Here is a 66,067-nt window from a genome sequence, read left to right as displayed (position 1 = left end):
ATTGATGATTTTTACACAGGGCGGCAGCCACGTTTCAACTTTCTCGTCTTTTTTTTTTTCTCCCGGCGCGGTTCAGCAGTCTACTGAACTAGTAAGCCAGTTATGCAACTCTCTTTTATTAAAATCCCAGAGAGAATCTCGACCGCGAATAAGATGAGAATGGGAACTGGACAGTGATATTTCCTTTGTGCAAGCGGGCCTCCGAGCGCGCGAAGCGCGTCGGAAACGCGGTCGAACCGGCCGTGTATAAGGCTGCCGTTCATGATAGCTCAGCGGATATGGCGTTAGGCCGCTCACCCGTATGTCACGGAATCGAATCCCGGACACGCGGCGGCACAACGATGGAAGCGAAATGCAACCCTGGATGGCCCGAAATTAACCACTCCAGTGAGACCTCCAATATATGCAACTACGGGACGTTAAAACCGACTTACCGTACCAAAACTTACCATACCATACCATACTTCGTAAATACTGAGTCATGAAGCTTCGATAAGCAAGCTCGTTTGTTCCTGAGAATTTATCAGCGTTTTGTACGAGTGGTTTGCACGGTCGTGTTTCAGATACTCGAATATAGTATGCATCAGTTTGGAGGTCTGATATCTGTATGCGCCATTTTGACTTCCATTTCTGTTAAACAGTATCACCACTTCGTTTACCGTTTAGTAATCTGGTAGAACTATTTTCTTGCGAGATAACCATGAAAAGAAACGTCCGCATGTTAATAAAGCATCTTCTATTACAGAGTGAAGCTGATGCGAACCTCGGACTGTAACGTTCACATGAGTGCGAAAACGTGCATGGCTAAATAATGACGCGAAGGACTCCGAGTAGAGGTGTAGCTAAAAACGCGCTTCCATACTTGTGAGAGTGTCCACCGAAAAGTGAAATTTCGCGGCACTCGCTTCAAGCTTTGCTTTTGCATTTCAGATGAACATCTGCGTTCAGGCACACACGAAAAACAGGGTAATTATTTTTATTTGTACTTGTTAATGCTGTAATTGCTTTTTATGCATCTTTCAAAGTCTTCTTAACTCTGGGTTACATTGGACAACTGATGTGTCATTTTGAGGCTCAACGCTAGAGGAAGATAAAGACTTGGCTTACTATGAACTAAAGAAGCTATATAAACAGAAGTGATGTTGATGTGATTGTAACTGGAAACGTTGGTTGGTTGCACATCTTGAAGTGTGCAGTTTGGAGTATTTCACCATAATGAATTCCTGATAGAAGAGAGAATAGGAGCATGCTGGAAACTGGTGCAACAAGCAATTATTAAAGAAAGTAGAACGTTCTTGCGGGCTAGTTGGTTCATTGCAGAAAAAAAAGGTTAGTACTGCGCGAATTAGACACTACAGGAGAACAGGAACAAACACGACAACAAAGGCGCAGACTTCGAACTGTTTATTCGAGACCAAAATTTGTATTAAAGAAATGCGGCACTATAACTGACCGGGTATACAACTTTATGCTGTATTATAATTCATCAAATAAACATGCTGACCGACGCCTAATAAAGCCGACAAACGTACGACCATTGAAAAGACAATAACACAAAGATAAACAATTCCGCCTTCTCCTTCAGAAAGTCTACTTCAGGCTATTCATGCTGGCAGGAGAGAGATCTTTAGCCTTTTCTCGAATATTTCAAGAAGAAAGTAATAACTGCCTGTGTTCGGTGTGCATAACAAGGAACACAAATATTTTTGCAGTTTGTGAACTGCAAATACAGTGGAAGTTGCCTATTGTGCCTAAGGCACTGGGTTTAAAAAAATGCGCTTTAGTTCATTCATACGGCTTCCTTATCACTTTACTTATGGTTTGCCCACTGAAGGGGGCAGATTCTATTGAAATGTGTGGGGCTAACATTTGTCATGCTTCTTTTTAAGTTGAATACATTACAGTGATGCTAGTGCTTTCTCTAGAGTGAGAATATGCCGCAGCTCGGCTTTGATCACTTGGGGAATTTAATTTTACCAAAATGTGACTATTGAGCACGTAGAGATGTCTTCAGGGTGCAATGTATTCGTAACTGATTATATTTGGATAGACTGGAATCCTGTACTCGGAAGTGGGACTGTCTTATTCCCTTGGTGAGAAAATTCAAAAAATTTGGGTAAGTAGACAAGTTTTAAAATTCGTTTTGAATTATCTAGTTCAAACGCTTGAGATCTCTCCTTTCAGAAATCTTGTTATCTGGTGCATCCGCTGTAGGGAGCTGAACCTGTTACTGGCGGAAGTTTCTATTTACCCAACCATATAACAGCCCGAAAAACGATGGGATCACGCCAGACATTTCATTTCCTGTTTTGTCCTATGATTTGCTGCAAAATCTGCTCTATGAATTGTGACCAACTTTCGCTATCGCGTCTACTTGCCAGATGATAGTTGCACCGTTTATTTAAACCCCCCATTCTCACTTCGAGTCGCCGACTCTCTGAATCTTTCTTTTGACACCAGTTCCTGGCTGTAAGGCAGCACGAGGATAGTTAAGTACGTTTAATATAACCCTATATATTCAGCATTATGTCTCCATTTCGCTTCCTAACAATCCTAAGAAACACATTTAAAAGTAATGGAATGATCGCAGAACGTCATTGAACTTCATGTGAGGCAGAGGAGCAATACAGCGCAGCACAAACTTACAGCATCGAAAAAGCCTCTCCCAATGATCTCGACTTATCCCGCCATTAAAAAAAAAAGCCAGATATTTCATAATGCCATCATTTCTGTAGAATTGGTTCGTTTTGCTTAGCTGCCCAGCATATTGCTTTTGTTGAATACTTTTGGGGTATTTTATTTTAGGTGGCATTTATTGCCGCGACGCTATGTTTGTCATCAACGAATAAAGTAGAATAGCTGTCTTTCAGTTAAAGCTTCAAATAATTCAATATTTTTTGCTAATGTTACCCCACTGGCTTGCTTTATTCCGATAACTTTGTCTAGTTCTTCTTTTTCCAATCTTGAGAAATTCTTATGGACACAGTTTTGTGGTCTAAAAGATTGGTATGGGAAACGAAACTATTCACTTTAGTTCACAATCTAAGGGCAATTAAAAATAAATGAATTCACATTGATGCAATAAAAAATGACCAATATCTTTAACATCAGGGAATTAGAACCTTAGCGTGGTGAATGCGTACTTTTTGCTTGTCTTTTGAGAGGATGTCGGGAGGTCAAAGTTGGAGTTGGTTGTCTGACATGTAGAAATAGCTTCAAAACACCTGCCTAAACAGAATTTCAGGGCTATACAAAACACGTTTTTGGTAAACCTTAGGCTTCCAAATTGAACATAAATTGACGAGGATGAGTTTATTTCCTGCATCATATCATAAACAAGTATTTCATCATTCCTTCACAGAATTGCTTCCATGAAAAGAATATGACATCAGTCCCTTACGAAGTCACCCTGGACGCCACTACAGTCGGCTACTTTGCAGCCCTAAACTTTGGTTGGACTTGAAAAAAGTACATAACTTAAAAATGTACTGCATTATATGATAAAGTTTTCGTTTATAACTTTTGACTCTGGCAAAATGTAACAAAAAGGCCCCTTGAGTTTCTTAGATTCACTGGGTTTTGGGGGATTAACACACTTTCTCAGGACGAAACTGGAAACAGTAGATATTGCGTTCTTCAAATACCATTAATCCTCGAGGGTCAAGCCGTGAAACCTTAGTAAATATTCTGGCAGACAAGCATACAGATTGTAGCTTGATTTGTGCTGAAGGAGCGAACGTACTTGGATTTTTAGACTCCGCTCGTATATACCTGCTTTCTTCTTTTTCATTCGCAAATGTAAGCACATTATGTACGGCGCCATCTTTGGTATAAATGCTACTGTGAAAAGAACACTAAAAATGTTTTTTATTCAAAGAATGCCTCATGTATCAGAATTTTCTTTCTTAACCAGCGAATATGGTCATAAGCAAAACTTAAATTCATGTTTTGTTCGTTATCTCCAGCAGTTAAAGAACAAATCATGACCAGAACTGTGACACAGTGGAGGGCGCTAAGAATCTCTAGACCTAGCGGTACTAGCTGCACTCTTTGTGGAGCTATCAGATATTACATTAGATATCACAACAGTCAGGAGGACTGATGAAGCATATGAAGGGGTAAGGAATAGGCACACATACTCTTCCAGAGATCTGCCAGACGGCGGAGAACGTGGTGTTGGTTTGTGTGATATGAACTTACCATAGCAATAAAGAAGTGAGCAAATGAACGCAAGAAGGAGTGGGGCTAGAGAATAAGCAACCTCGAGAAGACAAAGATACTTATAAAGAACACAGCCAAGCACGAAGCTCTCCAACCTCACAGAGAACATAGAAGAAGCATAACTATCAAACCTAGCCAATAATTTGAAGGTAAGCAGCAGAAGAAAATGTACGAACGCGAGGATTGAGCCAACACAAAATCATGGAGGAAATCTTAAAGCAGCAGCAAGTAAAGAGAGCCTGCACAAGCGAAAAACAAGCCGTGGAAGATACACAGTAAATACCTCGGGTTTGTTGACGTGCTGTAAGATTTAAGAGGTTGAATTTCAGTGTATGCTTGAGGGCTTAAGCAGACAAAGAACTGCGGGCAAAAAAAGAGTAAACAGAAACCGCAAGTGAAGTCCAATGTCTCGAAAGGGACCAACCGCCTTGATAAGTAGAGGAACATTGGAAGTGATAAGGGAGCTGTATGCTAGCCATATGCAATTCGAAGAGCTGGACCTTGAGAGAGAAATTATCAGGAGATTAAGAATTGCCTGTAGTGAACTCAGTGGGCATTTTTGATCTGAAGCAGCTTAATGATATTGCTCAAAGGAAAAGCCACGTCTTGAAACATGGAGGCTAACAAAGAGACTTGAGATTGAATTTAGGAAGAGTGGTAGGCCATAGAAATGAAAAATGTTAGCGGTAACACTGGATTGTGGCAACACTATTGTCAGAACAAGCGCGAGTTGTCAATGTTATAGCAGAGGTTTAGAGAAGAGTATGGACCTGGGCAGGGCATATGATAGAGAAAATGGATAACCAATGGTCTCTTAGAGCAACGAAATGAATTTGATGACGGATTTTAATGGCACAAGGGCACCTGTGGTAACCGAGCGCCCTAGTACAAGGTAATTTCGTCTACTCAGTGTTAGGTCAGAGACGAATTTCTCAAGCATTTCACCCCAGATAAGTCGAGCACCAGGTCAGAGAAAGCTTGTACCTGTTGGATCACAACAAAATTAATTTCAAAGAAAGAAAAATGTACCACGAGACCACTGATTGCTAGCTCGTGAGATAAGATAAGAGATTTATTAGGAATGTGTGCATGCAGCTGGTGAAAGACAGTAACACCTAGAGATCACCGGGGGAGGACGTTGTCCTGAAGTGAATGCAAACTAAGGGATGATGATAATGAAATTCTCTTCATCCCTACTCCAGCTGTTAAGAATCAACACAAGTTCTATGCTTTCAAAACAGCCGAATTTGTATAGTGTGACATAAAGAAAACAGGTAAGTTTACCAAAGCATTGATATTTTGGTGGTATCCGACCGCAGGTGCAGATGAATAATTCCTGCCGCAAAGAAAAGCTACATCGGGCACAAAACACTTTTAGGTCAGTCCTACACCAGCTTTTAACAAATATTTTAAAACGATTTCTTAGTGCCCAAACAATCATACCTAGTCTACATTGGTCATTTGACTATGTTAATGCGGCTCTCCTAAATATCCTAGCCAGAGCTAAACTACTTGGTTGTCGCAAATTAGTTTCTGTAGCGACAATGAAGAACAAAAACACGTGCAGATTACTCAAGTAGAAGTTTTATTCTTCATGGTGGGCCCCTAAAATTTTAAATTATAATTAAAAGTAACACAGTAGAGTGCTTCTGCCACAAAACTAAACCTCAACACCAAAAAGAGCACACGCTAAAGGTAATTACAAATCTCCCAAATTGGAGTGTTTGACAGGACAAACATGCAATGAAAAACTCTTGACAACTGGAAGAAAACAGGGCGACACCGAGCACACATATGAAAATTGTTGCATCCAAATGCGCAGTGTGGTGCTCGAGCACTCACCAGCCAGCATGTCATGAAACATAGCATGAGTTCTGGTAGCTTCAAATAGTATACAGCTGATCCGGCATTTGGCATGCGAACAGTAACTCTGAATGATCACGAGGCTGAATGCTTTCAAGAGGCCGTTGCAGTAACAAGACGGCAATGATACACCTATCAAGATATGCTTCCGTAATAATGCATTACTGTTACTCATCTGATAACGCTGCCACGAAACTCTTTGAAAACTCTTGAAGCGTCGCAGTCGAATGAAAAAAAACCACTTTTAGAAACAAGTCAAGAGGCTGCAGTGTAATGGCATGACGGAAGTGATACAATATAGCAATAGCAATGCAATGTACACATGAAGCAGCACAATAAAACATGATCTTTGATCCCTAATTATGATAATTTGAACATTCTTTTGTTTTCCTCACTTTCTTGCAAAATTAAGTTTAGATCGTGAAAGCACTCAAAAAGACAAGGATACAGAAAGCGACCGACACACATTGCGCTTACTTCCACCTGGAAATAATTGCATTGTGTGCCCGTCTCTTTCAGTATTCTCGTGTCTTTGAGTGTTTTCAGGATTAAAACATTGTTAACCAAGTAGAACAAAACCTCCCGATATTCCAAACTTAAAACTCTGACAAATTGGGAGCCCCTTTCAACATACAAGGTGCACCATAACTAATACAGCACTATTTTCACGATATGTTTTTTCTAAGAACAAACGCAGCTTGAAGATTTTCCACTAATATTTGTGTATGGTTCTTCGAATGTAACATGCAAGTTTTCATTGATACGACCATCTCCCCATCCTGATCGTTGCTTGCAATCGAGGTATAATGTACCATGGAGGGCAGGTACTGCTTAATTCTCACGTTCTTTTTAATTTAGTGTGAGCGTGCAACCCTTCTGCTGGCGTATATGCAACGGTTTTGTCTGGCTATGGGAACTGAGGTTTTCCTATAAAAATTAAAAGGTACCAGAAAAGTGAAAGTCTTTCTGAAATGTACAGAACATACGTACAGGTGCTTTAACAGTGCCTGACACGTAAACAAAATCAGTGTTGATGACCAAGAAGAAAATTGCTGAGGAGAGTAGCAGCAGCTTCACAGTCTGAAACGGCATGATAGGACCTGCAGGCGAGATCACAAGAGCGGTTGCGTGGAAACATGAGTCTGCGGAGACACTCGTTTTCAAAAAGCACGAGCAGCCATGTTCTCTTCACAGCAGCAACCGGCAGCAGAAAACGCCCCTTATTTCACTTTCTTTTGCACCTCTGTCAAACCACGCGTGTTTTGATATTTGAAAATATGTTGAAGCTGTATTGCATGGCTCCGCTTAAAGTTTAGGCACAAATGCCAAGGTCCATGATAATTTTGCTCACAATAAATGGCACCGGTGCTTGTCCACCAATTTTCAATGACCTGGGCCACATTAACAGGAAGACATAGGCAGCAAGCATTGCAGAGCGGCCAAATTGAAGTGCCACAAGAACAATTTGGCAGTAAATTTTCAGCACAGAAAGTCTCAGAGAAAGATCATCTATGTCTGCCTAACATACATTTAATGCTTGCATATGCCTGCTTTACACTGAAAAATGTATAAATCAACTTAGGACTATGCACACATGCAGCAAGAAAGCTTAGAAAAAGCAAGGAAACACGAAATAGGCTTACTGAAAACAGAAAGGCATCACTGTAAAGAGTGCGAATTATTTAATTGTCCCATCAGAACAGCAGCCTGACAATAAAAGGTTCAGGTTGTATGGGTGGAAATGATTTATCTATAGCATTTATGCACATACAGCACTCACTGAATCGTGAGCAGAATGGCCAGATTAAAACGTGAAGAAAACATGCTGTAAAATATACAAAAATGCCTCGTGTGCTGTCTCTTACTTGAAATTAGTTAATCGTATCATAGTTTTGGTGGTACACAAAATGTACAAGCAGAGCGTATACATGCACTATTTTTTTTTCATACCTTACCACGGCCTGTTATGCGCTGAGCATGAAACAGGTAGCAAGCAATTTCGTGCTGCAGCCTTTTTTCTGGCAGAATTTAAATCATGTGAAGTTCAGCTGAAAGAAACTGTTTCACACATCAGTGTACTTTATCAATCAGCACTGAAGTACAGAACCCTATGCTGAGAAGAGGTTTAAACTAATAGCGGGCATTTTACTAATCTGTTTAACTCAAGATGCAAGTAAGTGATGGCGGAGGCACGCAACTATATATCGTGAGGTACCACGAACCAATACGAGCAATCATGTATTTAAGAGGTCTTGTCGATATACATGTTCCTGAATGACTTAAGGTATTCATAGGTGCATTCACAGCAAGACACTTTTGCTAAATTCATTTGTCAGCTCCGGTCTTTTATGAGACAGTTGCCAAGGTAAAGAATTTGGCTTTAAGGCTTTAAGGCTTTTAAGGGAGGAAAGAAGTTAAAAGTTCAACCTGCACATTTTGAATTTCAGGCTCGTTATATGAAAAAAATATAATCTTAACCGGAATTAACTGAAGTTTAAACAAATAACATTTACATTGTAAGAATGGAAATACTCCCCTATTTCAGATAACACTTTTGAAAAGCCTTCGTTTCATGGCAACTGTTAAGTAGCCATGATGCAAAGAAACGAGTCATGATACACAGCTAAGCCCTTGCATCCAGAAAACGGCACATTTTCAACTATATCCTCATGAAGTAGCTTTAAATAGGTTTTAGTACGAATACCTTTATTTCTTGCGTAATTTATCACTTGCACATACTGGCGCCAACAGTCGCCGTTCAAAATGCGGCTATCTTCCTCGTGTAAGGCAATCCTTGGGCTTACTCAAAAGGCAACTTAACTACAAGAAGTGCATAGTATAGAGAGAAAGTAGGCATACGGTTTCTTAACACGCGCAGAGTGAACAAGGCACGGGAAAGCGTCAGGGTGCTGTCAAGGCTTTGACAAGAGGAGTTATCCTCGTCTGGGATCAATATATCCGAGGAAGGAACCTCTCAGGCGCAGGGTCGTCTCACGCCGTTTACTGAGCTGTACGGCACGTTCATTGCGCGATTCGAGCAGTCGCGTCCATGCTCGCTGCGCAGACGTCGCAAAGGCGCACAACAACAAAAGCATAAAAGATGTATTTATTTTGCTGCACCTTGTCCAGCGTACAACCTGAATGGTTTGATACATAGCAATTATTCTTTTCATTGCGTGAACGTTGATTACTACCAGGGCTGCAGCTTGGCTATGGCGAAGTCGGAGCGCTGGCCAAGCCCGCTTGCGCGTTGGAACCATTCGTGCAGGAGATTTGCAACAGTTTTTGTTCCTTCCATATTCTCTGCATGCGTCCTGCTCGTTGTATTTTCGTTAGTTTGTATATGTGCAGTCCGTACGCCGAATTGGAGTGTACAACCGTGCTTGCTGTGCCATGCGGCGTGGATGCATAGTAGAACGACCATGCAGAATGTGCGTTACAATGCCGGCGCCTCTGCACTAAAGTGAAGACTTGAAGACGATGAAAAAGCTGCTCTCTTTGGTGCGGCTGTAAGAAACTGGCGAGTAACTGTCGACGCACGTTTAGGTGACTGATTGATTTCGTTTTTCGCGCCAAAATATTCAGCAATGGCCAACAGTCCTGACGAACTGCTGCTCTATCATGATAGACACCTGCCTAATGTTTGTTACAAGCTTGTTGGATCTGCACGTGGTTATGGGGGACCAACTTTGACATGTTGGTTGCACTGTAAACTATGCATTTATTGGGTACGAAGATTACTGTTGTGTTGGCACATGTTTAATGATTATCATTGTACTGTGGTGCCATGCACATCTCTGCGTAAAAGCGGAGAGACCATGCGAGCTGATAGAACTACGTGCGAGCGCTTTCTCCCGGCGCAGCGCCTGTTTTCAAGATATGCCTACGGTGCCTTACCAAATATGTCAGCCTGTCTGCACAGACACTTCTTCCAAGCACGCCTTTGCACGCAGAAGAACACGGTGTCTGCACATTTGCGCGCGACTGTGCAAACAAAACGCATCACTGTACACTCACCTTGCAGGATGGCTAATGGGGTAATAAATGTTCTAAGCAGTGAGTAACTGCCGTGATAAATGCAAGGTACGTTACTGAATGACTTCACACTTAGCGTGTTTTTTTCTCGTTAGCCTTTACGTACGCCCTGTTACCTTCTGCTTTCCAGTGTAGGGGCGAGAGGCGTGTCAAGCTCCAATTAGCTCCTTAACGTTTTCTCCTCCACTCTCTACTGGTCAGCAGGGTAAAATAAACAGCTCCTTTTTGGGACAGAAGAAAAGCAAAGGCACATTGCTCATTGTGATGTTGCTTAAAAAGTAGGTGTGTAGATGTTCCGCTTCATATCTGGTCTTTCCACACCCAGTAACTAAGATGTAGTCCAAAAAGAGCATCTCCAAAAACTATAATGACATGAGAGGTGGGCATCTCCAGACGTCTGAGGCTTGGCGTCTCTTTTTCTTGCAGGCTAGTTAGTTTCGTTTATATTAACTTTATCGCATGTAAGAGGTATGTGTTAAATTTCAAGGTAGAGTATTTCGTAAGCCAAACAGCATGTTGTACAGCACAGGCATTTTTCATTATTTACATTGCAGCAATATGTTAGCACTCGCTAGAAAGTCTGTTACTGACCAGAAAAAACAACGATCATGCCATGTTCTAAGATAGTTCTTAGTACCATATAAAATATACAGCAAATAAAGAAATGCCAAAATTTTACCAGATTAATATTTTTGAGGCTTCATCCCTTGAAAGTTATCAAGCTTCTAGAGTGTCCTGTGGCTGTCAGCTGGTCCACATGTTTGTCAAAGCTGCTGCATACAATATAGGTCGTGTCAGATCAAGCTAAGTAAAATACCAATGGAAAATTTATGTGTTCAGAGTTATTCCCCCTCTCCCCCTCAAAAAAAACTGCAAATATTTTCTACTGAGGATGAGCGAAATTTTTGCCTTCTGGCGTAAACGGTGCACAGATTCCTTGTCACTGCAGCAATTATGGCCGCTGGATACTTTTTGAGAGTATTTCATTTATCTGCAGGTAGATCAGGCGTGAATGGGCCGTAATAGAGTACCTACAAAGTTAAATATTGCAATGAGCAATATTTCATATTGCATATACTTTTCTTATCCATGAAGAAGTTGGCGTTTTTGATTGGTGGCTGTGTAGCAAACATATGACTGCGGCGTGGTACTGGGCTCAGAGATTTATTTGCCCATGCTCTTTGTTTGGTCGGTGATTTGTTTCCTTACCACACGGAATTTGGAAGTTTAGCTTTCAACCTGTGCCCTTTCTTGTATTTTGTAGTGTATTTTCAGCTGGTGTTCAATTTGAGTTTGAAAATGTTTTCAAATAGTTGGCCTCATTACGTTGCATTTCTCACAGAAGGAAAAAGTTGCAGTAATATTTTTATTAAGCGTTACCCTATCATGTGGCTAGCTATGTGGTGAAAATATTTTTTATGAAGACTTAGACAACGTTCCTATTTTAACGTTATAGCAAAGTAAGGCCCTTGTTTTTTACCGTTTCTCACAAATTTTAGCAATCACTCAACTTTCAAGCCACACCATGTGTTACTTGGGTTCTGTCCAAACTGCTGCTGCGTAGCAGTGATTCACACCGTACGACCCACTAAAACGCTCCGCAAACTTGGCTAGTTGTGCGCAACAAAAGGAGATTGCTAACTCTTGGCAACAATGCTTGTTCATGTATTTATTGTAAAGTGCCCACCAACATGCCAAATACCTATTATATTAGTGGACGAGTGATTAATACAGAAGCAGAAAGCAAAGATGACTGAAAACAAGAGGATAATAATAAAGTTTGGGAAACCGCCAGCAAGTGCTCGAAGCCTGTTTGGTTTGTATTCGTGTTGTGCCGATGAAACACACAAGATCAGATGTCAAACGGTTGCAAAGACACATAATTCGAACAAAGGGGTGCAGATTACATTATATCTGCCCGAATGTAACGACAGTAATGTTGAGACGGTCAGAAGGGCGCGGACACCTGTTAGAAAACGTGCTTTCCGCTCTCGTTTTTTTGGCATTTCCTCTTTTCACAGTTTCGGCAACCTGGTAGCGCCTTCATTCTAGGGTGCAGTATTTGTTCAGACTACGTGGGGGACAGACTGTGCGTGGAAGGGCGCGCGCTGAGAGCGTTCGGAGAGGAAGCCCTGGTTCATTTACTGCACCATTTGATTCGTGGATGGGAAAAGAGCCCCTGAATTGTCGACGACTAGTCAGGTGGTCACACTGAAAGAAGCGCCCGCGAATTGGCAGGCCAGGTGTTTGAGTCATGCGTTTTGGGCTCAGCACAAAGCACAAAAACAAGGAGTGACTTGGGTGACGATTAAGGGAGAGCCGCAAAGCGAGACAGCTGGTGCTGCAAGTCATAAAACGACAACGTTGGTGCCAAATCCTTGTGGACAAGTTCGACAGTGCTGTGAGACTCGCACACCAGAGTATTGCCCACGGTTTCCAGCTTGCAGAAAGGTAAGGTGAAAATCTTGGACTCGTCTGGGTTGTTTGGTTAACCGAAGTGGCCCAACTATTCACCAAGCGTGAATCGAAAGGTCCGGCCTTTTTGCAGTACAGCTGAAGGGAGCGACGTCAATGATAATAATTACCACCGTTAATCTTCCGTGGCACAGCACGGACCGGGACCTTAGCGCAAGCAGTTTGCGTCAGTGCGTTAGTTTGTCGACAAGAAGCCGGTATTGCGTCAGAACGTCGGGATACGCACGAAGTACAGCCCGGAGGCCCTTTGAAACGGCTTAAGCGGAGTGTGGGTCTGCTCTGCTCTGGTTCCAAAGACTTGCGACTGCCCGGCGGTCTTGAACAGTCACCAGTCCTCTAAAGGGGCAATCAGGGAAACTGCGTTCAGTTTTTGTTCTTTCTAAAAATTTAGTCTATAGCTTTTCTGGCGAAGCTGGCGTTAGGGAGGCAGCAAAACAAGCATTTATTGATCAGAAAATTGGGTTAGAAAATTTTATGCCACTATATTCAAACTCGACCTGACGATATAGACAACGTGATCACTGTAAGAAAATGGCGGTGCTGATCGGGTTACGCAGAGGTGCGCTTTAGGGTATCTTAGACACTGCTGATTATCTCATATGTAGCATATGGTATACCGCGCGAAAGGTAGATTCCTGCCGCTAACAAATCGGAGTAGTTCTTGTGGAAAAAAAGCATAGTGGGTAGTGCGAGCTGCTATATTTCTGGGCGTTTGTGTGGGGATAAATATTCCATCACCCCGGCTCTAAACTGGTTGCTATGAAGGTGTTAGACGTACCGGAATTTTCGTCCCAAGAGACAGAAAGGTCCCTTGAGATCGTTCTTGCTTCTCGACTGGGGGGTTTTGCTTCGCGCAGGCACCAGTGCATCGTTTCCAGCATTCCCGACACCCGGGCATAACTGCAGCGCACGTGGACAGGAATGGGCGTTATTCGACGCATTTTTCATCAAGCCAACTGCAAGCTATGCTTAGTGCTGATCGCTCTTGCTTGGCAGGATGTGCTCGCTTGCGACTCCAAACTGCCGCGTAAGTATTCGCCAAGGTGATGTAGACCATGCGGAAGAAAAAAAAAAGCTCAATGATTTTGCTGTTACAGCGCTCGGACCGAGGTTGTTCAGAGCTAAGGCGCAGTTTGGAGACGTGATGAAATACTGTCATGGAGAGTTTGTTGCGGTGGCGAGGGGGTTCCCTTCCGAGAAATTTCGAAAGGTGAGTGGACTCATGCTAAGGTACTATACGAATGGAGCATGACTGCAAATCTTGCTCTTGACTTTTTGGACTGGATGGCTTACGCCCTTTGGGCGGCAGAAAATTGAACACTGCCAAAAAGATAATTCGAATCACGCAACGAAAAGCTCGCAAAGCGGGCAAAAAGCGATCGTAGTGGATGATTACATAAGCGGACGTAGCGTTACTTGATCTTGTGATGCGAATGCATTCAAGAACTCGCTGCATTTTTAAGGAAGTATCAAAGCAAGAACTGCGAAATTAAAGAAAATTCGCGCTGAGTAACTTAATAAAAAAAGTGGAGGAGACAGCTAGGCTGCGGCTTAAGGGCATGACGCGACAGCGTGACGGGTTAATTCGAATATATGCAGAAGACCATTCTCTACTTCATTTGCAGATCCCAGGGAGTCCTCATACTCCTCCTGTCGCAGTGGTGCGGCGGTTAAGCGATGCTCCACTGCACTGCGATGGCAGGTGCTACCAGTAGGGGGCGTTGTCCGACCCAGGTTACTCTTCTCGAGTGACCGATAATTAATTTAACTGGCGCCTGCCACGGTGGGCAGTATGCTCAGTATCCGGTGGGCTAGTTTTGATGACGCCGCAAGGTCACGTGACCTAGGTGACCCGCCGGCCTCTTAGGTTGCTCCGTGGACACCTGCCAGAGCCATGCTCGTGATTTTTCGGTTACAAAGCAGACAACACTGACGCCGGATTTTCTGTGTAACGGGACTTTTAAAGTTACTCGCGTGAAAATGCTCTCTTTCTCGGGGTCGGGAGCAGGTGTAAGCTTCATATGCTTTGCAGTTCCAGCGTAGCATTTTCTTGAGACTTTTCTTCGAAAAAGTCTCGCCTCGGCCAAACAGAACTCTCGCCTGCAGCGTCGCTAGGGTGGAAGGGTGTGACTTCCAGGATCACTATCTGCCTCCACCCTCACTATTTAGAAAACGCTCAGCGCTGCGCGTGTAGATGGCGCCATGGTTCCGCCGGAGGCTAGAGTCACTGTACAAGTGACTCTACCTGCTGGCGCAAAGCTCAAAACATTTTTTAGGCTAATTTGAGCCCACAAACAGAAAGAATTCGGTAGCTGTGCAAGTGCATGGGATGGTTGTTGGGACAAGAATTCCGCCCGTTATCAGCCACGCCCAATTTGTTGGAGAGAGCAAACTTTCGAGATAAGGCGCCTAAACAACCTACAAGAATCTCAAATATAGTAGCAACTCCCCTTGGTGCTCACTATCGTTGCAGATCTATCTGCTCACGATAAACAAAGAACGCACAAAAACGACACTCTACTGCTAAATTTATATTGGGTTCATTGCAGATAAATAGCAGGATTCTTTGTACTGCTGTGTAGACGTTGTTCATTGAATGATGACCATGATGGTGCATGGGATAGTGGCGTTATTTAGGCGACTTCTACGAAAGGGTGGTCTTCAGCAGCTCCCGAATTTCTTGATAACTGTGAGAATTGTTTCTTACAAGTCGAATGGACAAATAAAAACATTAGGCAGCCTTCAACTGATAAGTTTAACTTGCTCTGTTAGCTCGAACCAGTTACATGTAAATTGGTTTGCTTTTTAACAAGTCGAATTATTTCCTCTTACCTGTATAATCCAATGGCAGCTCTACGGTAAAAGATTGCAATTTCTTGAAACGGAACTGAATGTTGTTTAACGTCGTACTCCTGTTTGAATTTCGGCATGAAAAAAGATGGTAATAACATGCTGCATAGACAGGTGCACAAATAGTTTATAGCAAAAGAAAAGTGTACGCAGTCCTAAGCAACATGGTGCAGAATTAGAACAGTTAGGCGAAAGTCAATTAATGTGGCCCCAAACGTTTTTTTCTCCAGTTCCTGCATGCCTTTTGTCAGATGCTGAACGTCTGCAAGGAGACAATACCAGAGAAAACAACTAAGTTGGCAAGTATACGATTGTTACATACAGTTGATTGATTGTTAGATAATTAGAACAAAACAACTTTGTTGGATTGGGTGGGCAGCTGAAACTGAAATTAGATATACAGTTAACTTCATACATTGGGGCACCTCCCTTAGGCTTGAAATGTGTAGAAGCTGGAAGGAGTGCGCTTCCTCGAAGGCATCGCTGTGTTTTTTCGGGACGGGGCTTAGTGAGTCGTTAAGTTGTATTAAGAAAGAATCCATAAATCAGTGTTACAAAGTAATAGACAACTCTCTTTGGCACATCTCAAAGGCATTTTAAGTATTTAGCAATAAGGAGTCCCTGCAGTGATTTTGACGGTCATATTCCCGGGCCACAGATCTATAAAAGAGGTATTTGTGAATATTCGAGAGAAATTGAAAAGCTCTACACGTTCACTACATTTTAAACATAAATTTTAAGAATTGCTGCTCGCAGTAGCTTGCAACGCATTAGGCCAGCACCCCGCCATGCGATCTTACCAGTCCGTATACCCCGATGACGTAAACGGGTAATGTGGGTGAGCTTTTTAATTCGGCGTGCCAAGGTACCGTGGGTGGCAAGGGGTAGATGGGGCGCCGAAGGAGCTATCCCGAGCCATTTCTTTAGTTTTATTTCTGGCAAGTACGCGGGTACGAGTTGAAGGGGCGAGGAGAAGAATCATCTTAATCGCCGATATCTTGGGTGTTGAAGAAGCTATATATATGGGGATGCAACTCATGAAACAAACGTCTTTTCCCCGTCATAGGACCCCCTCCAGCCAATGGCGTCGGCTGATTCTCATGAATGATAGCGGGAAAATGCATGAAGCAGGAGATGAAAAGGGATACTTCTCTCTGTGTGCTGTTGCTCCGGTCCGTGCAGTTTCACAACGCTCTACATCAGTCATGCGTCTCTAGTCGTGAACAGCACTTTCTCGTTCACAGTCGAGCCCTGAACTCCACCCGTAAGCAACGCTATTTCAGTCCCTGCCACGGCAGCCATGTTTTAACTTCCTCGTATTTTTTTTTCTCACTGCGCGGTTCAGGGGCCGTATTCCCAGTTTGTGTCATAACAAAAAGCGTCCTAATCTACCGCAGCGGCATCACCTGATTGGTAAAAAAAACCGGAAGCGGATGTCGGCTCGGTTGCAACTGTGAGCGGTGGTAGGATGTCAACGTGTGGCGGTTACCGCAGCGAAATGTCCTGCGGTGCTTTTGCTCTTTGCCGAGAAAAAAAAAACGCGACCATTGCGACAGAAGAAACATTAAGCCACAAGTTTGGTTGCGCAGAGGATTCCACTGTAAAGGAGTAATATCAAAGCTGCTTTATTTATCCAATTGACTTCAGCAAATACAAACGATATAGTTCAGGCACTCTTTTCTGCACTGTAAAAGCCGGAGGTGTGATTAAAGAAGAAAAGTTTTACGCAACCACGCATGGCTTTTCAGTGACAGAAGGCGGCCTCTACAGCCGTCCATCGCCGATGGTAAATAAAAAGCAGCTAGCTTGTTCGCACAACATGGCGTTTTACACTTATCTTGAGGAAAAAGGAACGGGGAGGAAAATTAGTAGCATGCACTAACTCGCAGCACAGTGCGCGGTTCGCTGCCGGGCTCAACCAAGGTGCCGTGACGACTTGCCGTCTGCAACATCACTGAATGTAAATTGGTGCTGTGATCGGATGGTTGTGCAGACGGTAATTTACCTTTGTTCATTCTTTATATGCAGGCAGTGCCAATAAATTAAAGGGATGAGCTAAAAAATCTTACTGTGTTTTCCTTGATATATCTGTTGGGAGACTTCGCAGACGAAGCATTCATAGGTTCGCCATGGTACGAAGCGCACGCATGCCTACTAACGCCTTAAATCTAACTTGCAAGCTAACTCGCGAGCTCAGTGATGCAGAGCCACACTACTGCGGCTATCGAGAACCGTAAGGGACATAAAACACCACCTCGGGCATGTCAAACGCTCCGGTGTAGCAGCGCGTCACCTGCGACTGACCGTCTGAGCACGTGAGTGGTTCCACGCTGACAGACATTACACACGATCGTGATGCAGGACACTTCAAGAGCAAATAGAGAGCTCTACACTAGAAAAGGAAATGCACGTTTTCGTGCAGTAAACGCAAGCATTTTGCGGGTCATTCTGCTTTATGTTACATCATTCAACATACGCAGACGAGTTAACTCGGTGATAGTGGCGCCATCCCGTTTGAGTAAAGAGAACAATTTCTGCAACAAACGGGTGCTCGTTAGGCCTAGAAGCTACCGAATTGTCCAACAAAAAAAAAAACAAGTCGAATTTATCGTTTATTCAATTTGTTATAGGCAGGACAAGACGAAGCGAAAGTCCTGTACCCTGTTTAAAACCAAATCATGGGCCGAAAAACGCAGTAACATCGACGAGTTCACTTCGAAGCGAGAGGCTCTGCATCTGCTGCGTACGCTATGTGTTTGACGTCGCCGTCCGGTTTCTTCGAACCTTTTCGCTGCATCCGAACCACCACATCCGCTTCCGGCGTCTCGACCAATCAGGTGTGCCCGTTGCGCCAGATTAAGACGTTTCTTGTTATGACACAAACTCGGAATACGGACCCAGGTGTCTACTGAACTGATTAGCCAGTTATGTACTTCTCCTTTATTCAAATCCCAAAGATGATCTCGACCGCGAATAATGTTAGAATGGGAACTGGACAGTGCTATTATTTCCTTTGTGCAAGCGGGCCTCCGAGTCCGCGAAGTGCGTAGGAAACGCGGTGGATCCAGCCGTGTGTAAGGCCGCCGTTCATTAAAAACATCTCAATCTGATAGCTCAGCGTATATGGCTTTAGGCCGCTCACCTCTATGTCACGGGATCGAATCCCGGACACGCGGCGGCTACACAATGGGAGCGAAATGAAACCAAGGATTGCCGAAATTAACCGGAGTCCTCCAGTGATTCCTCCAATATATGCAGGTAAGGGACGTTAAATCTGGCATACTATAGCATAGCATACCAAAACGTACCATGCCATACCATACTTCGTAAATACTGAGTCATGAAGCTTCGATAAGCAAGCTCATTTGTTCCTGCGAATTTATCAGCGTTTTGTACGAGTGGTTTGTAAGGTCGAGTTTCAGATGCTCAAATAGAGCATGCATCAGTTTGGTGTTTTGATATCAGTATACGCCATTTTGACTTCCATATTTGTTAAACAGTATCACCACTTCGTTTATCGTTTAGTAATCAGGTAGAACTATTTTCTTGCGAGATAATCATGGAAAGAAACGTCCGCATGTTAATAAAGCATCTTCTATTACAGAGTGAAGCTGATGCGAACCTCGGACTGTAACGTTCACATGAGTGCGAAAACGTGCATGGCTAAATAATGATGCGAAGGACTCCGTGTAGAGGTGTAGCTAAAAACGCGCTTCCATACTTGTGAGCGTGTCCACCGGAAAGTGAAATTTCACAGCACTCGCTTCAAGCTTTGCTTTTGCATTTCAGATGAACGACTGCCTTCAGACACACGTGATAAACAGGGTAATTATTTTTATTTGTTCTTGTTGATGCGGTAATTGCTTTTTATGCGTCTTTCAAGGTCTTCTTAGCTCTGGGTTGCGTTCGCCAACTGGAGTGTCATTTTGAGGCTCAATATCAGAGCAAGGGACTGACTTCGCTTAGTACGAACTAAAGAATCTATTTACAGATGTAATGTTGATGTGTTTTTAACTGGACACGTTGGTTGGTTGCGCATCATGAAGTGTGCAGTTCGGAGTATTGCACCTTAATGATTTCCACATAGAAGAGATAATGTGAGCATGGTGAAGCTGTTGTAACAAGCAATTATTAAAGAAATGCGGCACTTTAAGTGGCCGGGTATGCAGCTTTATACTGTATTATAATTAATCAGATATACATGTTGACTGGCGCCTAATGAAGCCGACTAATGTAAGACCGAACTGAAATGACAATAACACGAAGGATAAACAATTCTACCTGAACCTCCAGAAAGTCGACTTCAGGCTATTCATTCTGGCAGAACAGAAATCGATAGCCTCTTCTTAAATATTTCAAGAACAAAATAACTGGCTGCGTTTGGTGTGCATAACAAGGAACACAAATATTTTGCGGTATGAGAAGTGCATATATAGTTGGAGTTGTCTATTGTGCCGAAGGCACTGTTTTTCAAAAAGACTGCGCCTTAGTTCATCCCTGCGACTTCCTTACGACTGCACTGATGGGTTGCCGGCAGATGGGAACAGATTCCATTGAAATGAGTAGGGCTAACTTCGGTCATGGTTTAATTTAAGGTGAATATATTGCAGTGATGCTCGCGCTTTCTCTAGAATGAGAATATGCAGCAGCTTGGCTTTGATCACTTGGGGAATTTAATTTTACCAAAATGTGACTATTGAGCACGTAGAGATGTCTTCAGGGTGCAATGTATTCGTACCTGATTATATTTGGACAGACTGGAATCCTGTACTCGGAAGTGGGACTGTCTTATTCCCTTGGTGAGAAACTTCATAAAGTTTTGGTAAGTAGACAAGTTGTAAAATTGCTTTGAACTGTCTAGTTCAAACAGTTGAGATGTCTCCTTTCAGAAATCTTGTGCTCTGGTGCATCCGCTGTAGGGAGTTGAACCTGTTACTGGCGGAAGTTTCTATTTACCCACCCACATAACAGCCGGAACAACGATGGGATCACGCCAGACATTTCATTTCCTGTTTTGTCCTAGGATTTGCTGCAATGTCTGCTCTATGAATTGTGACCAACTTTCGCTATCGCGTCTGCTTGCCAGATGACAGTTGCACCGTTTATTTAAACCACCCATTCTCACTTCGAATCGCCGACTCTCTGAATCTTTCTTTTGACACCAGTTCCATTAAAAAAAGCCAGATATTTCATAATGCCATCATTTCTGTAGAATTGGTTCGTTTTGCTTAGCTAAGCCCAGCATATTGCTTCTGTTGAATACTTTTGCTGTATTTTATTTTAGGTGGCATTTATTGCCGCGACGCTATATAGGTTGGTCATCAACGAATAAAGTAGAATAGCTGTCTTCCAGTTAAAGCTTCAAATAATTCAATATTTTTGCTAATGTTACCCCACTGGCCTGCTTTATTCCGAAACTTTGTTTAGTTCTTCTTTTTCCAATCTTGAGAAATTCTTATGGACAAGGTTTTGGGGTCTAAAAGATTGGTATGGGAAACGAAACTATTCACTTTAGTTCACAATCTAAGGGCAATTAAAAATAAATGAATTCACATTGATGCAATAAAAAATGACCAATATCTTTAACATCAGGGAATTAGAACCTTAGCGTGGTGAATGCGTACTTTTTGCTTGTCTTTTGAGAGGATGTCGGGAGGTCAAAGTTTGAGTTGGTTGTCTGACATGTAGAACTACCTTCAACACACCTGACCTAAACTGAATTTCAGGGCTATAGAAAACAGGTTTTAGCTAGATTATAGGCTTCTAAATTGATCATGAATTTCGGAGACTGCGTTTATTTATGGCCTCTTATCATAAACAAGTTGTTCATTGTTTCTTTACAGAATTGCATTCATGAAAAGAATCTGACATCAGTCCCTTACGATGTCTTACTGGACGCCACTACAGTCACCTACTTTGCAGCCCTAAACTTTGGTTGGAATTAAATATAGATACAAATCGTAAAAATGCACTACATTATATAATAAAGTTTTCGCTAATAACTTTTGACTCTGGCAGAATGTAACAAGAGAGCCAAGTATTTCTTAGCTTCACTGGGCCTAGGAGGATTAACACACTTTCTCAGGACGAAACTGGAAACAGTGGATATTGCGTTCTGGGAATGCCGTTAATCCTCGAGGATCAAGCCGTGAAACCTTAGTAAATATTCTGGCAGGCAAGCATACAGATTGTAGCTTGATTTGTGCTGAAGGAGCGAACGTACTTGGATGTTTAGACACCGCTCACATATGCCTGCTTTCTTATTTTTCCTTCGCAAATGTAAGCACATTATGTACGGCGCCCATTTTCGGTATAAATGCTATTCTGAAAAGAACACTAAAAATCTTTTTTCTTCAAAGAATGCCTCATGTATCAGAATTCTTCTTTCTTAACCAGTGAATATGGTCATAAACAAAGCTGAAATTCATGTTTTATTCGTTATCTCCAGCAGTTAAAGAACAAATCATGACCAGAACTGTGACACAGTGAAGGGCGCTAAAAATCTCTAGACCTAGCTGTACCAGCTGCACTCTTTGTGGAGATATCAGGTATTACATTAGATATCACAGCAGTCACGAGGACTGATGAAGCATATGAAGGGGTAGGGAATACGCACATATACTCTTACAGAGATCTGCCACATGGCAGAGTACGTGGTGTTGGTTTGTGTGATATGAACTTACTATAATAATAAAGAAGGGAGCAAATGAAAAGCAGGAACGAGTGTGGCTAGAGAATAAGCAACCCCGAGAAAAGAAAGATACCTATAAAGAGAAAAAACAAGCACAAAGCTCTCCAACCTCGCAGAGAACGTAGAGGCAGCAGAACCATCATACCTATAGCCAATAATTCGAAGGTAAGCATCAGAAGAAAATGTACCAAGGCCAGGATTGAGCAAACACAAAATTATGGAGGAAACCTAAAAGCAGCAGGAAGCAAGGAGAGTTTGCAGAAGCGAAATACAAGCCTTGGATGACAGACAGAAAATACTTCGGGTTTGTTGATGTGGTATGGGACTTCAGAGGATGAATTGTAGTGTATGTTTGAGGGCCAAAGGTGACGAAGAACTGCGGGCAAAAAAAAAGAGTAATCAGGAACCAAAAGTGAGGTTCAATTGTCTCGAAAGGTACCGACAGCCTTGATAAGTAGAGCAACATTGGAAAAGATAAGGGAGCTTATGCTAGCGAAGTAGAATTCGGAGAGCTGGACCTTGAGAAAGAAATTATCAGGAGATTACGAATTGCCTCTAGTGAACTCAGTGGGCATATTTGTTTTGAAGCAGCTTAAAAATATTGCTCAAAGGAAAAGCCACGTCTTGAAACTTGGAGGCTAACAAATAGACTTGAGATTGAATTCAGAAAGAGTTGTAGGCCATAGAGATGAAAATGTTAGCGGTAGCACTAGATTGTGGCAACACTGTTGTCAGACCAAGTGCGAGTTGTCAATATTCTAGCTGAAATTAAGAGAAGAAAATGGAGCTGTGAAGGGCATGTGATACAGAGAATGAATAGCCAATGGTCTCTTAGAGCAAAAAAATTAATTTGATGATGGATTTTAATTGCACAAGGTCATCTGTGGACCAAAAGCGCCATAGCACAATGTCTTTTCGTCTACTCAATGTTAGGTGAGAGACCAATCTATCAAGCATTTCACCCCCGATAAGCCGAGCATCAGGTAATAGAAAGCTTGTGCCCATTTTATTACAACAAATTAAATTTTAAAGAAAAATGTAGCAGGAGACCGCTGATCGCCAGCTCGTGAGATAAGATTAAGAGATTTCTTAGGAATGTGTGGCATGCAACTGGCGAAAGAGAGTGACACCTGGAGATCACCGGAAGAGGCCATTGTCCTGAAGTGAATGTAAACTAAGGGATGACGAAAATAAAATTCTCGACATCCCTACTCCAGCTGTTAAGACTCAGCATAAGTTTTACGCTTTCAAAACAGGCAAATTTGCATAGTGTGACATAATGAAAACAGATAAGGAAGAATCGATATTATTGTGGTATCCGACCGCAGGTGCAGATCTATAATTCCTGCCGCATATAAAGGCTACATAGGGCACAAAACACTTTTAGGTCAGTCGTACATCAACAGCTGTTAACGAATATTTTAAAACTGTTTCTTAGTGCGCAAACTATGAAAACTAGTCTGCGTTGGTCATTTGACTATGTTAATGGGGCTCTCCTAGACATTCTAGCCATAGCTAAACTACTTGGTTGTCGCAAATAGATAAAGAGGAGGAGGGAAAGGCAGGGATGTTAACCAGAAAGGATTCCGGTTGGCTACCCTTCACTGGGGAAGAGGGATTAGGGGACCAAAAGAAGGAAGAGAGAAGGGAAAAAGGCATAACACACACACGCACAACGCTGTCACAATTTGTCACTCAATCCAGTCGCTCTCAACTAGGCAAAGAGTGCCTTGTATGCCTTGAGGGCAGTCAACTGCTGTGGCCACGGACCGAGGATCTTTTGCTCTGTTAATGGGCGAGGATCGAGGTGGTCCAGGGCACAACACAGTGTATGTCTTGCACTCGCAAATGCAGGGCACTCACAGAGAAGATGAGCGATGGTCTCCTCACAACCACAGCTCTCACAGGCAGGGCTGTCGGCCATCCCCATTCGGAAAGCATAGTAACTGGTAAATGCAACACCGATCCATTAACGGCATAACAGTGTTGCGTCGCGACGTTCTAAGTTACGTGGAAGACGAAGGCGCAGTTCAGGGTCCAGTGCCTTGAGGCGGAGGTTGCAAAACTCTCCCGTGTCCCACGCTGAAAGTGTGAGCTCCAGCGCCAAAGGGCGAAGTCCACACGCAGCGTCAGGTCTCGATATTGGGATCCTCACTGGAAGTCCGTAATTGTGAGCAGAACGCGCAGCGACATCGGCCTGGTGGTTACCGTTAATATCACAGTGTCGCAAATTAGTTTCTGTAGCGACAATGAAGAAGTTAAGCACGTGGAGATTACTCAAGTAGAAATTTTATTCTTCATGGTGGGCCCCTCAAATTTTAAATTATACTTAAAAGTAACACAGTACAGTGCTTCTTCCAGAAAACTAAACCTCAACACCAAAAAGAGCACACACTAAATTTAATTACAAATCTCCAAAACTGGAGTGTTTGAGAGGACAAAACTGCAAGGAAAAACTCTTGACAACTGGAAGAAAACAAGGTGATACCGAGCACACATATGACAATTGTTGCATCCAAATCCGCAGTGTGGTACTTGGATGAGTTAGTCCAAGTGCCGCGTGGATACCTGTGATATTAAATGACAGTGTTAACTGTGCTCGACACTGTGGTTCAAACATGCTGTATGTGGCATTCACATCCGTCTGCGGGGCCTATAGAAAGACGCGCTTACAAATGAGACACCTGTTAATGTTAAATGTAATCACGTATTTTGAGACATGCCTACTTGACAAACCTTGCTTGAAGCCTTAGTACTAAGAAGGCTTGTGCGTGCGTGACTGTATGTGCATGTGTGTGAGCATCTATGCATGCGTCATTTATTATGCACAGTATGGGACAAAAGTCTCTGGACTGTATCCCCTTCGCCAAAGGTAACCGAGCAGCAGGTTTTTGCTTCTTAACAGCATAACGGAGCCGTTACGGCACCCCTAAAAACCGAAAGGTATAAGAATGTGAGGACAAGGGCTCCCCTTATTTTGCACAGATTACGAGCTTAAGGCCTGCCGCAAGAGCTTCGCTCCGCGACTAAGAATCAAACCACTTGTGCCCGGTTACTTTTGGTAAAGACTGTACTTTCCGTAAACGAAGACGGTGGTTTTATCAGTCTTATTATCCGCCAGATGGTGATCATACTTGTGTACGGGGAAGTCAAAATCATATTCTTTCAGCTCCACAAGTGTGGTCATCAGCCGGCAGGTAATATCAGAACAAATGGTTTCGTTTAAAGAGCAATCGGTCCAGAGACATTTGTCCCCGACTGTATATTGTGCACATGAGTGTCGAGCAAATCGTGTCGTGAGGCGCGGTGTTGCCTGGAGGTGTGTTTTGAATGTTTTAGAACGTTGTGCAAGAATATTTATCTCTGAATTTGTACAGGCTGTTCGAAAAGTATAGAGTTCAGAGCCTGCTTCGGGGCCGCACTGTGTGGCTGGTTAATTCATGCATATCCAGTGTTTAAAATGTAATTAATGTGAGAGGAATTGTTACACTCACCTTTCCAAAAGTCCTGATTTTTATGGATACAGCAAAAGACTACCTGCACGGCTTACAAGAAACCCCCTTTGACTCTTTTCTTTTCACTAAGGCCGTACACATGGAACGATCGCCAGCAATAACTCACTTATGAACACGCCTGCTGCTATGCGCCTGATGGTAGTGCTTTCGGAGCATAAATCTGCATCCAGAGCAGCACTGTCACACCTTTGCACACTCTCTTCCATCCGTTTCAAATTACTCCGGCTGTTTTCCTTTCTCATTGCTCCTTTAGTTTCTTTTTCGTTACGGACGGGATGTCATATTGCTGTGCGCTAGTGCCTCTCTCATTAACGTTCTGATTGCACTGACTGCTGCATACATTTCTGTATAACTCTCCAGCTACTTTAACAATCTCATTCATAATGATAATGACAAGGCCTAACGCATACATCTGGTTTTAACCAATGCCTGCTTTCCTCTTCACCTCTTTTAGGCTACCTCCGTTATTTAGAGCAAGCTGGGTTCTCTTCATAGTAAACGTCCTTATGACGGCTACATTGCGTTTATTTATTAGCTTTGACAGCTCTCCCGGTTCTCTTCTGTCCGCAGGGTTAGACGCTATCATGTAATTGTTAATCAGCCTGTACGACGTCCCATAACCTGTCAATAACATCACTGGAATTTGTCCCCCTGAGCTACACCTGCCAAAACAATACCATTAGACTCCCGAGAACCTTTCCGTCGGTCGTCGAAGAGTTCACTGGTTTTGCCCGAACACTAGGAATGATGACTTACCTCCAGACGCCGTATTCTGGGAAAAAACTGCTCGCCCGGACCATGACGCCCGGCGTGACTTCATCAAGTGGATTGGCAGTCGTCCTTCCGTCTAACCGATAGATGATCCTGCCTAGCACAAGGCTTGATGACGTCCGCAGACATGGATCAGTCATGAGCGTCATGGTTAGGACGATGTCGTCTAGATCCAGTACGTGATGCATGGGCGTCTGCACCTCGTACAGCTGCAGGTAACACCAAGGCGAAAGAAAATTAAAGGGAAGATTGTCTGAGGTATCACTTTAAGCAGATGGATGGATGGATGGATGGATGGATGGATGGATGGATGGATGGATGGATGGATGGATCGATGGATCGACGGATGGATGGATCGATGGATGGACGGACGGACGGACGGACGGACGGACGGACGGACGGACGTACGTACGTACGTACGTACGTACGTACGTACGTATGTATGTATGTATGTATGTATGTATGTATGTATGTATGTATGTATGTATGTATGTATGTATGTATGTATGTATGTATGTATGTATGTATGTATGTATGTATGTATGTATGTATGTATGGATGGATGGATGGATGGATGGATGGATGGATGGATGGATGGATGGATGGATGGATGGATGGATGGATGAAAGATCGGGCGGGCAGGCGGGCGGGCGTACGGACAGACAGACCGGGTGAAGAGATAGATGGGGCGAAGGAGGGAAGGAGGGAGGGATGGATTGGTTGAGGCATCGACGGACGGTAAGATCGCGGCATATGAAAAGGCGTAGTGGCGGTGCCACCAGGCACAGGTGTCTTTAATTGTGCTTATTTTTATTTTATATTCTAAAATTTTTCCCAAAATGTGTATTTGTTGTTATTTTTATTTTATATTCTAAACATTTTTCCCAAACATGCTATCATTCACCTTGCTCTGTAATACAAATAGCAAATGCCTTTCACACTATACAGAGCCTGAGAACTACGAAAAAATTTTTCGTACTCGTTCCTGCTTTTAAGCCACAAATCTTCACCACCAAGTAAACCAAACATTAGTCTTTTAGGCCAACTGTTTTCACCGCCAGGCTGTCAACAATTTCTGGAAACCAAAATTTTTCCCTCGTCATCAGAGTTATGCGCTAGACGTCAGACAATACAAAGCTAAAGTAGTTGTTTCCGCAAAACCCACATTTAACCGCATATACCGTGTGCAGCACCGAAGGCGTTCAGTCGAACTTAAAAATGCGCTGTCTGAAGCAAGACATTTCTAGTAACAGAGAATTGGCGATGATGGCGTGCGTCAGAAAATGATGGATGAACTACATTAGATAGTAAACCTATCGCTGATTATAGACACCGTTACAAGGAATTCGGGACAGCGCTTTATTTCACTTGCTTCGCCGCCTGGCAGCGCAACACCAAAAATTGAAGGCTGCATTTTTTTCTGAGAAAAAAAAGATGTGTGGTTCTATCATACATTCGACTTGGCAACGAAGCGTTGGACCATTCGGCTAAGGCGCGTGAAGACGTGCATGTGAACAATTCGGTTGGAGCCATAAAGCGCGAGACTGGGGAGCTGTGTTGCGAAAGTGTAATCGTTGGACAATTTTCTTTGGTTTGGTAAACGCGGCAATAAGCAATCGAGAGCCCAGCTCCTGCTTTCTTTAGTGCACAGGTGAAAAAGCAATTGCAACTGTAACTTCTTCAAAAATCGTTCTTGTTATCCAAAAGAGCTTTAAATTTTCGCCCTTTCATCGGTGCCCATTGTTTAAACCTTGAATGACTTGAGAAGAAATGTTCGGGGCGCATCGAGACACCACTTTCTTTGATATACTCCCAACGTCATGTCAAACCTAAATCCTGCGGGAAAGTGCAGTCCGTTATGTTTACGATTAATGATACGAAAAAAGGCGCTAAGCGGGCGAGATCACGTAGAATATGTATGTTCGAGAAGTACCCGTTCCGTGCTCTCCGGGATTAGCTGTACAGGGTGGTTCACCTGAGACGTTACACATTTTTCAAAAAATAGATTTTTTGAGTTAGAAGAGCGTTTTTTGCAGCTTCTTAGCGGCGCAGAACGTCAGAATACAGCTGAGACGCAACAACTAGCAGGCTGGTCAACAAATATTGAGTAGTTAACTTTATAGCTATTACCATTAGGCTCCTTAATTATTATAAGGCGTGTATCCCACCGTACGTAATATTCATATCAGTTTCTAGAAATTCGAAAACACGGTTACCCTCTACACTGTGGCTCAAGAAAGTTTGGCTATTTTGACGGGTTACGTGCGCTGGGGAGGTTGCTTTGCCTGAAGGTTTCCCGAAGGCGCATGTATTTTGGCGCTATGTAGCCAGAATTTGTTGGACCACAGCGCCGAGGGTAACTGCGTTATCAAAATTCTAAAAATTGATATGGGTATTACTTACGGTGGGCTACACGCCTCTCGGTTATTAAGGAGTCTTAAAAGTAATGTTCGAAAAGTTAATTATTCAATATTAGTTAACCAATCCGCTGGTTAGTAGTTCTTAGCTGTATTCTGGTCTACTGTACCGCTGACAGTGCTATGCCGAAAAAAGGTCTCTTCGAACTCAAGAAGCCTATTTTTGAAAATGGAGCAAAGCCTTAGGTGAGACACCCTGTATATACGAACAAACGCGATTTTTCTTATGTTCGAATCCGACCGCGGTGGCTGCGTTTTTATGGAGGAAAAACGCTAAGGCGCCCGTGTGCTGTGCGATGTCAGTGCACGTTAAAGATCCCCAGGTGGCCGAAATTATTCCGGAGCCATCCACTACGGCACCTCTTTCTTTCTTTCTTCTTTCACTCCCTCGTTTATCCCTTCCCTTATGGCGCGGTTCAGGTGTCCAACGATATACGTGACAGATACTGCGCCATTTCCTTCCCCCTCCCCCCCTCCCCCAAAAAACCAATTATGAAAAAAAAACAATTATGAAGTGCTATAACTCGCATGGCTGAACTGAGCTGTGTAGGAGCTGTCCCAAACTCCTGACAACGATTCACTTGTTAACTAATGCAGCTGTGCTTCAGGTACTAATTAGGTATCTATTATATAGCCATTAGTAATGTCCACATGAGTTCTCAAAATTTCCAAAACGTGATTCCTATCAACCGAGTGCTTCAATGAATTCCAGCTCTTAAATGCGCCAAACGAAAACTGCTGGACGGAGAAGGTAACGAAATTGCACCCACTGCACATGCTAATGAAAAGCGTAGGTGTCATGTCTGTGTCTCTACACTTCAGCGTCCTGTTTCCGGGACGGAAATCAAGGACCAAATCAAAAAGACGTCATAAGGCACCCTTGTCGTTTCGTTATGCTCTAAATCAACTGGTATGTTGTTGGCTTAACAAGTAGCCACGCTTGCCGTGTTGTGTCATTAAGGTAGCGGCCGCTTCTATTATAATTACCGGCTGAGAGCCCCGAGCAGAGGGTGAGAGGTGTAGGGCAGGGAGGCGATGAAGCCTCTAAGGTAGAAATTATGTCGAAAAACCACTAAAATAGTTAAAGAGGTACACTGTGTATGCTGTACTGGCTTCCCCTACGACAGCTATGTCCTCGCTTAGACGACACACAGCTTATTGTTTTTATCTCTACATTGCGATATTTTCAATGAAGCCAACACCTCAGCTACCAATGAACCAAAATAAACATCCGTAAAGTAAAAATCATGATAGTAGCAACTGGGTGGTCTTACTTGGGGACAGCAACATATTAATTGACACATGGTCTGTGGAGTGATGAACAAGTTGTCCATTCCCATGGCGGCAAAACTTCCGATGAGTCTTTTCAACTGCGGCTTTCTATTGCCCGCAAACCCTGTGAAATCATCCGGCACATCCTGCAGCCTCAGGTCATGATGTAGGACAATAACCTCAACTGAGCGGAACCAGTCCACCAGGTTCAGGACGTTGTCCCGGTTGTGAACGAACACCAGAGTCTTGGCCTTGGCGAGCACTTTTCGAGCAGCGGAGGCAAGCGCCTGGCAAGAGTCTAAGGCAGTACAGCCGGCGAGCACAGCCGCCACCACGCGGAGTTTGGAGAGGATTTTGCTGTGTGCTATGAAGCTGTCCGTGGTGGCCGTGATGAGCTGTCCCCCATCTTCGAGGTGCAGACCTCTCGGCAACGTTGACCTCCGAGGGCTTTGCCAAGGTCTGTCCAACTTAAGCAAAACGTGGTCTTCCAGGCCGCACAGCTTGTCCGGGTCGCCCAGTTCTCGTATTACGTCTGTGGCGGTCATCTTGAAGGCTGGAGGGAATGGCAGAAGCAGCAAGAACACCGTCGATACTGCTGACCTTACCACCCTTTCATACCACCAGTTACGAGATGACACGTCATAACGGACAGAAGAACAGCGACATTTGGTGGTTGGCGTTTGAACATAACGTTTTGCTTGATTCCGTTATCGTTATTCATTAAACACGACATAAAAAGAAACGCACTAGATAAAGCGATTTGTTTATTGTACTTCTAACGTTCTTGATTAATTTTTTTTTAAGTGTGCAGTGAGTCTTTGTATCTTAAGAGAGCATTAACAGTTCTTCAAAATTCGAATATTGGCTGACCGTCAGTTAATTTAGGGCAATACTACAAACTTCTCAGTGTTACTGAAATACTGAAAGCATACAAACAGTGTCGCCTCTCGGGACGCCAATGCTGAGATCCTAGATCCCCGGTGGAGAGTTTTTCTGATCGCCATCATCACATGAACTGCGCGTTTCGTTCTCCGCAAATTGCCCTAGATCTTCTACGCGCCTGACCCTGCGCCACCGCCTGAATACGCTTGCTTGCCTGTCACCTCTCTCTGCTAGCCTCTCAATATTGCGCGAAGGTGGTGGCCTTAAACTCATCGGGATTTACTGTTGTTGGTAAGGTGAACCTCTTTCATCCTGCCGCCAAACCTCCGGCCAAAGCGCCTTTAAATAACGAAGAAAGGGGGAATAGCTACAATGAAGGTGGCTAAAATGTGTAGTTTCACATTGCAGGGGACGAACTATATTTTCATTACTGACTAATTAAGTCTGTCATGTCCTGTATTCGAGTCCGGCTAACATGGAGCGCCACCTTTAACACTGAATATGGAAAGGCTTAGTAACGTCTGCGTACGGCGAAGACAGCCTTGGGGTTTACAAAGTCGTTAGTTTAGATGAGTCGACTAACTTTTATTCACGTAACGTGGCGCTCGTAACCTATTTGGGGAGTGTTAATGCAGCGAATGAGCAATAATCGAATACAGGAAACATGCACAAGGTATGCTGTGATGTAGGTACTTACCATGTAGTTCGAAGGCAGGTGGCACGAAATTTCACCAAGTATCCTGGCATCAACTAGAGCAAAACTAGAATCCAGCTGGAACCACAAAACATGCTCTATAGACTCAGACGAATGGAATCACGAGATAGCTCCCCTTCGTGGAAGACAAACCATCCTACCTGTAGTGACGAAAAGATTTCTGATGGGTAGGACTGCACGCTCACATTAAAAAAAAAGGGAAGCAGAAAGTCCAGATCATCCCCGCTCGAAACTACACACGGTCAATAATATCCTCTGAGCTGAACAGAAAAAGAACTGTGCTCTGGCACGGCCCCAATAGATGTGCGCTGAAAACAGGAAAGATAATGTTTGATCTCAAAGCACTTTATCAAACGCGAGTGTCATCACACGCATTCAATAAGCGCCAAACGTGTCCTCACTCGACAGCGGGTGCCAGAACAAAGCTTTACCGGTGCCCTTTCCGGCCAAAAAATTAGTCACCCTATTAATCTCCCTGCTGCGAATGTGAGATGCCACCAGCAACACTCTGAATGCTATCTTCGAAACGACTGCGCCATGTAAAGAGCCGGTTGCAAATGGGATCTCCGGGACAGAAACTCGCCATTGTCAATGGACACGATGTCTATCATATTATACAATTTATTTCGGTAATCTGTGGAGCTCATTACCACTCAAAACACAAAAAGAATGCATTCCCACTGGTGGAAGATATATCAGGTAGATAAAGAAGGTAGATTAGCAAGAGTATGTATTTATCTGCTACCAATCCCTTTCCAGCTGTCCCAGGAAGCCGACAAAAATTTATCAATAATCACAAAAGGTCACTACATTTCAAAGATTTCAGATATCGAGAACTAAACATTAATTACCATTTAGCACTGCTTTTTTCTTCTTACCCGACATAAAAGAGCCGTGTATAAGCATTGTTGAGAAAATATATGAAGCGTGAACTGAAAAATATGCACTTTGCGAATGCGGACACGTCTATACTTTTTGATTAATCGTAAAAATTAAAACTGTTGTCAAATGACCCGAAAAATTTTTTGCCAGAAATAACCTTGTAAAACACTTTTGACGGCACAATAAAAAAGTCGCAAATTTTCTTATATAGATTCGCGAAGGCCGAGCGCAAACTATGAAGCGTTTGGCGTGCAATGACTCTATAACGCACCATACCCAAAATATAAAGGGAGAATTTTAATACAGAAAACCGGAATCGACACTTTGAAGCACGGTGGGAGGCGAAGCTTCATTTTAACGTCTGTGACGAAGCGATGACGTCATCTGTATCGAAGACAAAAATCTTGCAGGCTCGTCCAAGTTCAATCCAAGTACAACAAACGCGGTTTATCGAAACGGTAGGGGGTGTAAACGTGCCGATGCTGCTTGTGACGTCATAAACACAGTGTTCCCATAGGCGTTCAGTCACGAAGACTTAAAAATTCCAAACTAATTTTCTACAAAACAAACACTCGCAACACTTCGTAATTTTACGGAATTTATCAGGACAGAGAAAAGTACCCACAGGAAGATTTTTGTTCAGATGTGTGAAATTTGAAACACAATCGTAGTAAACATGTGTGATAAAACAAAAGAAATGGGAAACGGTAAGCCATTTCTTTATTCAGTAACTCTAGATGTTCTTCGCTCATAGCGAGCGAATAGCCAGCATGGGGCTTTTGTTCCTGACAAGTAAAATCGCCTCACTTGTTGACGAAATACGCATTTAGAGAACTAAAGTTTTAAGCAGCACTCTTCAAATGATCCCTAACATTCTCCTTAACGATTTGCTGACTATGTAGAACTGAGATTTTTCGAACTTTCTAGAAAATGTAGTCCAGATTTTTGTCCTCTTTTTGGTGCTGAAGGAGTATATCTTTCAACCTTCAATAATTGGTCATTATTTAATTAAGAGGTTATGACTAGGGACACTTGATTACAATTACTTCGTTCTAACCTTGCAATGCGTCGCTTATCTTCAAACTTTAGATCAGTTCATGCTGGAAACCCTGAATAGGCAGATACTTCTATTCACCTGTTCAATGCGGTACCCCTTTGCTTATTCTTTAGTTGACGTTGTTTACTCAAATAAGTAAAACACGCTGCTCTCCTGGAAGTAAAAGTACCACAGAGACTGTTTAAACAACGAAAAAACGTTTAAGTATACCTAATGAGCCAATCATCTTCAAGCTAACACATTCTTGCCGTCTTGGCTTTCTTTTCTGCACGAACCATGGTGGCCACCGGCATGATTCGTTTATTTCTCGTGTCTGTAACCTCACCTATACGCTCAGGAATTAAGGATTTCTAATAAACTCTAACACGTCTACAACCAAAGCCTTTCATTTAAAACCCGATGTTTCGGAGCCGGCTTGCGCCTTCGACTTGCGTCTTTGAGTATCTACTGCCCCCAGTCGCCCCTGAAGAAGGAACCGAGTCAGCTCCGAAACGTTGGGTTTCAAATTAAAGGCTTTAATTAAAGATGCGTTAGAGTTTATTAGAAGCCTTCAAACCCCACCAGACAGGCAAATCGGTCAAAATGTTTAGTTTTCAGGAACTAAGTCTCGACAAGAAGCAGCGTTTTCAGCACCTCTATTCGTGGGATTCGTATATATGCAGTGTATTAGTTGAAAGATCAATAGTTTTGATTGTGAATGCTCTGATTAATTGTGAACGGGTGGTTTACATCAAGCACTGACCACATAATCAAAGAACAGTTTTTCTTCTTTATTACCGTGCGCATATGTTTTAAAGAACCCCATGCTGTCGACATTTCTGGAGCCCTCCACTACGGCGTCCCTCATAGGCTGAGTTAATTGCTTTGGGACGGTAAACCCCATAAATCAAAAACATGAATCATAAACATTTTAACACAAGATTCATTGCCATTGTGAAGAAGTCACCAAGAGACAGGCTACACTTTAGCATTCATGTTGTTCCAAACTGTCTTCTGGTCGTCATCGAGGCGAGGAAACTCCGCAGCACAGGTCGTGCAGTGGCACCAACCGGTCATAACAGCGGGCATGTAATGTTGGAAGAACAGCCGGAGGTCATAGCTGTCCGTTGCTGCATACCGAAGTGACGGCAGGGCACCCACAAGACACTGAAGGTCATCGCCAGTGAGTCCCAGTCCCGGCAGGGGTTTATCCGTTGCGAGCGTTAGATGCTGGAGGCTCGGAAAGGGCCCCGTGCTGCAGCGATCTAAAAATAACGCGCACAGAACTGCGCCTTCAAGGCGCAAGGTTGCCAGCTGCGTCGTCGCATTCAAAAGCATGTTCACTGCACGCTTTTCAACTTATGCACCGTTTTCCGACAGGCACAAGCGAAGACTGACCAGGCTCTGTAACGAACCCCTTAAAATTTCTTGCTGCTCATTCGCGACAGAGCACTCGACAAGCGACAGGCTCTGGAGGTCTGGCCAGTTCCTCGCGATGGTCCAGAGACGGATGTCTGAGATGAACCTGAGTGTGAGGTGCTCGAGTCGCAGCTGCATAAGCACGTCTTCGTACAGGCGCCAGAAAGGTATGACACTTCCCGCAACATAACTTAACGTGAGGTCCGTGACGTCCGTAAATCGGCGAATCACGGGAACTGAGTCGAGGCGCCACGTGCAGACCTGTGCAGTGAAATGAGATTAGGCGGTGTGCTGTACTCTGCAACCTGGACGTTTTCTTGGTGGTGAACACTTAAGTATGCTAACATTGCTTTCAGGTTCAGTTTTAATCAGTTTCTGGTGCTCAACAAATTTGCTTCTTTTTCATTGCAACGTGCGATAGAATAGCCATTCAGAGAGCATTTTCACGAAATTACCTATAATTGCCTGCCTTATGTACGCTGTTCAATCACTGTTAACGTATTTCGTACGGAAGCTCATTGTTCATTGCTTGGGGTGTAGTTCTGGCCGGTATCATACTCTGTGTTTTTATTTCTGCAGTAGCTTTGGCAAGCAAATAATTCATAGTGCTTTAAAAATATATTGACTTTCGTGGCGTGCGGTTTTTCTTCTGTCCTGACTTTCTTTCTTGTCAACGTCTTTACGTTGCGCTAAGTACGTTTTTTAAAGAAGAAAATGAAGCACCAATTAGCCCCCAAAAAAGTTTTACTCCACTACCAATATTCCCTTGCATATTCCCTTGCCAACTTCGAACTTGTATTCACTCGAACTGTTGTATTAGGATTCGTATGGTCCAAAGAATGTTGTATACCGAAGAACCCTGCCCACAGCTTGATTCCGGGCCAATTGTTTCAGGACCAGGGAGGAGAGTTTTGTGTGATTTACATCCTGTGATACGCCACGCAGCAGTATTGCTCAAGACCGCAGTCTTTCTGGCACTTTGTACCACAAAGACACAGAGAACCCTGCCAGGTCTTATTTTATGTACAAATTTATACGTTTCGATGTCAGATGTTTACTTTATACCATTATAATGCTTTAGATGCCTATCTAACTCACACGCATCTCGGCGTTCGCGTTGCAGAGTTCGGCGTTTTTTGAAGCGAAAAGCTTCACTACGCCAGCTTTTCGAGCCGTTAGCCGGGCCGCAAGTTTGACCCTCAATGTAGCTAGAGGTCAAACCATGAACATAACTGGTGGTAGTCAGGTTCGGCACCAAGGTGGTCCATAAGGACAAGGTGAGAGGTGAAAGATCAAAGGTCAAAGTCGAGATAGTTGGTGTAATAGCCACTCGTGTCGCTGCTGTAGCTGACGTCATATAAAAGGAGAGCAAGAAGTCGAGTGGTATATAAGCACGCGTGTGCGTCCTCACCACCAGACGCCTGGGGCGATGTAGGAAGAAGAACATCCTGCCGTAGCTGCGAGCCGAGAAGTCATGGTCGCGAAGTTTATGTCGTTTCGAAGAAACCAAAATGTTTAACAAATAAAAAAATGCCTACTACTGTGTGTGTGTCAATATGGCTATGTATGGAAATCGCCACTCGCTTGACCACAAACGTAGCCACGAAGATGCAGCTTTTCGCTTTCGACCAGGGTTTACCACAGCTAAACCACCAGAAATTATTTTTCGCGAACACTGTATATGTACCATGGCTCACAGCCGGAGCTTTGATTACCTCGAGTCGTCTTACTCCACGAAAGTTTTCTCTCGCCCTCGTCATGAGGAATGGTGTGATGTCGCAGGCTCGAGGGGTGAACGTCCTTCCATCCAAACGCTCCATGCACATTCCGAGAACCAGGCTGGGTGACGTCAGTAAAGGGGGATTTAACGTCAGCATTGTGTCTAGGAGAGTTATCATTGGGTCCAGGACCTCATGCATGGATGTCTGCACCTCGTACAGCTGCAGAGAACGTAAAGGGTAAAGAAATGATGAACCGGAAGGAGGACTCTAGTTCTCGACACTGCTTCTGCAAACACCGACGCAGTAAAATAATGCCTTGTTCCTAGTCCCTGCAGAGATGTTAAGCAATCAACACAAATTTCATATCTTTGTAGTAATCTAAAAGGAAACAATTTTCCACTTATGGCATTACGGATTGTGTAGAGGTAATTTATGTCCTTTTGTCTCGGTGAGAGTTTAGCAGACCTTTTTGTAACCTGCTTCATGTCACAGTGACACGACGAGTGCTGTTGATGATGATAGTGGGTTTTCATGCCGGCAAGGGCATCTGCGGCCAAATAGCGCCATGGGACAAGGTATTTTTATTTGGTAAATGCGGGGCCAAAGACTCATTTCCCAAGCCTTTCACCCTGAACAAGCCGAGCACCAGGCCAGGGGACGCTTATACCCGTTTTATCACCAGTGGGTACCACTAGGCCACCGCGGCGGTTGCGAGCGCTGTTCCGATGGCTGACCCACATGAGACAAACTTGGGAGACAAGAGAGCGCTTATAGCTGTGTGCATTGCTATATTTAAAGGCAAGAAAAGGGACAGAGAACAGTGCAGAATAAAAGGAGTCGAACACACGCACCGCATAGCTGGGGCACGAAATGATGCACCACTCGCACAATAACATGCAATCAGGGGCGACATGTGAGGAGAGTTTCTCAAATTACTGACCTTATGATCAGGCAGTCGGGCCAGGCGCGTTTCTGTAACTGCGTGATTCAAAACACGCAGCTAGAGCGCTGACACGGTTGCGCTTTCGCATCGCTGTTAGCAAACCTGCTAAAGCGAGTCACTTGCTGGCGCATAGACACTGCTCACTACTTTGCTTTGCAAATATCTCAAAAGCATTGCCCAGGGAACAGGCCAACAAGAGTCGATAATATTTGCACGGCTGTAGGCGTGAGCAGCTACGAGGACAAAGTGCGTGTTCTCGTACTGGGCTGCTCGCCCCTTTGTTGTTCTCCTCTCTCCCTGCATATATCTTTATTCCTCTTTTGCAAATACATGTCTTCTCTTTATATTATAAATATCTGAACAAATTTTACACCTTTTATTAGTACTCTAGAAACTGGCCGAAACTTTCGTTGTACAATTACCTCCTGCGGTAGGCCTGGGGTAATTTTTTAAAGAAATGCTATTTGCATGTGGGGTTCCATGCCTAAAATGATCAAAGTTGTTACTTCACCAGTTACAGTTACTCTACCAGGCATTGCCATGATATTCCTGTTAGGTTGCAATCTGCCGCTAATATATGGACGTGACACTTGATCTAATCAAATGGCGTGCACTTCATAAATGGTTTGGTTCGGGGCTTCTAACGTCGCAAAGCGGTTCAGGCTATGCGGACGCCGTAGTAGAGAGCTCCGCTTAATTTTTATCAATTGGAAATTTTTAATGTGCACTGACATCGCACAGTACACGACCCTTTAGCATTTCGGCTCCACTGAAATGCGGCTGCCGCGGCAGGGATCGAACCCTTGTATTTAGAGCCAATAGCTGAGCATATTCAGTAAAGTGCATAATCTTTACACTCTCTTATACCTCCATTTCCGTTCCTATCTTTCAGCGTGGAGTCCCGGCTATGCTTTTCGTATGTTTATTTCCTCCAAGTCTTCCCGTAATGCTTGTATTACGGGATGCTTGTACTGTAAAACCTGACAGTTAAGGTTTTTGTCCTGTTTTCCTCCCGTCTGCGGGTCGGAAGATTAAGAATGTGGCACCTCAAGCAAGCCGCTTATATGGACCACAGTGCTCTCTAACGCTTAATAGTCTTCTTGCAACGTCATTGCCAACGTTCTTCCAGTTTAAGCCTTTTGCTTCCCGTCTTCTGAAGGCCAGGCCGTGACAGATAAATATCTTCTTACCAACACATTAATGCAAACTTGAGGTTCCTAGCTGTGCCCAGCGAGTTCTTTATCAAGAAGGCTACCTCAGCTAGTTATCAAAGAAACAACTGAGAAGACCAGAACATATGTAATGAATAATGAAAGTAAGGAAAGAGAGATGCTCACTTGGGGACAACCACAGGCCAACGCATATATCGTAGCCGGTAACATGTACAAGTTGCCCAAACCCAAGCCGGGTGTATTTCCGATGAGTCTCTTCAATTGCGGCAGACTTGGACCCTCCGGCATCTTCCAGCCTTCAGGCAAAGCTTGCCGTTTCAGATCGTGATGGAGCACGAGTACTTCTACCGACCGGAACCAGTCCACCAAGTTCACAACGTAGTCTCGGTTGTGGACGATCACCAGCGTCTCAGCACTGGAGAGCACCTTTCGGGCTGCGCAGGCAAGCGGTCCGCAAGAGCGCAGTTCTGCGCAGCCGGCGAAGAGAGCTGCCACAACGCGGCGCTGGCAAATGATTCCGCAGTTTTTGACGAAGCTCTCCGCGGTGGCCGTAATCCGCAGCCCGCCATCTTCAAAGTGCAGGCCTGTGGGTAATTCCGCAGACGCTGTCATTCGAGAGGGTTGCCAAGGTTCCGTAAACTTCAGTACAATGTGGTCTTCCAGACCACACAGCTTGTCCGGGTCGCCCAGTTCTCGTATGACGTCAGTGGCGGTCATCTTGAAGGCTGGAGGGAATGAGCTAAAGAGAAAAAGTGCCATCGAAATCAACATCCTTACTTACTGTACGCCTGAGGCTGCAGCTTTCGCCAAGCACCCACACAAAAACTGCAAGTGAACATTCTGATATAATAAGAAAACATAGACGATAGGCGAGCACTAACGGGAACTCGAAATACATAGCTTCAGCGGTAGTGTCGCTGCTCGAGGAGTTACGACGATCTGGTATGTGATACGTAGATCAGCGCGGACACGGTAAGAGATAGAACAATGCTGAACGCATTTTTTAAACCGAAGCCAGAAACCCACATTCGTTTCTTTGGAGCTGCACACAAAAACAGCTGCATCCTGGCTCGTCCACAAAACATGTGCTCCTGTGCGGGGGAAATACATGACGTGAATGCGAGGTATTTTATCTCCAGTGAGGCATATCATCCACATTCAGTACAGGCGTGAAACGCAATCGTATGCGATAGCGAATGTGGCGCAACAGCTATTGTGATTCCTTTTTTGATGAAGGTTATGTTTGCACTCTGCTTAGTGCGAATACGCAGAGCCGTTGCCCACCCGATGAATGTTGTCGGCCAAATAAAAGAGCGACACAAAAAGCCACTGCAGATCCTTATGTAGTGTATGAGTTGGTTAAAATGCCTTGATAAAGTGAATGGACGAAAGAGTCGTTGGCGTGTCATTTACGCTTATGGCCGGAAATGCTCAGCCATATCTGCCCATAGCGATATCTTGCCGTATCTGGCCATTTCTTATCATAGCGAAGGTAGGAAATCAAGTCTTGATCCTTAGGGTGAGAATCGCCATGCATAGCAGCATTCTGGATGTCATAGATGTCGCAACTCCTGAAGGAAGGCATTTGCTGTTGACAACTGTCGTAGAAAATAATGTTGCAGGGGACGGCCTTGAGGGGAAGCAAAGAAGAACGGGCGAAGCAGCCTAAGCGGGTATCCCGCCCCGTAAAGCGGGAGGTGACAATACGACACCCGGCCAATCTAGGAGGCGGTGGCACAGACGGGTCTAGTTCAAAGGTGGTCCTCTTTTCCTCTCTCTTTCTGACAAACTACGAACCCCTCTGGACGCATTTTGTTTCTTAATGCCAGAGCAATTTTCTCCTAGCGTTAGAGTTGATCATTGACACTTAGGAGAAGAGAACGCGGGTAAATGAGCCGCATGTACCGCTGAAGCGACTTTGAGAAATGGAGTCCCTGTGCGCCCGTTCGCCTGTAGTATATTGTAAAACATAGGTCGGGTGTAGTGGTCCAGATTAAAGAGTTCCTGTGCAGAAAATGAATGAAAGTATTTCAAACCTTCCCAAACTCTCCCCCCAAAAAAGCAGTGAGAAGAGAAAGGACATAACGCAGCACAGGCGCTAGAACCGAAAAGTGCGCACTTCCTACTATACATAGCCAAACAGGCCAAAGCTTTAAATCAAAAGGAAATGATGAAACCGGTAATGAGCAAAACAACATGAAAAAAGAACGCATCGCAGTTTGTATAAACCAAAACAATAAGCTGTCTTAGGATAATCGGTAGGTGATCGCAAGGAAAAGGGCGCGCGTACTTCCCTAACGCACAAGTTGAAATTACTCCAACGTATGCGATCCCTGGAACGCCGATGGTCCGCACAGGGGGTGTAATGAGAGCTTGAACACCAGAACTACAAGGCAACGTGGGGCATCCGCTTCACTTCACGAAATGCAAGATGTGTCACTGCTACTGGAATTATTCGCACGTCTTCGGCATGGATGACGAGAAGAATGATGACTTAACTCTCCCTGCACAAGTTCTCTTTCCCGTTTCCCCTTTTCTTCTGGCTGCGGTGACGCTTGGTGGGAGGGAATCGAAACCGGAGCACAACTTGCAGCCGGGCTGGGGACGTTTAAGTCTGAAGCTCGCATTGTAGCCTGCTGCCCATCAATACGTGCGTTCGACAGGCTATCGTGTCTCGTCTGGGCTCGATTCAGTTATCTTATCGGCGTAGTGTGCTTTTGTTCTCAGCCAGCTGTGCTTTTTCCCAGAGTTGCTGGGTATGATCACCCGAGTCCCCTATTGTGCAGCGATTGGCGAAACTATAGCGCTGCCTAGTCTTACTTAGCTTGCAACATCCTTAATCCCTTTAGAGAGAGAGACTTAGTTGTGCCACCAGAGCACCACCGCTTGTCCGGAGATCACCGCGCTAGGTGCTAATGCACTGGGCCCGAGCTGGTACCGCAGCCACGTACACGTCTATCATGCTCCCACGGTGGACGCGACAGACACGCTGTCAAGCAAGCGGCTGCTCGGAAATCGACGAGTCGAAACGTGGTTTTTCATTAGAAACTCGATAGACACCTATTTCTTCTTTTAATGGGCTCATTGTGGATTCATTTTTTTTTGTTTTGCTCTGGTATAAACTGACGCCATGAATGCTTAGCCAGTTTTCTCTGCTTGTAAATAACTTATTATTTAAAGAGGTGAATTTCAAGGCCGTATTTTTGTACCATTTTATACTATTCGCATTCTGTAATACAATTCCTTGCAGCATTCTATAGATGATTTTTTTTTACCCGTATGTATTTCTGTTATGCAATGTTCACTAATGTTTCTTTTTCTCGATTATCCATTATTGTATGTTTCTGTTCTCTTTATTGTGCACAGTGTCATTTCTGTAGGGGGCACGGACCCCGTCAAGCCGAATTCATTTGGCTTTTTGTCTGTACTCCCGTCATCTGTACATGTATAGATGCAAATAAACTTGAATTGAGAAATTGAATTGGTGCAGGTCACGTGCAGTCTTGTGCGCATGCCTTCAGCACTTTTTGTGGGGTTCAATTAAGTCAAGGTTTGTTTGGTTCCTCGTAAAGTACAAAAATGCAAAATAACTGTTTGGACCCTTAGCGAACGGCTAGCAAATGGGTCCAAGTCAAACGTGTAATTAAACAGGCTTTGTATGTATGTAAGAATACAAACCAATATGTTCGCTATGTAAGAGGAAGCGGTACATAGGTATTAACAACGGATAATATTTCATACATGAGTACAATATATGTAAGCACTATATATACATGGAAAATAATACTTAAGAACAGAACTATATATACATGGGAAATAAACCTTCTAGCTCAAAGCTCTTACCCAATGTGTTATAATTTTTAAACATGAGAAATCAAGGACATAAAACCTTCCTTCACTAGTGTGGAAAAATTTTGTGCAGTGTTCACTTTGGATAATAAGATACACATACTTTTGTGCCCCTAAATTGAATTCGCCGATCCCCATACACATTTCGGGGGGGGGGGAATTAAAGTTACCCGCCAACGCATTTCTGATGGTGCGGAATGAGGAGTAGAATAATAATGCGTGGAAAGAATGGCTGTGTCTGAGGACAGGATTCACGGTAATGGCCATATTTTTTCACGGAGTATGTCAAAAGGCAATGACTGTTATTTGTGAAACAATACCTTGCTTTGGCGGTCATATCCGGAGTTTGTAAGTATTCGCTAAGGTCCTTTTTGTAGCTCCCTCAGTGGTTGAAGATATGTCGCGTAGGTCCATCCCCAAGAGTCTATACCTGATGAGGGTCCTCAGGAGGGTCCGGCACCAGGGCAAGCCACGGCAAGATCGCAACCTGTACGACTGGTTTAGCCCCCCCCCCCCCCCCCCTCCCAATTTACTCTATTTCGCCTGCAGAACTTTGCTCAGAACGGTGGTCTTTGTGGTCAGTGTTAGTGAGCTAGGCTAATTTAAAGAAGCGAAACCTGTTCCTTTCGTCTGTTAGGCATCGGGCCATCCTCTAATTAGGGCCCTGGGACATCTACTATGTAATAAAGTTTCACCACCTGAACAGAGACTCGCGATCGTCTCAAATGTTCAGTAATGCTTTAATTTCTCGCTAAAACTTGAGCCTACAAGCTAAGTTCTGAAATCGGGAGCAGCGGTGAGAGAAACTGGCGACATTAGCCATCAGTTGCCAGCAGAACATTTGTCACCTCGGTACAAGGTCTTTGGAGTGAGGCTAGAGGTATTCAACATCCCTAGCTTAGACGGGAAAGGGCAAATAGCAAGTAAAGCAACTGAATGTTTCCATAGAATACAACAAAGAACTCCTTAAGCGAGTTTCTGACTCTGCAGGATCCAGCTTTTTGTTGTTGCTTCATGCTCCTTGTACTCTATATTTTGTTTTTTCTTGCCGAGGTATTTGCTCAACCTGCACCTGAATTGAGTCTGAAACACACAAGCATGAAAAGATGAGTAATGGCTACGGGTTGATTCGCTGCAAGGCTATAAAATATTGTTTGCATATCTGTGCAAATACCTCCATCCGTCTGCGCCTGGAGCAGAGGAACCGTGCTGCCTCGATTTCCTCCAGAATGACTGCCAGAACTGCGATGACAAGATAGCTTTACAGAAAGCGAAGCACGTTGCTTCCAGAGCATCATTTGCGCAAGAAAAGTTTCAAGAAAACCTGCTTCCGCAGTGCATCTTCACTTGCAAGGTGAATGCATTCCCTCTGGAGGGGGCTTCAATTTTGCCGCTAGTAATTTTTTTTATTACCTGTGCTCTTTTATTCACGGGGTATCGAATAGTGAGGATTTCGCATTTTGCTTTGCCTTGGCGTTACTTTATCTCTCCTGTTGACTTCCTTCATCCTTCTAAGTGGTTTTCGGTCACTAGCTCTGAGAGCAATCTCGTGTTATTCGCGCCTCCAGCATCGTTGTTTCAACTCTCTAGTAATAAGGGTATTAAACGTTTTTTTTTAAATAAAAAATTCAGCTATAGCTTTCGTTATCTTTATGCAAAACGAAGGATATTAGAGTGGCCCTCATTGTGTCTAACTAAATGAATATTATGCGCTTACGAAGGCTTTGCGTGCATAAAAGATCTTCGACTACAATCGGATTATTAGGACTGATGATATCGCACTGAAATTAACACTGCACCGGCAAGTTTCATAAATATTAAAATGCATTCAAATTGCAAACTGTAGCGTTTATCGAGTCCTGAAGCGACACATGGCCTTTAGGGACGCCCAAATGGAGGGCCCCACAACAATTTAGGCGACCTGGTCAAAAAGTTGCGTTCAGTAACACAAGAAAATACCGTCGTAATAAAATGCCAGAAATAATTGCACACTCTATCGTTTATGATAGCATCGAGAGGGATGAAGGTCGATATCATAGTAGCATGCATAAGCACGTCCATATCACTAAAAGAATCATAAACTGCGAGATCAACGCCTGCTTATCCTAAAGGTTTCTATTTGTTTTCAAGTATACTGAACATGCTTGCACGAAGAGTGAGTTGGAGCTCTGGAAATGTGTTTTGGAAAGTTGAGTGCGATGTCAGTGCACGTTAAAGATCCCCAGGTAGTCGAAATTATTCCGGAGCCCTCCACTACGGCACCTCTTTCTTCCTTTCTTCTTTCACTCCCTCCTTTATTCCTTCCCTTACGGCGCGGTTAAGGTGACCAACGATATATGAGACAGATACTGCACCATTTCTTTTCCCCCCAAACTAATTAATATTATTATTAAGTAGTGTGAGCCAGTTTCCATTGGCATTGCCTGATCCGGAAATAACATCAATGACAGCGCATACAATACATGCATGATCACATAGAAATTCTCGTCTAGATCCGAAGATTTAAATCTGATCTGCTTAGCTGAAAACTTTAAACTTGCATTCACAAACCTCGTCTCTTCGATCAATGCTGACCGTCTTTTCTAAAAGATAAAAAAATTCAATATTTCTTATTCTATCTGTATTCATACCTAATCAATTTCGATCATCAGCATTTGTAGTTCAAACAAGTCTTTTAATCGAAATTTTTAAGCTATCTGAGTTAACATTTTGTCGAAGCGCAGCAAGCAACTTATCTATGCTAGTAAGTCTGCTGCGTCACAACTACTCAGAGAAGAAAAACCAGTGTGCCGACGATAGACAATGCGCTGGTTTAAGAAAAACCACTGCCGTCTTTTTCTGCATTTGCAGGCGCAGTGAATAACTAAGTGTGTATTTTCTTTGAATGCGCTTACAGACCTATTTTTTCTCCTCATAGGGTCTTTGACACAGGACTCCAGGGCCTAAAGCGCTGCTATCTCTTTACCTATGTGGCCGAGATGGTGCCTATTTTTCTTTATTATGACCATGGTATCACGCCTTGACTATGCATGTGACACCGAAATACCTTGTAAGTATTTCATATTTTCCTTTTTATTTCTCATATTTATTCTCCATTTTCCGTTAATATCCAAGAGCACTTTCACAGCCCTGAGCATTTATCAGGCTCGGAAGACTTCTAGTATTTAACGAGAACAGAAAACTGGGCGAGTTGGAATGCATTCATCTTTAAGCAGCGCGAAACACAGGACAAGAGGAAGAAACATGAGACGACACGAGCGCTTTTCTAACTGTTAGAAAACTGTTAGAGTTAGAAAAGCGCTCGTGTCGTCTCATGTTTCTTCCTCTTGTCTTGTGTTTCGCGCTGCTCAAAGATGAGTTCTACTATTTCATTCACCGTATTTTGGAGACGAAGGAAAGAAATTATATGAACGAAGCGGACATTCCGCTGTAAAAGATATACGTATTGCATCACCTACAAGCTTCTGACCGCAGCGGTGACTTAGTCGTTTGAGCATCCGCCTCGCATGCTGGAGGTGCGGGGCTCGGTACCCAGTGCCGCCGGGTACCCACCGGTGATACAATGAGTACAAGGTTTCCCCTGCCTGGGGCTCGGCTTCTTTAGGGTGAAATGCTTGGGAAATGGTTCTCTGACCCCACCTTGAGTAGATGAAGCAACTTTGTGCCATGGTGTTCTTTGGCCACAGTTGCCCTATATATGATATATGAGACAGATACTGCGCCATTTCTTTTCCCCCAAAACCAATTAATATTATTATTATTATTAAGTTGTGTGAGCCAGTTTCCATTGGCATTGCCTGATCCGGAAATAACATCAATGACAGCGCGTACAATACATGCATGATCACATAGAAATTCTTTGGCCACAGTTGCCCTTGCGCGATAAAAATTCATAATCATCATCACCTATAAGCTTCTCACTGCACCCAATGCCCCCGTTTTACTGTCAGTTTTGGCGCTCTGTTTAAGGAGGCTATTTTAAAGATACCCAAACTAATTTACGCCATGAAGATTGCTGCAGTGATTGTTCGGCTGAACTTACGACCAGAAGTGCTACGATCAAACATGAAACACGTTGTGCGTAGTGAAGACTGTGAACAATTATGTCTAGAATAAACAACAGGAACAATAGAAGGAGAGGCAGAGGAGTTATCCGTTGAGAATAGAGAATTCTCAACAAGTTAGAGATAATGAATAGCTTTGACTCAAGGATATCTTATTATTAACCACTCTTCCGCCATTACTGTGCCGCTTGTTGAAACAAGTCCTTAGATGTTTGCAAGTCAGCGGTGGTGATGTTCTTTTCAGCGTGAATGTAGTCCTTGCGCTCCAGGCTCTGTTCACATCGGGTAGCGTTTAAACTGCGCCATCTTTCCCAATGTAACCAGACAACGTGGTTACTTTTTTTAACTAAGTTGTGGAGCGCTTAAGGCACCTCTTGACGACTAAATCTCCATAATGTACGGAGAAGCCGTTTCGTCCCGTTTCGAGACCTTTTGGCCTGTAGGTATGTCAGAAAGGCTACACTGCAAGGATGAAAAGCAAAGCTTGTTCTTTATGGCGCTTATGCTAATTAAAAAAAAATTGGCGATTTCACATGGAAAAAACGCTATAGTCGACCATACAGAGAAATTGCGAATGATAAGATGTTCTTAATTCTAGGGCAAAGACTTCCCAAAGCCAAAACGTATTACGCAAGCGTGGCTAGAGCTTGCACCCAAGAGATAGCAAATGTTTCAAGGCTGGTACCTCATGCAAAGCTCCGAAAGGTGAAACTTTTTTTTTGTTCGTTCTCAAATCTCTATGCAAACAAGTATGCTTTTGAATACTCATGCGAAAATGATGACCTAACGTTGGTCGCAAGCGTACCGTTGTCTGCATAAAATCTCCCAATTTCCTATACGCTCACTTTATCCCATGTGTGTGTGCATACGTATACGGGTGTGTGAAACGCACAAGCTTCTGGCAACTTTCATACGCACGTAATGCGAAAACCTTGTAATATTATTAGGTAAATGTTCATCTCCAAAGCCATTTATTTCTGCAATACCAAGAATGAGTTCGTTGACACTATTCGCCACCAAATGCTGCCATTATTTTCGATTTTGGACATAAATCTATTTGGCTTGAGATTAACATCATTCCTAATCAATTGGTCATGCTTGGCTTGAACGTGGAGTTGAACTACTTGGTTAGTAGTAAACTAGAGCTTGCTCTGACTTGGTGTCTATTTTTGAACAACTCGGCTTAGAAAAAAAAATTGCCTAGTTCAACCTCCTCGTTTTTGTATAACGTGGCTTTTGAGTTTAAGGCAACCTAAGTCGCCTATTAAGGACATGTAATTATAAGTGACAGGGGTTGATGCTTGTACGTCCGCACATTGTAAGAGGCAATTACGAAGTTTCCAGAGGAAATGAATTATGCAGTTAATCTGTCCTTAATCGTTTTCTCAGTGCTAATTGTCGTAGTCGCACGTGTTCATTCTCGACCCCATTAACTTACTGCTCAAAACACATCTCAAGTGTTGATTGCGGATATTTATGTACGACACGTATCACGTAGAGGCAAGAATTGCGGATTCTAAACATATGAGTAATTCTAAAGTTTTTTTTTTCAAACAATTTTGCTTATCAGTTTACATTGTTGCTGCCATTGTTATTCGTTGCCACTAGTGGTTCGAAAATAAGAACAATTCACTGTATTTTAGCAGCGCGCGACAACCGCTCACTACAATTTCTGGGTCGTTTGAATAATGTTCCTATGTCTGCATTTGCAGCGTATTAACGGCGTCCTGAACATTTTAGGAACATGTACAACAGTGCCAGATGATGCATGCCATTGTTTGCTAAACTTGCTTAAAGGCGCATACCTCCACAACGCAATATCAAAGCCGTGTAAGGCAAAGAAGCTCACATGATAATAAATATTTTATGCAGGCAGTTCTCGCGTTCTGTGATATAATTAACTCATGCAAGGGCTCCGTAGCTCAGAGGACGACCCGCTTGGTAAGTACGTGCTTCTTATCTAATGATGTGGTATGAGAACAACCTCGGTTACTTTTACTGCAGGCCATATCTTTTCACATTTGAGGCTCGTTTGTCGGATAATGAACCGTGAAATTTGGTACAGACATTGCCAGGCTCCACACCTAATTTGCACTGTATAGGAAAATATTTTGATCCCTGGACGCGGGCTCTAGGGAAAGATCACTATGTTCCCATGAAGCTACGCTTGTAGGTGTCTGGCTGCGCTTCAGTGGGTGGTAATGAGTAATTGCTCCAGTGATGCAAAAACTACGCTTACAGTTCAAAACAAACCAAAATAAAATACCAAATAACGTGAGCTGCTCCTTTCTAACGGAAATGAAAAAGCTTGCACTAACAGAAAACTACACCCGTGAACTTTGTAACCTTCCTCGAAATGAAACTCAACAGGCATTTTTGACAGCCCCACTCACTGTAGTATCGTTCATAAAATGATTACAGCCTGCTCGCATCGTCACTAATGAGCTAATGGAAAAAAGCCGATGATCTCAATAATGTGAATAACGAGTGACTCATAAAACTACTTTTGAGAGTTAGCGAGAAAACGAAGACGAGAAAAGATTTCCGACATAAACGCATCGGGGCGTGGTACTGGTCAAGGTAAGCTCGGGAACCAACGCCGATCTCGCGATAAGATTACATAAAAGGGAGCTATTCTTGGTCGCGCCATCTTGACACCAGTGACCTGTGTGCGGCTGTTTTTTGAAGCGAAAAGCTTCACTACTGTAGGTAAAGCAGTCGTCGGGTAGGCAGGAGAATGACCTTGAATGACCTTTAGCCCGACCGCGTTTGTCATGTATGACCATACATGGTACAGCTATGGTGTCGAATTTTACTCGATCGCTGACCTTGACTGAAGTCGTTTAGTTGGCCTTTGATCTCTGACCTTCGACATTGAGTGACATTTACGTTGACCTTAACAACATCCTATGAGGTGATGTGAAGCATTACGGTTTCCGCGGACAGTTTCTTGACTTAATTAAGTCTTAAGTGCTCGATCGCAACAAGTAAAAATAAACAATGATTTATCTGATATTAGACACATCGTTTCTGGTGTCCCGCAAGGTAGCATCTTGGGACCATTGCTGTTTCTTCTTTATGTTAATGACATCGTCTGTATTAGTAATCTTCCAACCTTTGTGATTTACGCTGATGACACCACTTTATTCTTTAGAGCTGCACAGTTGCCAGATCTTGAGAAACAAGCCACAAAATGTTTACAGTCACTCCAAGAATGGTCTCAAAATAATTTATTAAACATAAACACTGCAAAAACGAAGGCCGTGCTTTTCCGGCCTCGTAACAAGTTGACAAATATGCCACCACTCTGTTTAAGGATCGGTAAGTCGCTCATCGAAACGGTTCCTGCGGTCAAAAGTTTAGGTGTTATTTCTAATGAGCATTTGAGTTGGAATGGTCACGTTGACATGGTGATGAACAAGCTGTCAAAGGTTGTCGGTATTTTGTGTCGGCTGAGATATTTCATGCCGAAGAGTATCAAGAAAATGTTGTATAGTGCACTTTTTTCCTCTGTTGTAAATTATTGTCTTTTGGTGTGGGGTACCACGTCTTTAACAAATATTAACCACTTGTATCTTCTTCAAAAGAAAGCTGTTAGAAATATTATGAATGCTCCTCGACTAGAACACACCGAACCGTTTTTCACTGATCTTCGAATCATTCGTTTGCCACAGCTGTACGAAGTTTTACTTCTACAACGGTATAAAACCGGTGTTAATCACAATAATTGCAATATGCTAAATCTGTCAGAATTACAATGCAATGAGCCAAAGTACACTACACGTGCGACACCCAAGTGGTATGTGCCTAGGATGCGAACAAATTATGGTTATCAAATGTTGAGCTACACTCTCCCACGTCAACTAAATAAGGAGTCCGAATTGATGTACAGCTAATGCCAAATATGTTACTTTTGTTCATTTTCTGGAAGTGCTACCATGTTGTGTACCACTGCAATGCCCTTGTGGGCTGCGTCGGCCTCGTCAAGCCTTCCCAATGGCTTTTTGTCGGCGCACCCAACATCGTCATGATGTTAAATAAACATGATTGATTGACTGACGTGATGACATTCGATGGGGGTGTCGTAATACCACGTGACACCACGTCATAGCCACGTGGTCCTGAGGGTATATCTAGAACGGCTGTCGCGAGCGTGTAGCGGAGCTGCCAAGGACGAGCCTCAGACGCTTAGCAAGCGCGCTTGCTTTTCGCTGAATTCCAGGGTTAGACAAGGTAAGCCACTGTCATTTTTTTTTGTTTCAGCTCAGCGATTGCATGGTAGAACACCTGCGAAACACAGTAAGTTATTCGCCTTTGAACCGGACAATGCCGCATGGTTACAGGCGTTAGTGGCACTGAAGGTGCAGCATATCAGCAACAAAGGGCAAACAATCAATGCGAAAGAAAATCATGCAGGCAAGGGGTTACGCCGAAGCTAACTTCTGTGACTTCATTCGAATAATGAAATTTTACAGAAATTTATGGCCGCTTATAAGCTGACAATATTATGCGTTTCTATTGATTTGCTATTACCGTCGCCTCAGAATATTAATTTTTTAAACACTGAGCTGTAAAAATTCTGGTGTTTTAATTGGGGAATAAATACGTTTTCCCCGTTTAACCGTGGCTGACACAGTTCAAAACTGCCCGGACCCTACCACGTGATCGCGTACGCTACCAAGCGCACGCCGACCACGTCGGGCCTTGCTCTGAGGGAACAAAGGAACGACACTGGCTGACACAAACAGGAATTATTGCTACAACAACAATAACGCCAGCTAGCAACAAGATACGCTAATGAATCAAGGTCGTCCGACTCACCAGCAAGGTTACGAGCGAATTTTCGCCCGCGCTAGGGCAAGGGTTACTCCGAGCCCGCTCGGGACGAGACACGAGAGCAAGTCTCCTTGCCAGTTCTTCGCTCCGCTGGCGAAGAGCGGAGCTCCGCGGGCGACATGCCCGCTCGCGATGAACGTCCCAGACCAAAAGGTTGCGCTCTCTCTCCTTCGCGCAGCAATCACGCCGTCTTCGGCGCTCGTGTCGCTGCGATGCCGGCGGCCTCTCTTGTTAGGTAGGGCAACTAACCGGGGAGAGTGACGTGGCACGCACATCCTCGAGGCGAAGCCGTGGGAGGGTGCACCGCGCGAAAGCAAACCAAAGGGGAAGTCGCGGGGGAAAGTCCCCACAAAATAAACAAATGGAGAAAATGGAAAAGCAGCAGAAACAAGCTCATTCAATATATGGGTCAAGAATACTGTGTCGATAGTTTGTGCAGTCTTGGATGCTGGGAGTGTCTTCTAATTCGTTCTGTTCCCTTTGCGTAAAGGCAGCAATAACCGAACTCGGGCTGCGTTTTTATGGAGGAAAAACGCTAAGCGCCCGTGTGCTGTGCGATGTCAGTGCACGTTAAAGATCCGCAGGTGGTCGAAATTATTCCGGACCCTCCACTACGGTACCTATTTATTCCTTTCTTCTTTCACTCCCTCCTTTATCCCTTCCCTTGCGGCGCGGTTCAGGTGTCCAACGATATATGAGACAGATACTGCGCCATTTCCTTTCCCCAAAAACCAATTATTATTATTATTATTACATAAAAAATATCAAACTGAAACCATAGGCTGCTGGAAAGCGTTCTTTCTCAAAGTACTTGCAACAAGACACGAGAAATAAGTTGCAGAAAAATGGTCAGCACTAATGTGGCTTCCGTTAAATAAAAAACAGGCGCTTATCACTATTGATGCAATGCCCAACCCCAAAATAGAGCGCTTAAGGAGCTATGCGCGCTATGGCACGAAGTAAGATCTCGCGCTTCCTCTTGATTTAAGCTCGAAAAATCGTGTCAGAGCGCCGGGTAGTTGCGATAATATTTTGAATGCAGATAATGTTAACGACCGTTTTGTTAGAACTTCACATTAGTTACCATACACTCTACATGAAGGATTATTCAGTTGGTTTATACTCAAATATCTTAAATGGCGATGCGTACGTTATATATCGGAAAATATAATCTCAATTATCTCTGCAAACTATCTCACAAAGTGCAGACGACAACAGATCGGATGTAACAGTACCTGCTACCCACTAGTCGTGACATTGTATTGTTTGTTTTTTGACTGTTTAGCATTAGTTAATTAGCACTACTTTGCATGGAAACAGCGCAGCAGACGGGACCTAGAAAGGAAAACACACACGCGGGCGCTGACTATCAACTGAAAGAAATTTATTGCAGCATAGTTAATACATAAAACCCATACATATGATAAAAGCATGAAACCTTAAAGTGCATGCTTAAAGTGCACTGGCTATAACTTGAGCACTTAGATGAATTAAATGCTGAGTTGTTATTACTACTTGACGTTAAATTCAGGCCCAAAGCTTCTACGTCTCTTGTTAATGTCTTGGCATGCATGCAACCTGATTTACAAATTACTGAAATTATTAACTCCGCTTAAGGCCCGTAGCAGAAAGAACTTTACGAGCACATGCAACTGGTTTTAGGTGCGCTGAAACTGCACGGTCTTCTCACATTTATCCGTTCTTCATAATTAATAATAATTGGTTTTTTGGGGGGGAAAGGAAATGGCGCAGTATCTGTCTCATATATCGTTGGACACCTGAACCGCGCCGTAAGGGAAGGGATAAGGGAGGGAGTGAAAGTGAATTCATTAAGGGTATGGCATGTTTCGACACATGACAAGATTTATCTTTCTGTTTTTTATATTTGGCAGAGTGGAGTAATGTACACTGAACTGAGGCTTCCTCATGATTTAGGAGACAAATTTCGCATATTAGAGGTAAGTATGTTGCTAATTTGATCTGACTAAATATGCTAATTTTGCCAATGTCAACAACCTTATTCACAGAAACACAACTATAATGTTTAATAATATAAGGATGAAACAAATTGTTACTCTGAAGTTTTTAGGTAGTAGTTTCAAAGCGATCGGTCATAGAGCACACATATCGATAAGTTATGTGCGGGACTTGAGTGAAGCTATCGGATGCCGCTTTAAACTTAGTAATCTCATACTTCTTTGGTTAAAGGTAATGTTATATTACATATTTTTTCATTGAAGAATATCATACTGTAGCCTAGTCTGTGGAACCAATACTAAAATTATACCGATATAACTACGTTACAGAAAGAGATGTAGACAATTTTCGAAAATTACCGAAGTCGACCCCAATATTTACGAACGCATCCATTGAAACATGCAAACCTTAAACCTGATCAAATGTACTCTTTCAGACTAGCAAAGTGCATAAAAATAACAAACTATATGAGAAAATCATGTCCAAGTCACCCAGTTGGTACAGCCTGCGCAAGGAGACTTTAAGAACTTCAAGAATCCATACTAATTATGGCATGCAACCTGTATATTACTCGGTCCCTGCTCTGTTGAACATAATAGGAAGTAGGCTTGGTTTCAGCTCACGTATATCTAACACTTCGGGGAGGAAGTAGTTGTTAGAAAATGACTATCGAAATGTCTGACTGTATCAGTATTAGTATGTTTTTTGTATTTGTTTAATTCCGAAATTTTGTTTCAAGTGCTACCTGCTCTTCTGTGATCAAATTTTTATGCAATATGCGTGTGAAAATATCTGTTTATTACATATGTGCTTTGATATTGCAACCTCAGTGCACATATGCATCCTGTTCGCTGTGACTTCTGGGTGAAGAAAGAGGCCTTGTCAGGCTACGCCTGTAGCTCTTCCTTTATTTTTCTTCTTTCTTGAAATATACAGCGTATGCGATGGTGCATTTCGGGAACCACTCTCAGGCACCGCTTTTTCTACTGACGCTCTAAATAGAGCTAGAAAACCAGCAGAAACATTACGATCAGCAATCCCCAAATTCAAAACAGCACTTTATAAAATTTGTAGCACCCGGAATGTACACTATGGGGCGAAATGGCCACTTACGATCACATATTGTGGAACTGTAAAGAGGAGGCGCTAGCGGAATCTCTAATAAAAGTTCCTAGTCTCGAGCAATGGGAGGCCGTGTTGGTCAGCTCAGACCTGGGCGTTCAGACCAGGGCCACTGAATGGGCTACTCAAGTCGTTGGCAGCAGTGGATTGATAGCCACCTAGCACGGACCATCTTCACTTTGCCTTCGGACGAAATAAATGTTTTCCAATCCAATAGCGCCTCTCATACAATAAAGCGAGAATGTAAACAACGATTCCACCTGGGGATCTTTAACGTGCATTGACATTGGACAGCACACGGGCGCCTTAGCGTTTTGCCTCCATAAATACGCAGCCCTCAAAGGAGCCCTCCACTACGGCACCTTTTTCTTCCTTTCTTCTTTCACTCCCTCCTTCACCTTTATCCCTTCCCTTACGGCGCGGTTCAGGTGTCCGCCGATATATGAGACATATACTGTGCCCTTTCCTTTCCCCAAAAACCAATTATTATTATTTTTATTACTATTATTATTATTAAACAAGAATTTCTCTCACAGCAGCTGCTATTGCGGGAAGGACACCGTTGAAGGTAGAGGTTAACTAATTGTAAAAGTCATTGTGTAGTTTGTGCTGAACTTCAAGGGAGAAGTTGCCGGTGGAAGGCTGTCGGATATATCTTAGCATGTAATCACTGAATGCTTCCTTCTGCCTTAGTTTTACAGCGACAGCTGTTAGGCGCCTGTCCCTGGCTTCGGCTTCAGCGCCGGTCAACCTTGGGTCGCACAAGCATACGGGTGGCTCTGTTAGGAACAGCCAAGTGCAGGGGTGCATCGCTACACCAGTGCGCCTTTCACTTCCTCCTTTACCCTTCCCTTACGGCGCGGTTCAGGTGTCCAACGATATATGAGACAGATACTGCGCCATTTCCTTTCCCCCCAAAACCAATTAAAAAAAATACATCCCCAATTTAACTAAACGCCTAAACAGCTATCGCTGAATCTCGCGTTACACAGTCGTGGCCGTCCTGTGAATTTCTTTTCCTAGGGTATTCAGAAATAAATAAACAAATAAATAAATATTGTTAGAGGCCCTATTTGCAGAGGCGGTATTTACCTACCGCCTGGTACACTTTGTAAGCTTATTCGAGCACTTTTTTTTTCCAGACTTGCCTCGATGACAACAATCTGACGACAGTCCCTTTGGAAGTGGCAGCAGACGCCGCTGCGTTTGTTCGCAGGGCAGTTTTAACATTCGGTTGGAAGTAACTGAGGCAGAGAAGTGAAGCCTGGTGTTGCTTGCCATGTTCAGGTGCGCTAGCATGGATTCTGATTCGTGTCAGACATGTGATGAACAAAAACGCTTTGAACGTTTTTAGCGAGCCCAGTTATTTGCAGGTGTTAAAATATTCCTCTAGTAACATGACATTATATTATTTCATGGTCTTTGTTCGAGTTTGTCACGAACCACAATGCTTCGGTAATTCTAAAAGATTTTTTTTGTATAATATTTTTGAAAGCCAGTGCAGAATGTTCCTTGGACCCATAGCCTTTAGGGCTAGTGATGGGTTCAAACGCTAAACAAGTACAATATTCGTAGACCTCATGATGAGAGGATACAATCACAACACTGCTCAGTAATAGAGTAATGGAAAGCCAATCCGAAATAGAATAATACATGGCAGATTCGCCTGCACGTCAATACCGTGAACTACGCACAAAACTTCTAAATCAAACCACACAAACTTGTTTCTTCCCAAATTCCAATGGAGACTGGAAAAGGATGCTTAAAGGTGGCGAAAAAATAATATTTTGCTTTGCCTCGTCAGGAAATTTATTCCAGACATGGGCGCCGTTACATTCTAGGATAGCATACATTCTAGCATAACTGTGGTTTGTCGAAGGCGACGTCGAGCCTCACTAGCGTGAACATGACGGATCCCTACCGTACCACCCAGTACCGTGGGGCAGGGCACCTCCGCGCACTATAATTTTTCGGTTATTTGTTTCTGTGGCAGCCCGCAGCGGGAATCTTGGCTGAGATTCCTCCCATCGACACTTTCACTTGCGAGCTGCTCTGGTGGAAAACTAAATGCAGAACCTATTAGATCGGGCCCGATAGCGCATTTAGATAAATTTATTTCTCTGACCACAACAGCGTCTCTTCATTTTCTCCCCCTTCTTGTCTCCTTTCTCCTGCGGCCGCGCCCCCCTCTTGTTGTTTTATATAGTTCTTCTGCTTTCTCTCCTGGCTGACGTTTTTTCATCTATTCTTTTAATCCCTCTCGAGACAACAGCATCCCTTCATTTTATACGCCTACTGTACCAATCTTCCTTTTATCACCTTTTATCCTCTTATCACCCGCCGTGGTGGCTCAGTGGTTATGACAGTCGTCTGCTGGCCTGAAAGACGCGGGTTTGATCTCGGTCGCGGTGGTAGAATTTCGCTGGAGCTGGAGGCAAAATTCCAGAGGCCCGTGTGCATGTGCGATGTAAGCGCACGTTAAGGAACCCCACGTGGTCGAAATTTCCGGAGCCCTTCACTACGGCGTCCCTCATAGCCTGAGTCGCTTTGCGACGTTAAACCACCATAAACCAAACCAAACCTTTTATCACAGCATCTGTATTCGCTGTCACCTTTCTCTCCAGGCTGCCCAGATCAGTGATCTTGAACGGACTTCCTCCACGCGACGGGTCGATGTAGGCTCAGTATAGCGACTCGCGCCGTAAAACAAGCAAAGGGAAATACTAAATGAAATAAAGCACGCCAGCGCTTTGAGGCGGCAAAGGTGGAGAGTCCAGTTTTGTCTCTAAAATGCACCGCATACTCTAACCTCACGTTACGAAACTGCAGCTAGAATTTCAGCAGGCAGCCCGTAACATAATCAACACTGACGTCAGCGTAAGATGAGCGACGTGACCGGGGAGCAAGGCTGCAAGACCGTAGTCGCGGTAGTTTTGATTTCGTTCGCAGCTGGAATGCACCGATTGAATTTCCCGCCCTGCCATAGTGAAAAAATGAGGTGAGGAGGGAGTGCGGCGTCATGTGACAAACCAACAGAAACCACTTCATTGAAGACATTCCCTTCCCCCTTTCTCTGTCCGGTGTTACGGGCCGGGCAGCATCATCCGACCGCTGCCACCAGTTGTTACGATGCAGGGTAGCGTGGTTGGGCCGGAGAAGGGACGAGGAAGGATGGAAGCTTGCCATTTGGGAAGAGCGATAAACAAGGGAGTTTACTGGCACTTCGAAGAAACTTAGTTACATAATTTAGAAAAGAGCAAACAGTCTTATAGGACAGAGGCGAATGTTACGGCATACGTTTATTAAAGCTTGTACTGGCAAAATTTACTTGCCTTGCCGATCAACAAGTGGCTGTGTTCAATCATTGAGAACGGTCTGATTCGGCAAGTGCTTTCTTGTCAGTAGACGGTGAACTACTACGCGGCGTAGACTGAAAAGCAAGGCCTACTTAACTAGAGACCTGCACATTTGGCGGGGTTCTATGGGACTGCGTGCGCCAACTTTCGTTAACTTTTTGCCGTTGAGGGCGCTCGGCTGACCTGTTTGTATGTCATGATCATCATCATCGTCTGCTTTCGACAAATGATTTCTCGCCTCTCACTGCCTCCCTATGCTTTTGTCATGTCTTATTATTTTGAAACCTAGTAATGAACGATGCAAATATGACATTTCTTCAAATCCTAGCGGTGAATATTTTCTTTGGGCGCATGCCAGGCGTGAGACTTTGTGGCATCTTTGCTAGGCAGTGGATGAATGATGAATAGTCACAGCGTAGACAATTGAGAAAACTATTACATCCTTGAAGTAAAATAACTCGCGCCATCTTGCTCAACAGGTTAACTGTGGCGCCAAGCCGCCCGTAGCTGCCGTTCCCTAGCGGCAAAAGGCATGAACTAGAACATGCGTGCTGGAGCAGTGTCAAATGTGCAGGTCTCTAGTTCAGTAGGCCTTGCTCAAAACGAGGATCGGCAGGCGAGGTTTGGCTGCCCCGCGAGCTTAGGGCAAAGTTGCGCAGAGCCTAAGAATAAAGTCTCCATCGGCAAAGTTCATGTGTCGTTGCAAAGCGTAGCTTCAAGCTACTGTTTCGAACCTGTGTGCATCGTTTTCCAATATCGCCCCTGCCTCTCGTCAAGGAGGGGAAACTCTGCCATGCAGGTCGTGCACTGAGTCCAATGAACGTCCACACACGGTAGATAACACTGGCAAAAGAGTCGGAGGTCAAAACTGTCCGTTACTACATGGCGCAGGGAGGGCAGTGCAAGCGGGAGGATGCGCAGCTCATCGCCCGTGAGTCGGAGCACCGGCAGAGGTTCCTCCGTCCCAAGAGTCAGGTGCTCAAGCCGTCGCAAAGAATGGTAGCGACACGAACATATAAAGCAAGCGCAGAGCAGATTGCCGTCGACGCGCAGCGTCACCACCTGCGCTGCTGCATCAAGTAACGACTTCATCGCACGCACAAGAGCGGCTTCTGTGACTGCGATGAAGCACATACGCAATGTACTTAAAGCACGCAACGCGCCAGCCGGGATTTGTTCCTTGTCTACTGCAAGCGAGCATTCGGTAATCAAGAGGGTCTCAAGATTTGGCCAGTGGTTCGCAATAGCAGTGAGGCTGACGCCTTCGATCAACCTAAGCGAGAGGTACTTCAGCCGTAGAGGTTTCAGCGACGTTTCCAAGGCGCCACAGAAAGGGAAAGGGTTGCATCCATCTCCTAACACTAACGAGAGTTCGGTGAGTTCTGTGAACCGGGCAATCTCGACGACGGTCTCCATGCGTGAAGCGTACACCTGCAAAGTAAATGCAATATGGTGCTTAGTTCGGTGGTTTCCACAAAGTTAACTGACCAGAATAAACCCTACAAAATCAAGCGGCACTTATATACTGACCAGGTATGCTTCCAGATATGGCCGGATGTGCCAGACATGGTGAGCCGCCTCGGTGGCTTAGTGGATTTGGCTTTCAGCCCGAGGTTTCAGAATCAAACCCTGGATTTCGTTGTAAGCGTAATGCAAATACGCCTGTGCGCAAAACAATGTCAGTCCACATTAAATAACCACATGTGGTCTAAATTAACCCGGCGCTGTCCATAAAAATGTCCCTGATAATTCATATCTTGCATCAGAAGTTTAAATGTCATTTATATCAAAATACAGATGGCAGCATGGGACATTTATTTACCACTTTTTATATGGTTCACAACCTTACCACATATGTGTGTGAGACGACTCACAACGATATAGCAGAGCAGTAAACTGTGGGATACATTTGAGGCATCGATGGGTCTTGCGTAGATGTTCTCAGAGGGCAATGTAGAACGGAGCGCACGCAACGAGGCGATGTAGGGGCCCCATACCCTGCTAACGATGTCGTGACCTCGAAAACATCTGACGTCATGATTTTAAGCGCCTGGCTTTGCGCCTGCTTTGCTGCCTCTGTACAAGGGTGTTCCACAAAGAGTTTTTAATTTATTCGATACTCCGAGGGCATCAAATGTGATGTGCATTCTTGGACAGATCAAAATGCCGAGAAACGGGAGCACGTGCAGCTTCTATCAAGCTAATCTTGACGCCGGGTGCACCCTAGTGTCGTTGTTCGCAGACTCATTTGTGACTGACATTGGTTAGAAATGACTGGAGGCATCAGCGTACCCGAGATACCGAAATGAGGGCATGCGGACAAATTTAACTGTGCCCGAATCGAAGAATAACCATTTTCTAATCACAGGGAGGTTACCTTAATTGGACGCCGGGCTCTCACAAGTGATCGAAGAGCGAGAGAAGGAAAAGCAGTGTTGCCAATCCATGCCGTTTGCACGGCAGGAGCTGCTTAAAACTGCCCTTAGAAATCGTGAATTAAAATCTGGCCCTGTACTTTGGCCAGCTTTCCGAGGACAGCAGACCGTTCCACCTCCTGCTGCATTCACGCAAACACTGCAGTGCCCCACAATACAGGAATATAGCGGAGGTATAGAAATAAACTGCCCCGGCGCCAGCGATGGCGGACTTCCCAGCTCAGTATGCTAACCTCTGCGAAGTGGCCTAATGTAATAGCGGAGTTTCACTCCTGCATGATGAACGCACTCTTGTTCCCAGAAATAAACTTCGGTAACGTATGGATTGCTTTTGCAAAGATCAGTATGTAAATAGCATGACGTGCATAGACAGCCTCAATACATAGATAGCATGAAAGATACACCGAGGAGAGTTGAAGTTCAACTGCATTCTAACAAGAAACAGACCATTCTCGAAAAAGGAGCTTTTATAAGTTAAAAAGATCAGAAAACACAATACAGGTATCGCCGTCGCCGCACCAACTTTTCATGTATGGCGTGCGTCGATACCAAATTTTATCTCGGAACCCCCCCGCCGCGGTGGCTCAGTGGTTAGGGCGCTCGACTACTGATCCGGAGTTCCCGGGTTCGAACCCGACCGCGGCGGCTGCGTTTTTATGGAGGCAAAACGCTAAGGCGCCCGTGTGCTGTGCGATGTCAGTGCACGTTAAAGATCCCCAGGTGGTCGAAATTATTCCGGAGCCCTCCACTACGGCACCTCTCTCTTCATTTCTTCTTTCACTCCCTTCTCTACCCTTCCCTTACGGCGCGGTTCAGGTGTCCAACGATATATGAGACAGATACTGCGCTATTTCCTTTCCCTCCAAAACCAATTATTATTATTATCTCGGAACCCAGATGCCATCTTACATCGCCATTCACGTCAAAACAACAAGTCATCGCCGGTGTAGACGTCACAGGTTTGAATCAAGTGACGGGAAATTTTTTTATTAATTTTTTTCAGCATAATTGTGTATTTTACTGCCGGACATACGTCGACGTAGCCCGAAAAAACCACCCGAACAGCACAGGTAATCGGCCCAATATTGGGGGTACATTGGCAAAGGCTGGTCCTACGACGGACCAATGTTAGACCGCCATTCTCCAATATTGGGTCAATTACATGTGCTCCTTGCACAGGCAATCAGCCCAATATTGGAGGTATATTGGCAATGGCTGGCCATACCACGGGCCAATGTGAAACCATTATTTTCGAATATTGGGTCAGTCACATGTGCTGCTTGGGCAGAGAATTAACTTTCACTCAGGCATTAATTCGATGGAATGGTCCTGAGAAAGAAAAAGTAGTGGGCCAATTAGGGAGAAAGAATCTCTGTATGGGGGGTTCTCCGGATTCATTCCGGTAACCTGTTACCGGGGCCCTTTAACGCGCACTGGCACCACAGGGGAGAGGAGGAGCGCGTTTGTATTTGACTTTCATAGAAACGGGGCTGCCGCACTCGGGATTCGATGTGACGACGCCGTGCTCATCAGTCGAACGCCGCTCCCCTTGAGCCATCGTGGCAGGGCGGCACACGAAGCGAGAAAACTGGAAATTTCTCTCAACGTGCCATTATATATAAGAGCCCAAGTTACCTCCAGCCTGTCTATATTGCTGCACAGTCTGTGAGCCAAGGTCATGTGCTGCGGCGTGACGTCCACGTCCGCCGAAGTGCATACCATGCCGTCGAGCCTTTCCAGGCCGCAGCCAAGAATGAGGCTTCTCGAAGTCGACAGTGAGCGCTGCGCCGGCAGAACGAAGCTTGGCAGCGAGTCGGACGTCACCAGGAGGGCTTGCATTGGCGCTTGAACCTCGCACAGCTGCGGAAGATATTGGGAAGGAACCGTGACTTCCTTTGGGGTACACAATGAACCGGCGGACTTCATGTTTAAAGAAGTAGGCGCGGGAACTTATCTTCCGAATGGTGTGCAAAGCCCTACTGCGCATGGATTCCAACGTAGATATTCGCTATCCTCGGCAAATACTTTATTAATGAATTTAATCTCCCGTGTTCTTTATGCTTAGATTTCGGCAGCCAAAGAGTGATTATGATGATGATGGTGATGATGAATTTTTGTGGTGCAAGGGCATCTGTGGCTAGAGTGCCATGGCACAAGGTATTTTGTTCTGAATGGGCCGAGCACCACGCCAGGGGAGCTTGTACCCATTGTATCACTGGTAGGTATCTGGCGGCACTGGAGGTTGATCCCCGGACCTCCCGCATGCGAGGCGGATGCTCAATCCCCTAGGGTACTGCTGCGGTATTAGTCGAAGTTTGGCTATGACGCCCGAGTTTACTTGAGGTCACGTGAGGCATAGAAAAGCGGCGACTTATTCGCTGTTTATTCATTTTAACTCATTGCACCTCTTACAGCAGCCTGCCTCAATAGAAAGGATAATAACAAGCGAAGCAACGTCTGTAATATCGCTGTTTCTTAGGCCTGATTTATTTTAACTCAACTTTGACTTTAGAGACGCCATTCGGTCGCTGAAAACGAAAGTGAAGCTATATGGGAAAAGAAATTTGATTCTAATTTAATCAGTCGATGTAGCTGGATATCATGTGAAAACTTATATTTACTAATGACTTCGGCGTCATTGGAAAGAAAAAAGGTTTTGTTCATAGAAGGTTGTAGCCAAGTGCTAACCCGGGGCCCAGGGCGGCCAAATCTAGCTCTGGTGAGGGAGTGCGTTGACGGTTATGGGCACCGAGATCAGGCCGCACCCCAGGCCTGATCACGCAATTGCATCGACACGCGGAGTTTTTTTTTGTTTGAATCCGGTGGAGAATTGCGCGGCACCGGGATTCGAACGCCAGTCTTGCACGCGCGGCGGATGCTCTACCTCGACGCCATCGATGCACACTGAAAGAAAGCAACCACCAAATCTTCGTTTCTACGCTTTCTTGAAAGGTTATATGAGCATAAAAATCCTGTGTCGATGTTCTCGCCTCACGCGATATCTACAGCCATAGGAAATAGAGAAGCAAACTGAGAAATCGTGGGCGCAGCGTGCCGTATTGCACACAAGCCAGTCTGCCCCGTTACTTCAGTGTCGGTCATTGCCATCGCACGTAGCAGCGTGACGTCTCATTCCAGCTATAGCAGCTTCGGTGACGTCATCGCCTCCGAAATCTGGCGCCAAATGTTAGCCTGCTCTCCTGCACCCCCCCCCCCCCCCCCAGACACACACACACACAAACACCCTAGCAAATAGCCCCTTAAATTCTGCGTCACTTGTCGCTGAGAGGCGGGACCGTCGGAGTGATATAATTTTTTTTCGTTAGGATTTCACGTCAGCCGATGCAAGTTTCTGTGAGGATAGCCGCATCCAAGGTGGTAGCCAGCGAGTATTTAAAATCATAAGAGATTACGTTTCGCTCGATGCTTGGGAACACAACGCGCTAAAACGCTTCTCTCAGCGCCAAGGAAAAGAATTCGATCCTTTCCTGTTCAAGATCAGAGTGTGTAGTCGTTTGAAAGAAATCGATAAAAGTACTTGACGCTACCTGCTTATCATCATCGCATCACTTAAGCCTGAGTAAAAAAAAAAGACTGATGATGGTTAGGAAACAAAAATAATGTTTAGCAGTGCCTGCCGCAGGGTTTTCCCATAAGTGGAAGGGACAGACTACTACAGGAAAAAGAGTAAAAATACTCGCATATTCTTGTCAGTCTTGTAAGAAGCATGTTCTTGTAAGACATAATATTGTAAACAGCTTATGAAACTCCCTAGCATCCCTTACGCGAATACTCGTAGGCATTCACACCATCCAGGATTAACAGTAAAACTCATATTTGGAGTTCTTAACCATGCCTTCTGTAATTGTGCATCCGGCAGTGCGAGACAAATTTAAGAAAGCAGTGGAGATACTCTAGACCAAATAAAAACGCCTAATTTTTTTGCATGCCTAGTTTTTCTTTAAAACAAATTTGCGCGAAATTGACATATTTAACATTAAAATAAGGCTCCAACTGCATGCAAACCGAGGAACGGTCCAAAAAGATGCCCGTTCCGGTCAGTTTCTGCACTCTGAATGGCGAAGACAAAATCATTTCGCATGAAATGAATGTCCCTCGACATCTACAAAATATTAATTCATGGGAGCCAGTAGGCTTTCACCATGCATCTCAATAGGACCTCCTTCTCTTGTAATGGTTTTCTGGAGTGTGAACGTAAAGGTGGTGGCAATTTTTGATCGCATCCAGGTGAATCACCTCACTGCTGCTATGTAAAAACACTCTGCGGTTTGCGTACGTGAATCCAGGTTGTAAAACCAAACCTGTTTTGTGGCGTCGGGTCACAAGTGCACTTTTCGAAGACATTGATTACATGTCATTGAACTACAATCGAATTATCCTTCAGGAAGTGACTGGTACTGCGCAGGCCTCGACATAACGCCGCGAGTCGTATGAGGCGGTAGGAAGGCAACAGACTCGACAGTGTCGGGCGCGTCAGCTGAGGGCTCCGTGCATTGCGTCCGCGCTCGACACGTAACGTCGAAGTGTGAACGTGCCGCCGCTTTTATCTGTTGCACGGCGGAGTAATTAATCCATTAATGACCTAGATAGCGACGATGCACTTACGTGGGGACACCAGTTGAATAGTGCGCAGATTGTTCTCGGAATAAGCAATAAATTATGCGTTCCAAGCGCTGGAGTGCTGCCCAGGATTCTCCTCAGTCGGGATCGACTGGGACCGGCCAAATTCCATTCCTTTTGCATCCCGTGCATCTTGATGTCGTGATGTAGAACCAGAACCTGTACGGAACGAAACCAGTCGACCAGGTTTAGGACGTGGTCCCTGTTGTGAACGATCACGAGGGTCTCGGCCTTCGAGAGGATTGTGCGAGCAGCGGTAGCGAGTTGCTCGGACGACTCGAAGGAGGCACAGCCCACGAAGAGGGCACCGACAACGCCTAGCTCACTCAAGCGTTCGCAGTTTTCCACGAAGCCATGAGAGGTGGTTATGATACGGTGGCCGTCGTTGCCAAGGAGGAGTCCCTTCGGGAGTTCAGAAGATGTCGATGCCGATGAAGAAGGCCACGGCTCGTTCAGCTTCAGCACGATGTGGTCCTCTTCGCCACACACATTGTCTGGGTCACTGAACTCGCGGACGACGTCAGCTGCCTTCATACTGAAGCCTTGAGTTAGGCATAAGAAATAACAAAACAAACAAACCAGAATACTGCTATAGTTCTTATTGCACGATATAAAACATAGAGCGAAATCGGCAGGCATTTTTAGTGAAATCAAAACCTCCGATGTCGGTTGTACAGGAATGGTTTTTCATTGGCATTAGACTTTTGGTCGTATATGAGGCCGCGGATTTAGTTTTACAATCAATGTGGGAAGCAATCCGTGATCATCAGAAGTACTCCTTTGTATTTGCATTGAACTGTTCTGAGAGATCATCAGGAATGATAGTTATGAAGTTTTTAACTGTGTTTTAACGTTCTGTCAGTTATTCATAGATAATTTGGCATGTATTCTTGTTTTCCGAAGCTCC

The 66,067-nt window shown here is 44.2% G+C and overlaps 2 protein-coding genes across 4 annotated transcripts in view; both read right to left on the bottom strand.

The window, feature by feature from the left end:
* Positions 1–24,507: 24,507 nt before the first annotated feature.
* Positions 24,508–40,109, bottom strand: LOC144103724 (uncharacterized). Its single transcript, XM_077636381.1, has 5 exons — positions 39,907–40,109; positions 39,046–39,619; positions 36,760–36,984; positions 26,407–26,630; positions 24,508–24,703 (listed from the first exon to the last, which is right to left on the bottom strand). The coding sequence occupies exons 1-5, from the start codon at positions 39,963–39,965 to the stop codon at positions 24,508–24,510; spliced, it is 1,278 nt and encodes a 425-aa protein (XP_077492507.1). The 5' UTR covers positions 39,966–40,109.
* Positions 40,110–57,093: 16,984 nt separating this feature from the next.
* Positions 57,094–66,067, bottom strand: part of LOC144104561 (uncharacterized) — a 9,411-nt gene continuing 437 nt past the window's right edge. The window contains exons 2-4 of one of the 3 annotated variants that reach the window (XM_077637651.1): positions 65,146–65,702; positions 62,239–62,379; positions 57,094–59,515 (exon numbers count right to left, since the gene is read on the bottom strand). In XM_077637651.1, coding sequence (XP_077493777.1) covers positions 58,805–59,515; positions 62,239–62,379; positions 65,146–65,702 — 1,409 coding nt within the window. In that variant the 3' untranslated portion in view covers positions 57,094–58,804. Of the gene's footprint in view, positions 59,516–62,154; positions 62,380–65,145; positions 65,703–66,067 lie in introns of all 3 variants that reach the window. The other 2 variants (XM_077637650.1, XM_077637652.1) reach the window with 2 other exon arrangements.

The sequence above is a fragment of the Amblyomma americanum genome, chromosome 9, assembly GCF_052857255.1.
Source record: "Amblyomma americanum isolate KBUSLIRL-KWMA chromosome 9, ASM5285725v1, whole genome shotgun sequence".
NCBI lineage: Eukaryota > Metazoa > Arthropoda > Arachnida > Ixodida > Ixodidae > Amblyomma > Amblyomma americanum.
The sequence above is the reverse complement of the archived record's forward strand: the minus strand, read 5'-3'. Positions and strand labels throughout refer to the sequence as shown.

What these genes read in the sequence shown, in the direction of transcription:
- LOC144103724 (XM_077636381.1), bottom strand. Translation starts at nt 39,965, where the DNA reads ATGTTTTGTGGACGAGCCAGGATGCAGCTGTTTTTGTGTGCAGCTCCA. An exon ending in GCAGCTCCAAAGAAACGAAT is followed by an intron (nt 39,620 to 39,906) that starts GTGGGTTTCTGG and finishes TTTTCTCTTTAG; the next exon opens with CTCATTCCCTCCAGCCTTCA. An exon ending in GTGGAGTAAGACGACTCGAG is followed by an intron (nt 26,631 to 36,759) that starts GTAATCAAAGCT and finishes TGTTACCTGCAG; the next exon opens with CTGTACGAGGTGCAGACGCC.